The following is a 70,112-nucleotide window of genomic DNA, read 5'->3' as shown; positions in this document are numbered from 1 at the left end:
CCCTTTTTCTCTTTCTTTCTCTCTCAAAAAATAAAATCTATTTCCCATTATGCTGAGGGGGAATGCATGCATTTCGCTGCCCCTTTAGACATTTTGGGTTTAAGCTTATTATAGGTCAATTGTTTTTAAAAAAAGTTAAAGGGGAAAGTATGTATAAGAAAGGGAATATTAAATTTTAAATGTTATTTTGGTAAAGGCATACAAATTAAAGGTTTTTTACCGAATTGCACAATAATCAAAAACACACAAAAATTTTTTTTAAAAAAATTTTTTTGGGGTATAACCAAAGGTAAATAAATGCGTATGCACAGGGGTGCGTGGGGGATAAATGGATGAAAAAAATTTTTTAAAAATTAAAGTACCCACCCCCAAAAAAATTTTGAATCAAATTTCGAAAAAGTCTGGGGGAATAAATGGGGAAATGGTGGGGGGAGGTGGGGGGGGATAAAAAAATTTTAAAAAACCCCAAAAAAAAGTTTTCCCCAAAAAAATTTGGAAAACATTTTTGTACCAATTTCGTAAAAATTGTCCTAAATGCGAAACGCGCGGGGGGTGGGGGTGGGTGGGTTGGGGTTGTAACATTGAAAAAACCCACACCCTTTTCATCTTCCCCCAAAAATTTTGCAAATTTTTTCCCCCTTTAAAAAAAAAATCGGTTCATAAATATCCGTTGGGGTGGGGGGGTCCCGTGGGTTGGGGGGGGGGTCCCCCAAAAAAAAAAACCGGGGTTTTCTCAAAAAAATTTGAAACTTTTTTGGTACAAATTTCTTTTAAAATTGGTCCATATATATATATATACATATATATATACATATATATAAATTTATATAAGTATATGTATATAAGAAGCTCTTTTATCTAATTATATATAGACATATTTCATATTTAATTTTGCAATTATATGTGTATAATTTTTTATATTTCTATATAATTTTATATTGTTATATATAAAAATTGTTTCTAGGAAAAATAAGATATTTTATGGTGACCTTGACTTTGTGACGTAGGGGTCAAATTTAGAGATTATTTCAAGATCAACTTTTATTAAACAAAATTCTCTATTTTTATTAGATATTCTTGTAGCTTATCTCGAGAATTTTCCAAAACACTAATAAAATATTTTTTGATGTACTTATTGAGTTATAAAGGTTTGAAGTGAACAATTCTTTTATAAAATTGACAATATCTTGTAAAACATTCAATTTTCGTTATACATTTATACTTTTTATGCACGGAATAATGAGACCAATCAATAGGTGCAAAGAAAACACAGTTGCAAAAGACGTATGTAATTTTCAAGAAGCAACTGCCCAGCAAACAACATTATAATTGCTATATAACACGTAATTAACGTGCATGTAACATGTAACATACACGTTAGTTGTAATTTCCCACTTATGGATTCTATTATTTATTGTAATTATATCCTAGATAAGATAGTGACTTAGCGAAAGATTATCTTTCGGCACCTACAATATCGATACTATCTGGGATGTAATTACAATATATAAATAACATGTCATATATTACAAATGTTACATCTATGAGTGAGAAATTACCGTATATGTAACATGTAACATGCACGTTATATAGTATTATATACATGTAACATAGCAGTTATATTTTGTGTTTGCTGGGTGCATTTTCTTTACACCAAATTGGTCTCATTATTATGTGCATAAAAATAAAAAGTATGATAACGTAAAACTGAATATTTTACAAAGATATAATTTTATGTCAAACAATTGCTTCGAATCTTTATAATTCAAAAAGTACTTCATGAAAAAATGTTTTATTATAATGCTTTGGAAAGCTGTCGAGATAAACTACAAGAATATCTAATAAAAAATAAAGGATTTTTAAAAATTAAGTTGACTTATAAATGATCTCAAAATTTGACACCTAGGTAAAAGTCAACACCTTTAGTATTTTTTTCATAAGACCACTATTTTCGGAGATAATTGGCCATTGCCAGACTTTTGAATCACCATGTACATATTATATATATGTTTATGCATGGATATATGCATCTATATACATGTATATATATGTATATATTTCTTACATATATAAATGCATGCATAAATGCATACATATATACAAATACATATACACATACATGTATACACATACGTGTATGGTATAAGCATACGTGTATGGTACGTATATTGATATTACCTGTAATCTTCTGTAAATTACAATGTATGCAGTACGCACAATTCGCTTTTCTCCTCTTATCAATAATTGAGAAAATAGCAAATATATTCAAATAACCAGCTGTATATTTTTATATAATATAGCAGAATATTATATAATATACAAAACATTTTTATGCATATATAGAATGAAATGGGCCCCTCCATCGCCCATTCCCGTAAGAACGCAACCATAATATATGTATTTTTTTCGTCTCTCCGATTTTTGCAAATGAGACATTTGTATTAGACACTTTTTTGCAACAATATTTATTAGAATTACACATTTCTAGTATAATGATAAATATTTATTAGTTAGGAAAAGGCGACAGTTTATTTTCTCCTATAATTTTTAAGAAATGTTATCTCATACGTTTAACATCAGCAGAATATGTCTCATTACAAGGATTTTCTCCTAAAGCTATAGTTGTAGCAAATGCGGCAGCAAAGATTCCACAACATATACCATCAGGTTGTGTTTGAACGTTTTCAAATATTATATTATTTTTATTTATTAGTGGATAACGGCGATGAATGTAATTTTTTTCTTTAGTCTTCAATGTTTCGCATGTACAGCCAGATAGACTGTCGTACATTCAAAGCTTGGTGCCGTCAAAAGAAATACATTGCCAGTGATTACTGCAATTTCCTCCAATAATTTGTAAACTTTTGTCGTTACAACTTGCTTCAATTATATGAGGATATAAAATATCTTTTTTTTAATAACTAGAACGCACATGCAAATCGTTCTGGGAGAAGATATTTTAGAAACAACTAACAGACGAATAAATCGTCTCTGATATAAAATATCTTTTTTTAATAACCAGAACGCACGTGCAAATCGTTCTGGGAAAAGATATTTTAGAAGCAACTTTGGCTATCTCGCGCGTTACGTTTGTCCCGCGGGGCGCGATTACTAAGGATGCACGATAAGAGTCAGGAATTAAATAACGTGAGAGGCATTAATTGTAACTAACTGAAAGTATATTTTTCAAGGAACACAGTCTTTTAAAATCGATACATGAATATAAGATCGTTCGGATTTATAATGCGCGACCGTACGCGGCGACTGTCGAGAACGGAATCTCTCGCATGTAAAAAATGTTTTTCCTATCTCTTGCCTCAAAACGCCCTTCGATAGGCTTCGAGAGGATTCGCGAATTTTCTATGTGTTTTACTTGCTTTGTTTCTGTACTACTCGTCTTTCGTCTCGTCTGTTATATTTATTTCTATTTATTTATGTCTCGGTGACCGTATTCGTATACGTGTTTATCGCTCGTTTATTTCAGGGAAGTATGTAACGATGTAATCGCCACACAACTAACAGACGAATAAATCGTCTCAGATATAAAATATTTTTTTTTTAATAACCAGAACGCGCACATGCAAATCGTTCTGAGAGAAGATATTTTAGAAACAATTAGCAGGCAAATATATCGTCTCTGATATAAAATATCTTTTTTTGTTACTACTGCAACTTTATAACTATTATTACTACTATTGTACTATTGTAACTACTATTTTTTTTTAATAACCAGAACGCGCACATGCAAATCGTTCTGAGAGAAGATATTTTAGAAACAATTAGCAGGCAAATATATCGTCTCTGATATAAAATATCTTTTTTTGTTACTACTGCAACTTTATAACTATTATTACTACTATTGTACTATTGTAACTACTATTTATTACTACTATAGTATTTCTATTACTAATAACTATTTAAAATAAGCAAGTAACTGCTTTATTTTTCAGAAATCATTATTTTTCGAAATTATATATATATACAGGGTGTCCCATAATTCGCGAATCACTTTTCATGGGCAGATAGAGCGTGTTAAACTGAATAAAAAAGTCCTGTATCATTTTGCGATATTCGCAATAATTATTGAGTTATTAACTAAAATATCTAAACGAATAAGCGGGTAGAAAGCAGTAGGCCGGACTCGGGGTGCATGTCGGATGACTTAAGTAAGATATTTTTATTATATTTGTCTGGATGTGATGCCTAGAGGCGCAACGTGGAAGACGGTGGAAAGGTGAAAACAGGATTGTTCCAATGTTCGATTAATCATGCAATAATAATAGGTTTATTATATAATATGTAAATTATTAAATATAAATCACAGTTTATCCGCGACGCGTGTATATATATATATAGGCCTTGCTGTATCAGCGTGAACAATTCTGAGTTCCGATATAATTCCAAGTCTCGATCGCTCCAATAATATATTAATACTCGATAATCGCTCAGTATCGCTTGCTATCGGCAACTGCTGAATTTCATGCTCGCCCATGCTTAATCTTTGTTCCCCTTCCCTTCTCCTTAGGGTGAGACACGTTGTGTACGCGTGATAGGACGTCTTGTCCTTTTCGGCGTTGTTTCCTATTTTTCTTACACTTATTTGTTATAAGCCGCTTATTGTGAGTTCTAAAACTAAAAAAAAATAGAATAATTCATAATTTCATAATTTGAATAAACAGAACTTATATATTATAATTAATATGTATTTCTTTAAAAGTACGTTTAATATAAATTTCAAAAATTGTATACAAAATATTTTAATAAATATATAGATACTTTATGCAGAAATAAATAATTTTCTCCTACAAGTTATTTTTAGTGTAATTGCAATATAATTATATACAGGGTTTGTCCGGAAAGTAAATAAATAACAGTTATTAAATATAAAAAAAATAAAGACAGTACGGCACTGTATTAAAGCCATTATTGGCAATGAATATGGGCATAATAAATTAACCATCAATGGCTCAACATTGTTCACCATGTTTGGCCGCGTAATTATCCTTTATTGGACCGAAGTTATCATTCCATAATATTTCCATTGATAGGCCAGTTATGGTTACTATTATCGCGCCAATATAACCTGGTAGCCAATTTTGGGCCAATATTAGGCCAATTGTTAACCAATTAATGAAAGGTGAATACCCAAATAGGATAAAATGTAGATTATTTTATATTTAATTAGAATATTGTATGTTATAATTAACGATAGGTTAACGCCCAAAATTTAGTGATATAAATATATTATATTTTATTTAGGGTAAATTTTATTTACAATTTTGAATTAATATTTCAAAACGATAAGCGAATGTCTAAATATAGATAGTATTATTTGATATAATATATTGTAAAAAGCGGATAAATACGACTTCGACGATTTATATATGTCTAAACATTATTTGTTATAATAAATACATATGAGTAAGTTGGATGAATGAAAAAGAAGTTAAATAAAGTAAAATGAGAACCCCCCCCCCTCCCCAGAAATAGTTACGGCGAAATAAAATAATCTTTGATAGAATGTGCGAGAATAAATAAATCATAATACCAATAAACATAAATATTGGTCAATTAGAAATTTACGTAACAGAAAGTGATTTTTATATAATGCCCATATCAAAAATGTCACATAAAGGAAGGAAAATTTTAAATATACATAACATAAAGTTCGGCGTGTCTAATAATAATTTTTTGACATAGTAATTAATTTTTGATCATTGCTATAATTTAGATTTTATATTTGTATGTTACATTTATGTTGTATGTTGATTTTATATTTGTATGTTACATTTATGTTGTATGTTGATTTTATGTTTTTATGTTACAGACAACGTAAAATTCGAGAGTGCCGTTAAAAGTATCGCGCGTGTTAATCAACGGATCTTAACAACCTGAGAGGACGAGGAGGCCTGAGGAAGGCGTCAGGCATTGGCAGAGCAACTCTAAGGTATATATTTTTATATTGATTTATTGTATTTGTTTATTAAGTATAAATCATATTAATTTCATTTATTAATTGAATAATTTAAACAAGAGAAAAAAACTAAAGATATATAAATTTTTAAGTAATTATATAAATATATAAATTCTATTTAAAGTTTCTGCTTAAAAATTGTTCTTTAATTTATAAAATTATTGTATATTTACATATATTATTGTAGGATTCTAACAGAGGCACTCTTTATGATTTCAATCTGAATGTATTTCGGATCTCATTTACAAAGTTTCGGAGATTACATGCTCGCTCACTCGTCACCTTGTTCGCGGGTCTATACTCTTATTTATTTTCGCTTAGTGCTCGCTCGATCGACAGACTCGTTCGACGTTCGAATAATGACTGCCACGTCCTTCGCATTCGCTGTTATGATCGCGCCTTACATACCTAAATTCACACCCGTAACAAGTGAGGTCCAATACCCGAATTCGCATAGATACAATTGTTTCCTTTTCAAATCCCACACTCGGCCCTCCTGACTAATTATTAGCCCCGAATAATTACTAGTCAATCACATCCTTCTCTTTTAATCCTACACTCGGTCTACCTGACCAATTATTCGCCTCGAATGATTGCTACACACTCGACCAGGGTTTCATGAATTCGGCGCAAGTACTAGTGCAACCCGGACCCTCTCCTGGGTTTACTCGTTTAACATCATATGTATCGTTACATTTTACTTTTGTTACACAATACGGTCCTAAATACTTCGCGCGCAGCTTCCGTCCTGGGCACATTTGAGTGCGTTTAATCGCGACTAATTCTCCGATTTTATATTTCCGTGGCGCCTTTTGGTGTTTATTAAATGTTTTGCAGTTCTTTTGTTGAGTTTTTAATATATGCTCCTTGGCTTTTATTCTAAGAGAAGAACGTTCGTCGTTAAATTGTTCCTGTAAAGCTTGTTCCAGGATTTCCTTTAAGCGTAAATCTTTTTTGCATCGCATTTTTACTCCTGTTAGCAATTCGAACGGACTTGTATTAATGCTCCTTTAATAGGTAGAATTCAAAATATTTTGTAACTGGCGCACATAGCGATACCACTTAGTAGGATCTTCCAATGACAATTTAGTGAGTATCGGAAATATGGTCCGATTAATCCTTTCCACCTGCCCGTTAGCTCTCGGCAGGCCCGTCGTAATCAAGATATGCTTGATTCCTTGGCCGTCACAATAATCTTGGAACTCTTTCGATGAGAAAGCCGTTCCTCTGTCTGAAATGATGCATGCTAGATTGCCAAAAATTTGTTGTTGTAACTCTAATTTCTTGATTGCTTCTTGTGAGGTCGTACTTTTCGTCGGATATAACCAGGTGAATTTGGTGAAGCTGTCGATCACGACTAAAATGTGCTTATATGCTTTACTGGTAGATTCCAAGGGACCCACATGGTCTATGTGATACGTATACAAAGGCACATCGCCTTTAGGTAACGGATGAAGTTGACCTTCTTGTTTGCCTTGTTTTCGATTAGCAAGTATGCAGGGGATGCAGTTTGCTATTAACTTCTCGATTTTCTTCTTTAAATCTGGTATGAAATATTCTTTTCAAACACAACGTCTTCTGTTCTCTTCGCTGATAAGTGGCCCCTGCAATGAACCATTTGTATGACTTCGTTCTGCATACGATCTGGAACCAACAACATATCTCTGCCCTCGACGAATTTATAAAGCACACCTCCCATCAACGTATACTCATTGTTAGGTTTTAACTTTAACGTCTCTATCGTCGTTTTTAATTCCGAATCGTCTGCTTGGGCTGCCTTTACTCTTACTAAGATGCCGTCTTCAATTATCGTCATGATTGCGTTCCTGCTTAAAGCGTCGACATGTCTCATTCTGGTGCCTGATCTGTGTTCCAGCGTGTAGTCAAAATCCTCTAACTTCTCAACCCATCGCCAGATCTTCGAAGAGACTTCCTTTTTCCGCATAGTTTGCGTAAACGCCGCGCAGTCTGTTATTACCTTAAATTTTAATCCCAGTAAATATACGCGAAATTTTTCAAGTGCTTCTATCACAGCTAACACTTCTAATTTGTAGCTTTTATATTTTCTTTCGGCCGGCCGCGACTTACGACTCATATATTGTACCGGATGTAATTTACCGTCTATTCGCGATCGTTGCAATAATATTGCGCCCAATCCATCCTGACTGGCGTCGGTGTGCAGCTCTGTCTCTAGTGTCTGATCGAAAATCCGCAATACTGGCTCATTACTTAACATTTGCTTCAATTTATTAAAAGCTTCTTTTTCTACTTCTCCGAATTGAAACATTTTATCTTTACGCAATAGGTCGCTTAAAGGTTTCGCCGTCATCGAATATCCGCTAATAAATTTGCGAAAATACCCCGTGAGGCCGAGGAAACTTTGTACCTGTTTGATCGTCGTCGGTTCCGGAAATCGCATCACCGCTCTTACTTTTTCCGGGGATGGCGATACCGTTCCGTTCTCTATTATTTGGCCGAGAAATTCGATACGCCTTTTCATAAATTTGTATTTCTTAATATTTAATTCTAATCCATACTGGCTCGCTGTATTTAAGACTATTTCTAATCTGTTTGTCGCTTGCTTAAAGTCAGCTGCCAAAATTATAATATCGTCTAAATATAGCGTCATTATTCCGTCGTTAACCAATGGTCGAAAAATTTGACTAATAAATCTTTAGAATACGGGAAGAGAGTTAGACAAAAGGAGCCCTCAAAAATTGATATTGACCTTCATAATAAATGCAGTGTATTTTCGACTTTCTTCATCAACTTCTACATGCAAAAATCCATTTTCGAGGTCAAGCGCACTAAATAATTGCGCATCCTTCAATTTGTCTATCTGATCATCAATCAATGGCAACGGATACCCATCTCGTTCTATAATTCGATTGAGTGGCCGATAATCGATGCACACCCGTGGAGATCCGTCTTTTTTCTTAACTACAACTACCGGACTAGCATATTCGGAAGAACACGGTTTAATTATACTATCTCGAAGCCATTCTTCTATTTGTTTATCTACTATTTTCTTTTCCGGTGTAGCTAATCTACATGGTCTCTGAAAAATCGGTTTTTCGTCCTTAAGCGTTATTTTAAGTTTAATTCCCGTCGTTTTACATTTTTTAGGCTCATATTCGGTTATTAATTTTTTAATTCTGTCCCTAGTTTCCGCGTCTGGAATGGCTTCAATGTCCGCTTGCGAATCTTCCGGAATGTTAATATGGGCGAGAAAATCGGCTTCTAATTTTTTAAAGACAGTCACGCCGTCTTGATTAAAATTTAAATTAGCTTGTTCTAATATATCCCTACCAATGATTGCTTCTACGTTCATCGTCTCATAAGGCACAACATAAAATGTCAAAGGAAAGTCATTAACGTCTATACACACTACAGTTTGAAAATAGCCCACGGCTTTAGACTCACCGCCTCCAAATCCAGAAAATACGCGCGTCGATTGAGCCAGTTCAAATTTTTTCAGTTTCGCGAACGCATCCTCTCGAATCAAACTAGCAGGGCTTCCCGTATCTATAAGCGCTCTTAAATTTTCGTTACCAATAACAACATGTTTGATTACATTAGCCAAGGCCGCGCTTACCAGATTAACCGCCTGCTCCGCCTTCGAACTAGAACCGCTTACTCTCTTTTCCGTACAATTTCTTGCTTCGTGTCCGAATTTGTTGCAATTAACGCATTTTTTTCCTAGTGCCTTCTTATCACAGTTCCTAGCGTGATGTCCACTTGCGCCACAAATGAAGCAACGCATCGACGCTCCGTCCTCCCGGCTATCAGTTGTCCTCCTTCCGTCCTTGCGCGAGAATTTCCTACCCGCGTTCCTCGTCAATTCGTCTCAAGTCTTTGTGTATTTTGACGCTTTGTCTGGTTGGTTTTTCCTCATTTTTTCATAAATCTCGAGTTTATCCTTGAACCTACGAACGGTTTTTGCTCCATATAAAATCATTTTGTTACTTGCTTCGTCGTTGATGCCGTTAATCACATAGTCAATCAATGCATCCAACTCCACCGCGCCTCTTGAAGCCAGCTCTCTCATCGCTAGAAAATACTCTTGTACAGTCTCTTCCTTTTTCATCCTGCGTTTCTCTAACATTTTGTGTAGCTCGGCGCTGGTAATTTTAGTGGCAAACTCTTCCGTCAATGCATCCTTTAGCTTCTTCCACGTCTTGATAATTCCTTTGCTCTGTATGAATAATTTGGCCACGCCTTTCAGCGATCTTTTTGCAAAGACTACCTTATGTAGATCATCCCAATCGAATATGGCAGCGGCTTCCTCAAAATCGTTAATCCAGCGTTCAACTGGATACGAATCGGTTCCACTAAATGCACGAACCGAATCCTACACATCTCTATAATTTAAGATAAATTAAAATAAAATCTCGACGGCAATCGGAGCCTGTGCGGACGACATGCACAAAATTAATAAATTAAAATGAGATCTCAAATCAAACTCATTTATTAAATTCTAAACGTTTCGACCCACTTCGGGTCTTCTTCAGTAGCTGCAAAATACAAAGAAACAAAAATAAAAGATAATCGGTACAAACAGAAAATTATAAAACTCGTATACATACAATCCGCAAATAAATTAAATATCATTCTCCTCCCTATTCAAACCGTCCGGCCGTCGGAGTGTCTCCCTAACGGTGACCATCGTCAGGAAGGAAGCAGAGCAGTGACTCCCTTACCAACACTAATCAACATAGTATAAATTAAACGTAGAAAAATCCACAAGAATTAAAAATTAAAAACCGGGAAGAACACTCACCCCGACAGTAAAAACAGAGAGAAGACGATGCTACACGTGACACATCACTCTAACGACTGTGCGGTATTCTACCTCGACACAGTCGATACATATATACGCAAAAAACAAATATAAAAATAAAATATGAAAATAAAAATAAAAACAACTAAAACTTATCGGCACTCATGTCAAAGGTCTAATAAAAAAAACCCGGCTATGTATAATCACAAAGCTAGATTTTGGTAAATTTTTCTATTAACAGATCAAAATTCTCGTTTAATTTATCAGTGTCGCTATGTAAATTTAAACTATTCCTCTGACGTTTTATGTGCATCATTTCGGATATCAAACGTTTACCTAAAAAAGGCTCCTCATCTAAGACTTTTACATCCTCCCAATTAAATTCATGGTTCAATAATCTATGTTCCGATATGACTGATAATTGTGACGCGTTTCTTTTTATGTTGTTGCAATGTTCTTTCATCCTAGTTTTCAACAATCTACCCGTCTGCCCTATGTACGACGCATCACAATCCATACAATCAATTTTATAAACTACGTTGTTATGGAGTTCCCTTGGTAACTTATCCTTGTGTACTTTGATGAATTTACGGAGACTGTTAATTGCTGTATAGGATGGAATGACATCCAAATCACGTGTAATGTCCTCAATTCTCTTCGATACATTATTAATATACGGAATATTAAAGTACGAAACTTTTTTCTGCGTAAGGATCTTGTCATTGTATATATTTGCACTATTGTTATGCAACTTATTATTGTAGCGGAAGAACAACTTTTTTAACCGCGCTTGTAATGTTTGAAATATCAAATATACGTACCATTGGATATGGCTATTGATAGTTTAATTAACAGATGGGGGTATATTGAAAAAGAGTGTATTATTCCACGAGATGAATTTTTATTGGCAATTCGTTTTATTATGAATTCGACTTATTTTATGTTTAATAATGTATACCCGGGATAGCCGGGTTTTTTTTATTAGACCTTTGACATGAGTGCCGATAAGTTTTAGTTGTTTTTATTTTTATTTTCATATTTTATTTTTATATTTGTTTTTTGCGTATATATGTATCGACTGTGTCGAGGTAGAATACCGCACAGTCGTTAGAGTGATGTGTCACGTGTAGCATCGTCTTCTCTCTGTTTTTACTGTCGGGGTGAGTGTTCTTCCCGGTTTTTAATTTTTAATTCTTGTGGATTTTTCTACGTTTAATTTATACTATGTTGATTAGTGTTGGTAAGGGAGTCACTGCTCTGCTTCCTTCCTGACGATGGTCACCGTTAGGGAGACACTCCGACGGCCGGACGGTTTGAATAGGGAGGAGAATGATATTTAATTTATTTGCGGATTGTATGTATACGAGTTTTATAATTTTCTGTTTGTACCGATTATCTTTTATTTTTGTTTCTTTATATTTTGCAGCTACTGAAGAAGACCCGAAGTGGGTCGAAACGTTTAGAATTTAATAAATGAGTTTGATTTGAGATCTCATTTTAATTTATTAATTTTGTGCATGTCGTCCGCACAGGCTCCGATTGCCGTCGAGATTTTATTTTTATTGTAACACAATAATTCGAGCCGAGGTTAACAGTTTTTTTTTATATTAAGATAAATTGTTTAGCGTCGCTATTCGCATTTCTTTGCCTCCTACCTCTTTCAGGTCGACGGTTGTTTCCTCTTTTTTCATCGGCATCGGCATTCTCGTCGTTGATCTCGTCGACATCATTCTCGTCGTCATTTCTATCATCCATCTCGTCGTCGTCGTCCTCTCCGTCATCCTCGTCCTCGCTGCGAACTGATCGCAAAGACCCGACGTCCATCAGAGCCCTCACTATCCGCTCTCTCAGCTGCTCGGCATTTCCGGTGTATGCAATGCCAAGAACATTGCAAATTGATATCAAATCTCCTATTGAAAATCTCACAGCATATTGGAGCTTAGCTCTAAATTCGGCTGAGTCGTCGTTGGATTCGAACCCGCGGAATTCTCGCAGTCGCCGTCGATTATTCCTATCTCCATCTTTCTCGAAAATAAATTTATGCATGACCACTATCACCACTCGCGATGCTGCGGCAATTTTTTGTTTAATTGCAGATATTTGCCCTAACTCCTCCATAACTTCGTCTATCAATTTTGCTTTTGCAAACGGCGATTGGAGATTTTGCGTTAAGCTCTGGAATATTCTCGGTCATACATACGTTGTTCGTCTATCTTCGTTCCTCCTTAGGATTCTCGAACGCTCTCGATCCCTGCTTACTCGCTGTCTATCGTCTATCTTCGTTCCTCTTTTGGATTCTCGAGCGCTGTCAATCCTTGTCCTACGTCTTCTTCTCGTCTTCCGCCTCTCGTCCTTTGTCTCTCGTCTTTTCCTCGTTTTTCGTCTTCTTCGTCTTTCGTCTTATCTTCGTTCCTCGTCTTTCCTTCGTCTCTCGTCCTATCCTCGTCTTTCGTCTTTCCTTCGTCCCTCGTCTTCTCCTCGTCTTTCGCCTTTACTTCGTTTCCTATTCTTTGAATTTCCTCATTTCTCGTACTTCATTTCATACAGTCTTTCGGCTTTCCGCTCTTCCTTTCGGGCACTCATTAACACTTTCTCTTCGACTCGTTTTGGCACGGACGAGCCCCCAATAATTTATAGGATTCTAAGAGAGACACTCTTTATGATTTCAATCTGAATGTATTTCGGATCTCATTAACAAAGTTTCGGAGATTACATGCTCGCTCACTCGTCATCTTGTTCACGGGTCTATTCTCTTATTTATTTTTGCTTAGTGTTCGCTCGATCGACAGACTCGTTCGACGTTCGAATAACGACTGCCACGTCCTTCGCATTTGCTGTTTTTAGTTTATTGTTTTTAATCTATGTATTTTTATTTTGTCATCATGTTTGTTAAACTTGTCCAACAGATAAAAATGACATCGCTTAGAAATCTTTTAAAATTATTTTAATTACGGACGTTTATAAGTGTTATAATAGAATTAATTACATTTTACATTTAAACTGTAAGTGATATACTATCGGTAGAGTTAAAAAATTTTAATGTTTCAATTTTAAGAATTTTTTCTTATTTTTCTATAAATTTTGATTTTAATTTATATGTGGTATGACAGTTTAACTCGGAAGTCATTGCATCGGTTGTCTTCAAATGGATAGTCTTTCGCCAACCAACGAGGAATATTGTTTGATGGATTGCCGATTTAATACTTAACAGAACAATAGAATTTCGATATTCATGTAATTTGGAAGGAAATATTTTGGACTTCTAATCGAGTTATTTTTATTTATATATTGTTTCACTTTATTGTATAATTCTTACATTTTATCAGCTGTTTTGATGTAATGCATCATTCGCTCACAAATATCGATTTTTTATTTGTTAACTGAAGAGGACAAAGTATACGAAATGTTTGACATTGCAATTTTATTTTTTTTATTCTATCCTATTTGATTCTATTTTAATTTATTTTATTTTATTTTATTTTATATTATATTATTATATTTAGTTAATTTATTTAGATGACTGTATGATCTTATAATTAAATGAATTAACAATTAAATTATATAGATTTTATGTTTTTATAATTAATGTTCTCGTTTTCTGGCCTTATTATGTGTGTTTCTTTTGAGTTTAAATTAATATATGTTCTTAAAGCAAAAATTATAGTGCTGAATGATTTTATACCAATTATAAGGATACTTTTTTGAAAAATCTATACTACGCAGAGACAGTATTCATTTGATGCATTTTTAATGTTTATACAGAAAGGTTAAATATATATAAAAAGAGAAGATGCTTTACTAAAAGTTTCCTTTACTTATTTATATGACATAAGAATAAAATGTTTATACACATTATTCTTAAGATATTATACCGATTATGGGGCGTTTTTTTTGAAGATGTACAAACAAGGAATGAGATACAATACATCAAGCATGTAATTATCTCTCAATTACACTCTGTATAACTATACATATATAAATTTTCAGAGTAGTCGATGTCGATATGTTGACTAGGAATAATGCGCGTATTATACATCAAACCATCGCTACAATTTGATTTAGTAATCGAAATCATTTATATTTAGAGTTGACAATTTTTTCAAATATTGTTTCGGATAATTTTTTTTGTATACATGCAGTATATATAGCGGATTTTAGCACTTTACTATCTTCAGATAGTAGCTTAAGTTGGATGTCTCCTGCAATACAGAAATGTCGCAACTTGATTTTCGCAGACTTCCTGCCGTATCAAGTCACCTATGTACAACTTGATTTGAAAAAAAGCTCTCTGCAATATTAAAGTCCTAGAGGATGTGTCAAATTTGTGCTTAATAGAAAATCCGCTACTCTTTTATATTAAAAAAAAAAAAACAGAGAAAATTTTTCAATCGATCACATAATCAAATTGTATTACATAGTCTTTTTCATAATGTATAGAGCTAACTATGTCTTAATTTTATAAACTTTGATTACAATCTTCTATATAACATCGGATATGTTTTGAGCAGATAATGCAATTAACAAAGCTGGCGGGATAAAATGGGAGCAAGAGTATTTGTGTGAGAAAAAGTCGAGTTTTCTTCTTTATAGGTATCGTAAAGATCCTGATTCATATATTTAATAGATGATCATTAAGTATCAACGCATTTGTGTTTAAATGTATCATGATGTGTGATCGTAGCAAGAAAGACAACTAACAATGATCCGTAATTGACAACCAACACTTTTTACAAATATTTTATATTTTATAAAAATAAAAGAATACTTGAATTTTTGGATTTACATTTTCGTAGAAAAATTTAATATTAAAAGAAATTACTGTTTCTCTTATTTTATTAATGAATGCGAAATTTGTCTTTTTAAAACAATAAACAAATTAATTTTAATTATATATATATATATATATATATATATATACATATATATTATATGTTCCTTATAATTATATTGAAATCAAATAAACAATTGTGTTTTAACAACAATTCTTTGTATTGCAATCCTTGTAATAGATTCTACTTATGTCTTTATACTTTAGATATAACCCAGCAAACGCCAAGTAACAATTATATAACTGTTAGTTATAATTTTCCACTGAACAATGTAAATGCAATATAACACGTGTGTTATATTGCATTTACATTGTTGAGTGGAAAATTATAACTAACAGTTATATAATAATTACTTGGTGTTTGCTGGGAACATATCAAATATGTTGCGTCAATTATTGTTTATTGTTGCGTTTATTTCTTTACTACAAATCAGGATGTATAATAATGTGGCATTTCTTCCGAAAGTGCATCTAGAAAGTGGATCTAGTGAATTGTAAAAGTAATTATGACGCCTAATGTGCCACATAAATACACGTATTTTATATTTCAATCGTATCAATCAACTATATACACACACGTAGATACGTATAACAGCTCGACAGAATATACTCGTCATGCAATAACCTTCCTGGCAAAAACTTGTCGATCATCAACCATCAAATAGTTTATCAGTCTATATTACGCATTAAAATAAATTAACAATAAAGACAAGAATAAATATACAAGATAAGTATATATGGTGTCCCATTTTCAATAGCCAAATATCTCGAAATAATAACATTTCAAAAAAAAATATATTTTAAACACAAGTTGTAGAGAAGTACATATCCCAGCAAACACCGATATATAATTGTTACATATCTATAATAAAACGGAATATAACAGATAATATAACGTGCACGTTACATGTAACATCCATGTTAGTTGTAATTTCCCACTCATAGATGTAACATTTTATTATAACATATATTACATTGTAGTCATATTGTAATTATATACCAAATAGCACATTGATGTATTGATAAGTCAGTGCTATCTTGGGATATAATGGCAATATAACTACAATGTAATATATGTAATATTAAAAATGTTAAATCTATGAGTGTGGGAAATTACAACTAACATATACGTTACATGTAACATGCTTGAGTATATAACATTTATATACTGTGTTTGCTGGGATAGTATCGTGATCTAGAATTACGCTTGAATAGTGTTTTTCAAGGTCATTTAAAAATTAGTATTTTTTTTTAATAAAACCACCATATTTTTGTATAAATCGATTTCTCGCAATATTTATAAAAGTTATAAGAGTAGGATGGCCAAAAACATGAATAGTTTGAGATATTTTAATTTGATATAATTTTAGATAAACTATAAAATATTTTATAAAATATTCATTCTTTGATAATCTTATTTCAATATTTTGATCTATACAAAAGAATGAGAGCAATCAATTGATGTAATAAAAGTACTATTTATTTAAAAAAATCACAGATTGACCTTTAAATGACCTTGAAAAACGCCAAATGATTTTGTAATGATCAAGGCTAATTCTAGATCACGATATTAAGTCCTATTTACAATGCTACAACTTTTATTGATACATTTTGTTCTAAAACCTCGTCATTTCGAGTTATTGGACTGATCAAAATAAAATGCGGAACTACATGGTGCGTTCACAAAGTTTCAAGACTGATTTTTTCCTGACAATGAGTAGGGGAAGGCGCGCAAACCGGTTCCACCGACAGGATGTAGTAGTTGGGGGTGTCAGCTAACCGACCGTTCAGCGGCAATTGCCTCCGAGATCGCTAGTGGCGTGAGTGCGTGTCAGTGACTCCTGTCGAAAACTCGGAGAGTCGAAAATGCAGCGTCATTTGAAGCAGCGTTATTCGATAAAGTTCTGTGCGAAACTGAATAAAACCGCTACAGAGACTTTTGGTATGATTCAAGAGGCCTATAAAGAAGAAGCCATGTCACGTGCAATGGTTTTCATGTGGCACAAGAGGTTCAAAGATGGCCGCGAGGACGTTGACGACGATGACCGCACTGGAAGACCTTTAACAAGCCGAACTCATAAAAATTTGGTGAAAGTGCGTGAAAGACGACGGTCAGTATTTAAAAGTTCACGCACTTGCACCAAATTTTCATGAGTTCGGCTTGTGGAAGGTCTCCCAGCGCGGTCATCGTCGTCAACGTCCTCGCGGCCATCTTTGAATCTCTTGTGCCACATGAAAACCATTGCACGTGACATGGCTTCTTCTTTATAGGCCTCTTGAATCATACCAAAAGTTTCTGTAGCGGTTTTGTTCAGTTTCGCACAGAACTTTATCGAATAACGCTGCATTTTCGACTCTCCGAGTTTTCGACAGGGGTCACTGACACGCACTCACGCTACTAGCGATCTGCTCACTCCAGCTTCTCGGAGGGAATTGCCGCTGAACAGTCGGTTAGCTGACACCCCCAACTACTTTACCCTGTCGGTAGAACCGGTCTGCGTGCCTTCCCCTACTCAGGAAAAAATCAGTCTTGAAACTTTGTGAACGCACCATGTACTTTGTACATAACATTATTTTCTACAAAAAAAATCAATTTTATTCTTTTTATCGCTTTTAAAAATATATTTGAAACAGTTATTTTTTTGCTGATACGAAATAAAAGGCATGCAATATCCTTCATAACAAAAAAGAAACATTTGAAGTTCAACGTGTATCTCGCGACAATCACTTTTCAGCTTCATACCTCTGTAAACGTAATTTTATACACAATTGTTACAATTTCTTTGTGCGTGTGTTTAATCTGATGTTATTTCGAAAGACAACTTTATCACAGTACATACAAAATAAAGTGCACCATATATATAATGTAGCCTACGCATAAATAAATATTACAAACGCAGTATCCAATATCAACATTTACAATAAAAAAAATTTCAATCTCTTTTAAAATAAAATATAAAATTCAATTTTTAATTGAATCAACGTTTACTATAATATATAATTATATTATGCAATTTACAAAAATAGCAGAATACTCCGAATTTAAATAACATATTTATAACAATTTATAATGCCTGTTCTTATCAACTTGGAACATAAATATAATAATCAATTTTATTTATTTTTTTATTTATTGTTAGATATAAATTAAAATTAAAATATACTTTATTTTGTTCGCGTTATACATATAGAAATTCAGAGTTAAACAGAAAAGTAATTGAGATGATCTACGTCACTCAAACTTTTAAAATATGAAATAAATAGCATTGTTCATACATTTAATGTTATTTAAATTATGTTTCATTTATTCAATTAATAGCATTTTTAATAATACCAAACTTATATACAATGTATATAATTAAGATTTAAATTTAAACTTTTTAAACGAAAGATTAATTTTTTTATAAAAAAAAAACTGATAAAGAAACCTTTATATAAATGTTAAATATTATTTTTATCACCCTTAAAAAAGGTAAATTGAACCAAATTTTATACAAATGTAGGCCATTTTTAAAATAGATAGATTTTTAAAATTATTTATCTATTTTTAAGTAAATATAGATTATAAGAGAAATTATAATTATTTTTTATATGTGTAGAAATAAAAGTATTACTGACAAAATGTAAACGGAAAAATATTTAATATAAAGAGTTCTTCCTTTGAAGCAAAAACAAAGAGGCACTATTTAAGTTATTTAAAACAATCAAATAGACATAAATTATGATATTTTATATATTCAAGCATGTTTGTAAATTCCAAAAGTATTTTAATACTTAATTTAATAATAAAATAATAATAAAATTTTTTATAATTTTTTTAAAATTTTGTTTTTTTATTTTCTCACAACATCGTGTATTAAACTTAAAATTTTCAAAAAATAATAAATTTTTCCTTTTTGTTTTTACTGGTTCATATTTCTCCTATAGTGCATCTAATTCAATTGCATATACATATATTAAGAAAAAAATATTTTTTATTTTTTGATTCTTTTTTCATGCTATTTTCATACATTAATTTTTTCATACATTAATAACAAAATTTATTAATAAATAAAAAATCTATTAGGATGTTTCAAATAGAGAAAAATTGAAAAAGTTTATGATTTTGAAACATACTTTGTTTCTTATTTCTATTATTGTTTTTAAATCCAATCTCGAATTATATTGTGTTATAAATAATGTAAAGAACCTTTAAAAGATTTAAAAGGTTTAACTTTTTGCATTATTTTCTGGCCTTTTATTTCCAAGATTGATATATCTTATCTACACAATTTTTCGAATAACCGGAACATTCAGAAACAATTGCTGAACGTCTCGTGCTTTAATAATATATTACATATTGTTTGAATTGTATTATATTTTATTTTTATCACTTGCAATAAAATTAGGTATACTATTTTTTTTTTATTTTTCTAATCTTTTTAAAAACAATCTTTACATAAAATAATCAAGCAAAAAGTAAATTCAGAAATGATACATAATATGGACACAAACAAAATATAAGCTTCATATCTTATAGTTAGCAACATAACAAAAAAATTAAACACTTGTCAACAATTATTACAATAACTTACAAATTTCATCAATTTAAACACTTTAGCTTTATAGCGACTTCTTCAACTCGTATATAATTTTTTTGCGTACACACGCACACATACACCCATAATTTTTCTTTCTTTCTCCTCTCCCTCTCCCCCCTCTCTCTTTCTCTCTCATATATGTGAAAGCACCAGATTTAACACAGCGCACAAACATATGCGTCCTAATGTTGCAAAATCACGTTACTTGCCGAAGTGGTAACATTAGCTAAGAACTTCGGTAAAACCGTCGTGGACGCATTCAGCGCCCCTTCGTCACTTAGTAGGCTTACGGTGCTATTCGACAATAACGTGGACATCAGAATCGTAGTTAGCACATTGGCAGTGGTCTTCGCCTTCGGCATCGCCGTCATTCTTTCAACGACGGGCAAAGTGGAAGATATCCCGTTTATCAGAATGCTCGCCGTCACGTTGCTGAGCGGGGTCGTCAAAATTTGACTATTCGCCAACTGCGCGCACACGTCCTTAACTTGCACAGACGGGCCGAGACAGGCATCCATCATATACGCCAATAAAGATCCGATGGTCAATCCAGTAGTATACGATAACGTCATAATGTTACCTAATAAAATATGATATTGTATATTATATTAACTTTTAAGTTTAACGGATTAATAAAAATCTTCCTAACAGCACAACATATCCGAAAAACGTTCAGAGGATATCCAGAGGACATTCGAATATCCTCTACATGTCTAAACGTCTTTCGAATGTGTGCTGTTAGAGCTGTAATAGATTAATTTTGAATATTATTTTAAATAAGAAAAAAATTTATATATAGGTGTCTCATTTTAATTGTCTACTTGGAATTGTTCGAAAAAAATGTTATATATGGTCTAAAAAAAAAAAAATAATGGCAAAATTAATTTTGGGAAAAACAACTCCTTCTAAAAAACCTTTTTTCCTCGGAAGCAAATTTCAAGCACTCAAAAATTTATAAGAAACATGTCTATTTTAAAATACCTTGTCTGATTTAAAATAATGAAATAAGTATTTTTTTGTAAACTAGTGTAATCTTTAAATAAGTGGCATACAAAATGTTTAATATTAAATGCTGGAGTACACTAGTTTTTTGAAATGTAGGAAGTAGACGAATTGAAAATGAAAAAAATTTTTTAATTACCGCGTTTCAATAATTTACATTCTGTTTCCTTCCTTCTTTTTTCCCTTTTATCACTATTATATTTTAACGAAAATAGTGTGAACAAGTGCCTATAGACCTGTTGTTCAAACTTTTCTCGATTCATTTTTGGCTGAAAATAAAGTTTACGACACGTAGATTGCGAATATGCATAAGTTTCAAAATGGACCGAGTTACTATTTTCAGAGAATAACTCATTCTAATTCCAATATGACAGATGATCCTAATGGTTTTAATCCCGTTTTTGCTATATCTGATTGACCTGATTGACTGACACTTGCAGTTAATCGTAACACTCAATAAAATGGCTTTTGGCATTAGTTTTCTTGTTTGCTTTATTGTCAAAATAAATCTTGTTGAAAAAAAAAAGAAATAAACATGGGGTGTAAATTATTGAAATTGAGCTGATTAAAAGAAATCTTTTCATTTGACGTGGCATCATATTTGTTAATCAGAATTTTAAATGAGCTATTTTCTCTTAAATAATTTGGTCCACTTAAAAACTCGCGTATTCGTAATCGCATTATAAATTTTATTTTAAGTCAAAAAATAAAATCCAATCTCGAGTTAGGAAAATTTTGAGCAACAAATAGCAAACTGACGTCATTTTGACATCCAATGACGTTATTCGACGTCAAAATGACGTATATGCTTGTCACTTGGGAACTGTCCGTACTCTTTGTATTTATTATATAGACCTGCAAGTTCTCGATGTTCTTCTGGTACTTTGCTTGGCGCCTGAATCATTGGTATGGAACCGATTACACCATTTGTAAAGCCAAGGAGCCAGGAGAGCACAAGCGGAAATCCCTCGCCGGAGAGAATAGGAGCACCACGTGGAATTGCGCAAAGTAGAAATAGGGGAATAAGTATGATTCGCGCACTAGAGAAATAGAGTAACTGAGTGCGCTTCCATTCGTAAGGTATTAAACCGAATGCCTATAAAAAATCCAGATAATCTGTATTATAATTCTATATAAAAAAACATAAATGCTTTAATACTTTTTAATTTTATAGTTTTTATCACTTTTATATATTTTCCATTTTTGCATTAATATGTTATATTTATATTCAAGCAACATCTATTACATTGTTCAACAAAAAAACACCGGCACAAAACTATAGTCGTTTCTTATAGTTTTTTGGATGCTGAACACAAATCTGTCTTCAAAATTGCTCTATCACATCACTGAAAAATCCTATTCAGGGTTAAAATCCTAACAATATATTTTATTTTGATAGCAAGAAAACTTTTTTAGCATGTCGCATATTGTAGCTATAATATGACAAAGTTCATGAAAATAGACTTTTTTGCAACTTTAATTGCATGTCTCTTAAAATTGTGACGTTATTGAGCAATTTTGAAGATATTATTCATATTCAGCATCCAAAAAACTATAAGAAACGACTAGTCTCGTTTCAATGTTAAAAAAAATCATTTTTTGTTGCACAGTGTTATATCTTCTAATTAGATTTTCTAGAGATATTAAAAATTAAATAACATGATAATATAATAGCAATATTAATCAAAAGGAAAGTATTTTAAGAATAAGTATAAATAAATAAAGTATTAAAAAAGTGTTAAAATATTCGTCCATTTGAATGCAAAGAAAACAAAATATTAAAAAAAGAACAAAGGATTAATGTCATATACAATTTAAATAATCGACAACCTTGCCGAATAAATCAGCGGAGTTGAAGACGGTCATCAGAATAACTGGCATCCACGATTCAAATTTGCAGGATATTATTTCCGATACGATTCCTGGGTACAAGCAGAGGGTTACGAAGTAAGCAACTCCAATACTGGCCATGTACGGAAAGATCAATTTGGCGACTTCGAGTCTAGCGAGCAAACCTCCTAAAAAATTATTTTAAATTTTCCCTATGAATATTAATCGATCTTGTTGAAACATTGTTGTTTCACAACAATGATTCAATAATCACAATCATGTAAAATTTGTAAAAAATAATATCAAATACACTTACTCCAAAAAAAAAACAGTACACTTAAAATTTGGAAAAAATTTACCAAATTTCAAATGACGATTTATTATTTTTAATGTATCGAAAGCCATGCGTTATAAAATTATTACAAAATAATTATTAAATGAGTTTTTCTGTACCATAATTATTAAAAATCGTTTGCAATGAGACAAAGTATATAGTAATCGTCAAAAATATAGTCGATAGTTTATGGTCTTTTGTACAACATTAAAAATACATTCATAATTTTTAATTTGTTACTAATTTATTTATTTTTTACTAAAGAAAAATTACGAAATATCTTCATTAAAACATCAAAGAAATTTATTCTTATTGAATTATAAAATAAAAACTAATTTGCCCGATTAACTTTGAAAATAATAAAGATAAAAAGGTTTCTAAAAAATGAATATAAAGCTCTCTATTTGAAGAAAGGTTTCTAAAAAATGAATATAAAGCTCTCTATTTGAAGAATCTATTTATTTCAATGTTGCGAGATAAATTTATTAAAAATAGCGAATGACAAAACGACACATGCAAAATTGAAAAATAATAGTTCGAGTTTGCCAATGCACATGGCGTGAGTCAAATGTCATAACTCAATGGGATAAAAAGCATATGATAGTATAGAATCTTCTCTTTAAAATGCTTTTTTATTCATCTCGATACGGTGATTTTTCACAAAATTATTCACATTTAAAATAAAAAAAAGCGTTTTCTCCAAATGCGAATATCTCGGCGAAAAATCATCATATCGAGATAAATAGAAAAGCATTTTAAAGGAGAAACTCTGTACCATCATATGCTTTTAATTCCATTGCGTTACTATATTTGACTCACGCTATGTGCATTGGCAAACTCGAACCATTATTTTTCAATTTTGCATGCTCTTGTTTTGTTATTCACCATTTTTAATAAATTTATCTCGCAACATTGAAATGAATAGATTTTTCAAGTAGAGATTCCAAGCTTTATATTCATTTTTAGAAACCTTTCTATCTTTATTATTTTCGAAGTTATCGTCATTTAAAATTAAGTAATTTTTTTCCAAATTTTAAGTGTAACCCTTTTTTGGAGTGAGTGTATTATAAGTTTGTGTGTAAATATGTAAAAAATAAATTATTTTTTTGGATGAAATAGGAAAACTGTATTCTCTTACTTTTTATGCCGGACCATAGTGTACTTGTGCTTTGTGTGCTTGTGTAAGCGCCTCCCATAACCACGACGTCTTCGACCTTATAAGTCGGTCCAGCACTACCAGGCGGATTCCCCGAAGGAGCGCTAGGTTCGTAAACTGGATTGCTGAACGAAAATGCAGAATACTGTCGAGACGCTAAAACAGTCCAATTATATTAATCGTAATCTCGAAAGAGTGGTACTTTTTCAAGAACGCAATTCGAATATTCTTTTATAAATAAACCTAGTATATTATTCTCTCTACTTAAATCGGTGACATGTGACCTCATCTAAAAATTGCGGACTGATAGGCAAAAAGTTCCAGATTCGAACCCGGTTCGATCCTAAAAAGCCCATACGCCTCTTAAAGGATGCTGACTAGGTGTTTTATCGACGAATATTATTTTTATTTAACTCTAACTTAATTATTTAACTTTTTTGGCTTCTTTTTATATACACATATAATAGCCCAGATTTCTTATTATGAATTACTTTAATTCTAGTAAAGGATTTTTCACTCCTTATAGCTAATAAAGAGTTAAATGAAAATAATATTTGTCAATAAAACAGACCTAACCATCCCCTTAAGAGGTTTTTGGAAAAAAATTGTAGAAGGAGAAGACAGTTATAGAGAGAGAAAAAAGGATGAAAAAAAAGAAGGAAAACAAGAATTATTGATATGAGGATCGCCTTATGGCCACGTTAGAAGAAATTAAATTGTAAAAGGTTCGGGTACACTCTTTACAAAAACAACGCCTTGTAACTCCAAGAGGATCAAAATAAACATTCTATACTTAAACATATAAAATTAATATCTTCCTTACCATCAGTGCCACTGGCAGAATCTGTCCCCAATGGACTCGTTTGGATCTTTAACACTCCGTATTGACCTTTCGAGGGATCGCCAACTTGATCCAACGGATCCATCTGAACACAGTAATGTACATTAATCACATATGCATGATTAAGTTGTTGCACAAAAATATGTTAGATAAGTTTGATAACTAAATAACTTGATTTGGCAATCATTTAATTCAGTTACAGTTTCTCTTTTCTTAAAATGTATATGCACTTCCCAAGTACAGAAGATCAAAATAATATCATTTTGACGTCATACTGATCAATTTTGGAGTTCAAATTTGGTCAATATGACGTCAAATTGACATTATTTTGACTTTTCTGTTCTACTTGGGTTGTATATCATAAGTTTCCTTAAAAGTATTTGTTTTCCCACATCTTCCATTGAAAGTTTTATATAAATGAAAAATACAATGTGTACAAGAATACTATGTTACACATACCAAACCGACATCTTCCGTTGGTTCTAAAGTGATTCGATTTCTTTCCTGGCACAATGTTATGTAAAATTGCACAAATTCGGTCTTTCGTATAATTTTATGTAAAACAAAACACAACATAATCGTCATATTCGACATAAGAAAGAATGCAGACGTATTACCGCGTTCATCATTGATTAACAATTTTGTTAATATTCGATTAACCGATACCCAAAAGCCAGCAACACCTGAAAGAGTACAATAAAAAATTTTTTATATATATTACATGATTCAAAGTTGCTGGAAATAGATACAGAGCATAGTATTCGCAATATTATTTTTGTAATATAATAAATTGCACAAAAATACATATGTTAGATAAGTTTGAAATAAATAATTCATAATATAATAAATAAATTTCTTCTTAATAAAATTGAGAGAAATTATTTTCGATTTCTGAAATTTGGACATTTTATACATTTTAGTGACTAAACCATAAATTAAAATTTCAGTTAAAGTAAGTTTTTGCTAAAATTTATAAAAGTCCACTATGTTTTAAATTCCTTATGTCATAAAATTATTAATATTCTCAATCTTTATTAATAATAATAATGAATAAGAATGAGAATACTTATTAAGTCAGCTCTTTTAATTTTAAAACCACAATTTCCACTTGATTCCTCTCGACCAATAGAGCCAAACGCGATGTTATTGCGACAATTATGAAAGAAAGAAAATTTGGAAAACTAAGGAATTTGAATCCTATGGTTGGGATCTCAAAAATTCCCCTTGTTCCTTCTCTTAACATCCCCTGTAAAGAAATAGGCGAGAAAAATATTGGTCCGAAAGTCGGCTGAATCGGAAATTTCGGACCAATATTTTTCTCGCCTATTTCTTTACAGGGGATGTTAAGAGAAGGAACAAGAGGAATTTTTGAGATCCCAACCATAGGATTCAAATTCCTTAGTTTTCCAAATTTTCTTTCTTTCATAATTGTCGCAATAACATCGCGTTTGGCTCTATTGGTCGAGAGGAATCAAGTGGAGATTGTGGTTTTAATAATAAATAAGCTTTAATTACTCATAGAATTTACTCAAATACTTACTTTCTCCAGCCATCACAGCTTGCGTATATCGACTGGGAAGCATTGATGTGTATCCATAAAAACTCGACTGCTGAACTGTAACATTATAAACAGTAAGAATTAATAAGATCAAATTTTTGTAGTATAATAACAATTAAAGAAATTTGCTTAGAAAATGTTGCAAATTTCAAATTAATCAGATCTAATGTACAACGTAACTGGAAGATTAAGGCAGAGAACTTAACAAATTATCAATACGTAAATTATACGAGGTGAGTAAATTGCTATCTAAGATACCCAGCAAACACAGTATATAAATGTTATATACTTAAGCATGTTACATGTAACGTATATGTTAGTTGTAATTTCCCACTCATAGATGTAACATTTTTAATATTACATATATTACATTGTAGTTATATTGTCATTATATCCCAAGATAGCACTGACTTATCAATACATCAATGTGCTATTTGGTATATAATTACAATATAACTACAATGTAATATATGTTATATTAAAATGTTACATCTATGAGTGGGAAATTACAATTAACATGGATGTTACATGTAACATACACGTTATATTACCTGTTATATTCCGTTTTATTATAGCAATGTAACAATTATATATTGGTGTTTGCTGGGTACCTTTATAAATATTGATTTTAAACAAAAAAGTTTAAGACAAAAGTTAAATTATTTTGAAAGGGCTATATTTTTACAGTTTTAATTTGTTTTTTATGTGAAGGTGCCAAAAAGTTTTGAATGAGATCATCTTAAGTTTTTTAAACAAAAAGTTAAAAAAGTTTATTTAGTAATAGTTAATAACTTTTTAATAAACAATGTGAGATTAAAATCTTTTAAAAGTTATTCAAGGCCATGATCTTAACTATATGTCAAGGTTATATATACACATATATATATATATATATATATATATATATATCAAGCTTAAATGAAATTATATATATATATATATATATATATATATATATGTATATATATAATTTAATACACATTTATAATGTAAAATATGACAAATATAACAAATATGTCGAGACCTCATTTTGAATAAGGTCTCGACATATTTGTCATATTTTACATTATAAATCGTGTATTAACCCATACAGCACCGATAGATTGCAAAAATATTACAACAATCTTTCACTGCAATATTGCAATATTGCAAATTCACTGCAAAATGTTGCTACATCATTGCTGTTGAATTGCAGCAATGTTAAAATGTCCGCTTTTTGGAAGATTGCAACAAAATATTACAAGAATATTGCAATATGTTATGAGTTTGCAATAATGCATTGTTATTGCAACCATAAACTAATGTTGCATATACAGATATATAAATGTAAATAAATCATTAATGAAAATACGTTGTAGTTAATTTATATATATTACAATATATAAATTATAGAATTTGGATTACATGCAATATTTCCGAAATATTAATGTCATGTTGCTACAAGTGTGCTGGAATTTTGTGCACTTATATCTCTGCAATGTCTTTATAATGTTGCATTGCAACTTGCAACATTGCAACGTTGCTGCAATATAATTGCAATAATCTGTGCTGTATGGGAAATTATATTTATCACATAAATTAATAGTTTATTAATTAATGACAAAATAATCATTTTCCTTCAGTTGTCTGTGATACTATCAATAAATTATTAATAATTTCTTTAATTTTGTACCTGTACAACCAAGCGATACTATCGCAACGGCAACTAAATTAATAGTATAGGAAGTTGCAACACCGAAAAATTCCCACCAAATCTCACAGATCACCACGAAGTTCAGAGTAACAAAAGATACCAGATATCCTAAAAAATAAAAATTAGATTATGTATACTCTCGTTATATATATATTTTTCTATATAAATAAATAAATTGTTATCGCGACGATAATTGTAGTTTGATACATTCATTTTTATTTAAAAATATAAAAATTGAAGTTATATAATATTTATAATGTTAATTTACTAAAAGATATATATATGAAAATAACTAATTACTCATTAATTTTTAAATATTAACAAATCATCATGAATAAATGTACTCGTATAAAACTAAAAACATACAAAAAACCCATACATATACATAAGTATGTGTAAAATTTAAATTCATAAAACACACATACATAAAATTTTACAAACACACATAAATAATATTATTTAAAAGTCCAAAACTCATTTAAATGACAATTTAAAATTATATTATTAAAAATATTGCAATGTCACCATGTTTATCCTAGTATCGATTAACTTTATACACTCTTACTTAGCGCATCTTACCAAACGTAATTCGTGTATTCAATGATAAGGTTTCGACTAGTATATTATTTGCAAAGACTGCGAAGAAAGCCATAATAATGTAAACGACAGACATGTCGAATATTACGGTAGTTCCTGGATATTTCGTTTGAAAATAATCCACCGCTATAATGAAACTGTAAAGAATAATTATAACAATTGTCAGTGTAAATTGCAGATTTTGTAATAAAAATTTAATGTGCGTTTTAAAATATTTTTAATGTATCGAAAGCCATGCGTTATAAAATTATTACAAAATAATTATTAAATGAGTTTTTCTGTACCATAATTATTAAAAATCGTTTGCAATGAGACAAAGTATATAGTAATCGTCAAAAATATAGTCGATAGTTTATGGTCTTTTGTACAACATTAAAAATACATTCATAATTTTTAATTTGTTACTAATTTATTTATTTTTTACTAAAGAAAAATTACGAAATATCTTCATTAAAACATCAAAGAAATTTATTCTTATTGAATTATAAAATAAAAACTAATTTGCCCGATTAATTTCATCTACTTCTTCAAACAATGAAAAAATTTTATATTATAATTTTTATAATTTTATTTTTTAAATAAAATTTTTATATTCTTTTAAAATTTATTTAAAATTAACTAAAAAATATATTCAAGATTATATATATTGTTTAACTTTAGACCTAAAAAACTTAATGATTAGAAGTGCTTTATTTTCAATTTTCAAAAACTATGGGTGTTTTATTTTTATCGAGAAAGCAAAAAAATTTATAATAAAAAGAATTTTTCTTGAACTAGTAAACAAAAGGTTATATTAATGTTTGCAAGCCAATTCACTTAACACACACATACACACACGAATGTATTGATCAATAAAATTATCATCAGTCAAATTATTTGTAAACAATCCAGTTTACTGTTAGAAAATAAAAAATTTTCGATCAAGTCAACGCGCACAATTTATGCATATATATCTATAAAGCGTAATAATAAAATATACATAAGGGTTGCAAAGGACCTGTTGTAAGGCAGAAGAAATCCCATGCCGCCGATGATCAGAGACGAGTAAATAAAGTTGTTCTTATCGACGGGCGGCGAAAGATGCTTTAATCCATTCGAAAATTTGAACTCATTCATGCGCCTGGCCTTGCCCAGCTGGACATATCCCCGGCTCAGGTTCTCGTCCATGTTGCCGAAAGATGAGAGAAGCGAAAAATCGACAGGAGGGTGAGAATTCTCGAAGTGATCGACGACGACTCAGCGACTCTCTTAATCGGGTTTTTCTCTTTCCTTACGAGTGCGTGATTTATTCGCGTTCGGTACTCGCTTCCTCTACCTCTGCGGAATATTGTTTTAATCGCGCACCTGCTGATCGCGGTCGGCTGTGTTATTTATTCCCTCGTACTGCGTACGCCGGGTCTTCTCGTTCTCCCCTTTAGCGCATGCTTTGGCAATATATTATGGGCATTGATTTCTGCGCGCGCCGCGAATTTCCATTTTCCTCTGACCGAGATTCCCGGGTATTCCAACGTCTTCTCTTCATCAATGAGAGGAGGTGATAAAACGCGCGAAAATACGAATTCGTGACACGTTCATCGTAAAATTAAGATATCTAACAAAATAAGAAAATATATTATACACTAGTTTCCTTAATACAGCATACCATATCCGAAAGATATTCTGAGGATATCCAGAGGATATCCAAGACATTCAAACATCCTCAGGATGTTCTCTGAACATCTTCGGGGGTTAGGGGTGCTGTTAGGGTTACAGCCAAAAATTATTTTAAACCAGACAAAAGTGGTTCTTTGATCCTAGCCCCTACAACACGAAATATTACTAAAATATTGCATAAATATTTCAATATTGCGTCATATTACAAATATTGCAGCAATATTGTGCAAATATAATAAGTTATTATTTTATTGGAAACATTGCAAAATATTACTGCTATATTATAATGCAATCACATAGTTTTTTCATTTACCACTATGCGCCGCAAGCTGAACTATCTAACTCGCATTAAGTTTTAGTGCCGAGAATTATATAAAGAGCATGCAAAAAGTAGCAATTACAATCAACACTTTTTATCAATTTAATTTTTTCTGATACGATCCTAATACAGGGAACTCAAATATTAAATTAATTGCTCAGAAATTAGACAAATAAATGTCTGAATAAATGAAGACAATAAAAAAATAAATATTCTGCAATATTTTATAAATATTATATTCACTTTTGTAGAAATAAATTAGAATTATTGCAGAAATGTTGCACAATATAGTTTGAGGGCGGACATATATTGGCAAGCTTTCAGGAATATTGCATGCAATATTTCAATCTTGCAAAACAATATTTTTGCAATATTCCGTCAATATTTCGTGCTGTAGGGGAGACAGCACAAAATATTTATAAAATATTTACAAAATATTTATAATAATTATTTTAATATTTTATAATTATTTAAAAAGAAAATACAAATTCGTGGCGCGTTCGTAAAAATTAAGATATCTGACAAAATAAAAAATATATTGTATGCTAGTTTACAACCAAAAATTATTTTGAACCAGACAAAGTGGTTCTTTCATCCTAGACAGCACAAAATATTTATAATTATTTTATAAATATTTATCATAAATATTTTATAAATTTTTTTAGAATCTTAGATTCAAGAGATCATATAAATATTTGACATAAATATCAGAAAAATATTTATCATAAATATTATAAATATATTTAATAAATCTCAAAATATTTAATAAACCTTAAAATGAATTATGATACAGAAATTTTTTTTAAATATTCATATTTTCTTTAATAAATATCCAATGAGAAATCATTAATTAAAAAGACATAATCAATGAATTTTCAATTAAAGACATCGCTTGATATTGTTAAGTATGTTATCTAACAAGAATGATTCTTTATAATAAGGAAAGGCTTTGAGCGCATAAAAGCAGACACAGTATTTACACAAGAAATATTCAGGATACGTTAGAATCAACTCACTAAAGTAACTTTAGATCTGCTAGCAATATTTATTCACTGTGGAAATAAATCTAAGTACAAACTATGAAATTCAAAGAGACTCTCGTGTTACACGTTAACTCGTGGAAACACGTTAACTTCTTGAAAGAGAGTGCCGGCTCTCGCGCTGAGCCTTTTGGAGCACGCTCTCTCGCATCGGTTTGCTGCGCGCGCATCTCTATTTTCTCGGCCGCCCGGTTAGTACGGTGGCAGCATCGCACAGTGCGTTGAACGTCATCCATACAGCACACAAAGTTTGCAGCAATATTGCAACATTACAATATTGTACATTGCATAGCATTATCGGAGAAATTATATATAGGCATGAATTTGCAATATAGTTTAAACAACGTTGCAGCAACATTTCAGAAATATTATGAAAATAAAATTCATGCAAAAAATATTAGGTACAGACCATTCAGTCTGATCATGTATTTGGCACATTTCTAATAATCCAATAGTAACCCAGCAAACACAGTATATAAATGTTATATACTTAAGCATGTTACATGTAACGTATATGTTAGTTGTAATTTCTCACTCATAGATGTAGCATTTTTAATATTACATATATTACATTGTAGTTATATTGTCATTATATCCCAAGATAGCACTGACTTATCAATACATCAATGTGCTATTTGGTATATAATTACAATGTAATATATGTTATATTAAAATGTTACATCTATGAGTCGGAAATTACAACTAACATGAATGTTACATGTAACGTACACGTTATATTACCTGTTATATTCCATTTTATTATAGCAATGTAACAATTATATATCGGTGTTTGCTGGGAATATTATATATATTTTTTCTTGCATTATTGCTGCAATGTTATAGAACAATGTTTCTGAAAGCGGACATTTTACCATTGCTGCAACCTTGCAGCAAGATTGCTGCAACATTTTACAATGTTTATGCAATGTTGTAATATTGCAATGAAATGTTGCCACAATGCTGCTGCAATCTTGTTGTGCTGTATGGGAGGCGGAATATTTGAGTAAAACTCTGTATTTAATTTCTTTCTAACATATAAAAAAGTAAAGATCAATAATCATTTATATAAAATTATTTAGATAATAAACAAATATAACGTCATTAGTAAACCTTTCATAATTTACATTTATCATAAACGAGTTTATTCCCATACAGCACCGATAGATTGCAAAAACATCCCAGCAAACACAAAATATAAATGTTATATAACTCAGGAGTAACATATAATATAACAGATGTAATATAATGAGAATATAAATAGTCCCATACAGCACCGATAGATTGCAAAAACATTACAACAATCTTTCACCGCAATATTGCAATATTGCAAATTCACTGCAAAATGTTGCTACATCATTGCTGTTGAATTGCAGCAATGTTAAAATGTCCGCTTTTTGGAAGATTGCAACAAAATATTACAACAATATTGCAATATGTTATGAGTTTGCAATAATGCATTGTTATTGCAACCATAAACTAATGTTGCATATACAGGTATATAAATGTAAATAAATCATTAATGAAAATACGTTGTAGTTAATTTATATATATTACAATATATAAATTATAGAATTTGGATTACATTTCCGAAATATTAAAGTCATGTTGCTACAAGTGTGCTGGAATTTTGTGCACTTATATCTCTGCAATGTCTTTATAATGTTGCATTGCAACTTGCAACATTGCAACGTTGCTGCAATATAATTGCAATAATCTGTGCTGTATGGGAATTAACATATTACGGCCTTCAACGGCTGTGATTGTAAAACAACCTAAAACTTTATAGGCAGAATATTAAATAATGATAAATTATTTATAAATATATTTATACATATTTTAAAAAATATATATATGTTTAAATAATTTATCATATTCTGCCTATAAAGTTCTAGGTTATGTTACAATTATACAATAAATATAATTATATTATTAACATATACCTTGAACATAAAACAGTAGTTATACATAATATATTGTTGTAGGAAGTTATAATTATAAGATCGCTATATATTGCACAATGCTACAGACAACAAATAATATAAGAGCAGAATTAAATAACGTAGGAAAGAAAGAGAGAAGAGATATTTCTTGTAAAGAGATTGAGAAGAGATATTTCTTTTAAAAAAACATTTTACAATTGTTTATTATTAATATGTGTTGATAATAAGTTGATTTATTATTCTTCTTTTATATAGATGAGATTGTACAGAAAGAAATCTATTTACTTAAATATAATAAATGAAGATTTATATAAATTCAGAATTCTTATTAATTTTATATTTATAATGGATTTAAAGTTTATTATATTTTATCTTTATTTTATTTATCTAATTATATATAGAATTTATTACATCATATAAAATTAACAAAAAATAGATTTTTGTAAATTTGTTTCTTTTTATAATTTATTAAAACTGTTATTTAACTGAAAATTAAAATCTAACTTTTCTTTTTTATCTTCAATTTTTGAGGGTTGGTTTCTTTCTACAGATTCTTATCTATATATTACTACTTTTACCTAATAAAGTTTTTTGATACTGAGAATAACGAATAATGAGGTTCGGGAGATAATCGTGGAAAGATTATATGTATAATAGATATGTGCATTCAAATATTTTATATATATGTATAAATGTGTGTGTGTATGTATATGTATGTATATACATATAAATATATATATATACATATATATATATTCTTTCAGCATTTATATAAGAAAAACTTGTTCATCATGCCTAAAGAATTACGATATTTATCTAAAAGAAGATATAATCAATTGATTAATAATGAATTAAATACTGCTTGTACCGATTTTTTCTCAACTCCTCTTCAAACGCAAGAAAACTTTAATATACAAGGTACGTTATTTTTCAAAACAATTTTAATTTAATTTCATAATATCTTTGTCTTATATATACGTACAATATTATCTATAACATTACAGAAAGCTTAAAAAAGATAGAACGTTTGATGGCAACAAGCAATGTAACGTTAAGAGATAACACTGAACGATTGAAAAAAATGGAAGATGTAATGAGGCGGGGCTATCCAATACAACAATCTATGGAAAGCAATAATTATATTGTGGAGTTTTTTCCTCTCAACCAAATTGAAGATATAAGAAATATAGAAGATATATTGAAAACAAATAAAGAAGCAGAAACGCTACTCGTAAGTTTTTATATTTTTTTGCAATGTGTGTTTTTATTATCGTTAATACCCATACAGCACAGATTATTGCAATTATATTGCAGCAACGTTGCAATGTTGCAAGTTGCAATGCAACATTATAAAGACATTGCAGAAATATAGGTGCAAAAAATTCCAGCACACTTGTAGCAACATGACATTAATATTTCGGAAATATTGCATGTAATCCAAATTCTATAATTTATATATTGTAATATATATAAATTAACTATAACGTATTTTCATTAATGATTTATTTACATGTATATACCTGTATATGCAACATTAGATTATGGTTGCAATAACAATGCATTATTGCAAATTCATAACATTGCAATATTGTTGTAATATTTTGTTGCAATCTTCCAAAAAGCGGACATTTTAACATTGCTGCAATTCAACAGCAATGATGTAGCAACATTTTGCAGTGAATTTGCAATATTGCAATATTGCGGTGAAAGATTGTTGTAATGTTTTTGCAATCTATCGGTGCTGTATGGGTATTATTATATAATTCGGCAACACCTGTGATTTTGGTAAAGGTAAAGATGAGCGGTCCTTCTCACTGATTTTTTTGAAACTTTTTTACAAGTAGATTTTGATGCGTAGAAAAACTTTTTAGAAATTTTTTTAACTTTTTATGAGATGTAAAATAATCGTGAATGTTTCCAAACTTTCGAACAGTCATATATAAATATATATTGATTTTTTTAATATAAAAACTTTATGATAAGCAAAAATATTAACAAACAAAAAATATTATTTTGCAGAAAAGATTTTTATTGAAAATTGGTGGGAATAATCCTAAAGACAATATTCATCGGATTTTAAAGAATATTTTCACAAATAAATGTGCCATAGATTGTTCTTGGAAAGGGAAAAAAGATAATTTTAAAATTTGTAATTTGCAGTTAATGAAAACAATAATAAGTAAGTTTCAAAATATAAACTATTAAAAAAAATTTTTATTTTTAAATATAAATTTTAAATAGATATTACAAAATATTTATCAAAATTGTTTTATTATTTTTCTTTAAGGAGAAGTTGTTTCACGCTACCCAACATTCACGGAAACAGAAACAGAAAATATTGTGGCGGAATGGCTTCGTTTAACAACGATATCACAGAGAAAAAAAAAAAGGAAAACGTACCTGATGAGATAGGAGATGTTTAAACTGATAAATAATAAAAAATAATGTTAATTATTACTTTGAGATCTGAGCAGTTACTATTATTTAGTTACAAAACTTATATTTACAAGAGTTTATGATAATATATTATCATCGATCAATTATAGCATTGTCACTTTGTGTACTTCCTACGACATATAAAGATTTATTTTTTTTCATAATTATAGTTTATGTGTATTTTAAAAAGTTTATATGTGTAATTCGTTTATAGGTATATATATATATATATATAGGCTTCCGGTTCCGGTGAGAGTGTGAGTGACAGGTGTGTGAAAGCGTGGCAGGTATTTGTGAGGAAAGAGTGAGAAAAGGGGTGAGGAGAATAGGAGATAGGAGGTGAGAGGGCGTAGGAAAAAGAGGAGGATAGATTGAAAGGATAGGAGAAGGAAAAGGGGTAAGGAGTTAGGAAATAGAAAGCAGGAAAAGGGGAGACACGTGGACACGTAGACACGTGGAAGAAAGAGAGTAGGTGTAGAGAGCAGGTGCAGATAGAAAGATAGGGAATTCAATAGGGAATTCACTAGGGAATTCACTAGCGAGTTGGAGCGAATTAGAACATAGAGTAAGTGAATCAAAGAAAGAAAGCGATAAGAGAAAAATGAATAAGGAGGAAAAGAATGTTAGTGAAGAGAATAGTAGAGATAGGAGGATAGAGACTACTAGAGATAGGATGGTTGTGGAAAAGGGAAAGAGGGGAGATGAGGAGGAAGTAAAGAAGAAGGCAGGGAGACCGAGAAGAGTAGATGAGTTAGCGAAAGAGAGGAGGAGCAGTATGGGATGTATAGATGATTTCTTGAAAAGGAAAAGGGAAGAAGGGGGAGAGGAGGATAAGGATGAAGAGGAAAGAAGTCTGAGAAGGAGCAAAAAAACAGAAAGGCTGAACAGAGAAGTAGGGGGGATAGAAAAGGAGGAGTTAAAGAGGATGATGGAGGAGATAGGAGAGAAGATTACAGAGAAGTTGGGTGAGGAAATAAGAAAATTGAAGATTGAAATATGGAAAAAGGAGGGGGAATGGAGAGAAGAAAGAAAAGAAATGGGAAAAAAGATAGAAAGTCTGGAGGAAAGGGTGATAGAGTTGGAGGCAAGAATAGAGAAGAGAAGTAAAAAGGAAGAAAGAGAAAGAGAGGGGGCAGAAGAAGGGAGTAAAGGGTTAGGTGAGTCAATAATGGGGAAAATGAGAGACATAGGAAAGAAGTTAGAGTGGAAAGAGAGAGAAGAAAGAAGGAATAACATCGTGATAAGAAGAATAGAAGAAGGGAAGGAAGATGTAAAAGAAAGAGTGGAGAAAATAATGAAAGAAATAGGAGCGAAAACGGAAATAGAATGGATAAGAAGGTTGAAAGGAAAGGAGGGAAAGGAAGGAGAAATGGTGGTTGTAAGACTAGGCAGCAGAGAACAGAAGAGACAGGTAATGCAAAAAAAGAGTCTGTTAAGAGGAAAGAGGGTGAGGATAGAGGACGACCTAACATGGGAGGAAAGAAAGATGAAATGGAGAATAATGGAAATTGCGGAGGAAGAAAAGAGGAAAGGGAACAAGGTGTGGACAAACTACGGTAGGATAAAAATCAATGATGTTTGGTGGAAATGGGAAGAGGAAGAAAGAGTGCTCAAGAACTGGAAAGGAGAAATTAGAGAAGGAATGGAGAAAATGGAGGTGGAAGAGGGGGGCATGAAGACAAGAATGGAGGAAAAAAAGGGATAGAAGAGGGGAGAAGAGAAGAAGGAAGGAAAGGAGAAGGGAAGAAGAGTAGTAAGAAGAGAAAGGAGGAGGGAGAAAGGGAGACGGAGATAGAAAGAAGAAAGGAGCAAGAGAGAAAGGAAAAAGGAGAAGTAAGAGAGGAATGGAAGATAGGTTTTTGGAATGTGGCAGGGTTGAAAAACAAGGAAGAAAAATTCTGGAAGGAAATAGAGGATTGGGAGGTAGTGGTGATGATGGAAACATGGATAGAGGAAAAGGGGTGGGAGGCGATTAAAAAGAGGTTACCGAAAGGATATAGATGGGAGAAGCAAGCAGCAAAAAAGAGAAAGAAGAAAGGAAGACCGATGGGGGGAATGATCATGGGGGTAAAGGAGGAGAGGGGAAGGATAAAAGTATCGGGAATGGGAGAAAAGGCGGAGGGAATAATGATGGCGGATTTAGAGGTAGGAAGAGAGAAGTGGAGGGTAATAGGTATATACATTAACGGGGACATGGAAAGGAAAATGGAGGAAATGAAGGAATGGATGGAAGAGAAAGAAGAAGACAAATGGACGATTTTAGGAGATTTCAACGCAAGGACAGGTAGAAGGGGGGGAGTGATAGGAGGAGAGGAGGAAGAGGAAAGAAGATCGAAGGACAAGAAGGTAAATGAGGATGGGAGAAAGTTGATAAAAGAGCTAGAAGAAGTGGGATGGGGAATTTTTAACGGAGGGATTAGAGGGGATAGGGAGGGGGAGTACACATATACAGGAGGAAGAGGGGAATCGGTGATAGACTATGTGGTGGGAGAGGATAGAGTAAAGGAAAAGATAAAGAGAATGGAGGTGGGAGATAACATAGAGTCGGACCATCACCCTTTGATTGTAACGTTAGAAAGAAGAGGAGGTGCTGAAAAGGGGAAAAGGAAGGAAGGAAAAGGAATAAGAAAAAAGGGGAGATGGACGAAGAGGGGAGGAGAAAGAATAAGAGAGGAAATAGAATGGGGAGAGGGGTGGAAAGAGGGAATGGAAGAGGAGCTAGAGGAAAAAATAGGAAGGATAGAAGAGGAATTGAGAGACGGAGAAAAAGAGAGTGGAGAAGGAAAAAAGAAAGGGTGGTGGGATGAGGAATGTGAGGAGAAGAGGAAAGAAGTGAGGAGAAAGCTAAGGGAATGGAGGAAGAAAGGAGGAGGAGGAGAAGGATACAGAAAAGAAAGGGCAGAATATAGGCTAATGTGTAAAGGAAAAAAGGAGGAGGAGAGGATAAGATGGTACAAGGAAGCGATAGAGGCAAGAACGGAAGGAGAGGTATGGAAAATTATAAACAGGGAAAGGAAGAAGAGAGAAGGAGTGAATGAGGAGATAAAAGCGGAAGAGTGGAAGGAATATTTCATGGACTTATTGGGAGGGGTAGAGGTTAAAGTTGTAAGAGGAGGAAAAGAGAAAAGGGAGAGGGATGAGGAGCAGGAGATAAGCAGGGGGGAAGTAAAGAGGATATTGGGAAAATTGAAGAAAGGAAAAGCAGCGGGGGAGGATGGGATACCGAGTGAGGTATGGAAATATGGAGGAGAGAGGGTAGAAGAGTGGGTATGGGAAATGTGCAACAGAGTCTGGAGAGGGGAAGGATGGCCGGAGAGGTGGAAAGAGGGGATAATAGTACCACTGTTAAAAAAGGGAACGGGGAATAGGGTGGAAAACTACAGAGGGGTGACTTTGATGCCAACGTTATATAAGGTGTATGTGGGGATTCTAACAGAAAGGATTAAAGGAGGAAATAGAGAGGGGGAATATGTTGCCGGAGAGTCAAACAGGCTTTAGGAAGGGAATGGGGGTGATTGACAGTATATATGTGCTAAACTACCTGATCAATAAAAAAGTGAAGAAGAAGGGAGGTAAGGTAGTAGCGGCCTTCATAGATCTGAAGGCGGCGTTTGACTCAGTGGATAGGGAGGTGTTAATGGAGGCGATAAGGAAGAGGGGGGTAAGAGAAGGGTTAAGTAGTAGGATAGAAGAGGTATACAAGGAAACGAGGAGTAAAGTAAGAGCGGGGAAGGAGGAAGGAGAAAACTTCTGGACGGCAAGGGGTGTGAGGCAAGGTTGTCCAATGAGCCCACACTTGTTCAATTTGTTGATAGCGGATATAGAGGAAGTGCTGAAAAAAGGAGGCTGGGGAGGAGTAAAGTTGGGAGGGGAAAAAGTGCACTGCTTGGCATATGCTGATGACATGGTGTTGTTGGCGGAGGAGGAGGAGGGGATGATACATATGTTGGGGAAAATGGAAAATTACATGGATAAAAAAAGGCTAGAGGTAAATGTGGATAAGACAAAAATAATGAGGTTTAGAAAGGGGGGAGGAAGAATGAGGAAAATGGAGTGGAGATGGAAAGGGAAAAAATTAGAGGAAGTGAAAGAGTTCAAGTATCTAGGATATAAGTTACAAAGGAATGGAGGACAGGAGGCGCAGGTGAGGGACAGAGTGAGGAAAGCAGGAGCGGTGATGAGACAAGTATGGGGTATGGGAAAGAGAAGATTTGCAGGAGACTAGATGAAAAGAGTATGGTTAATGGAAAGGTTGGTGGGAACGGTGATGGAGTATGGGGCGGAGATATGGGGGTGGAAGGAGAGGAGAGAAGTAGAGGCAATGCAGGAAAGATGGATTAGGTGGACGCTAGGAGTAGATTGGTGTACGCCGGGGTATATGGTAAGAGAAGAGATAGGAAAGGATAAATTCAGGATAAGAGCAGGAAGAAGAGCGATAGGGTATGAGAAAAAATTAGAGGAAGGAATGGGAGGAAGTTTAGCGAGGAAATGCTATGAGGAGATGAAGGAGAGGGTAAAGGAAGGAAAAGAGAAAACGGTGTGGGAGGAAGGAGAGGGCAAAATTTTTTGAAGGAAGGGGGATAGAAGAGAGGGAGATGGAGGAAAAAAGAGAAAGGGGGGAGGAAGTATATGAGGGATGGGAGCAGAAGGACAGAGAAAGGCAAAAGGAGGAAAGATGGGAGAAGATAAGAGAGTCGAGATACAATAGATGGTATGGAGAATGGAAGGAGGAGGGGTTACCGGAATACTTGAGAAAGGGATGGGGGGAAAGCAGATGGAGAAGGATAGTGAGGTATAGAATGAACAATGAAATGAGGGGGGCGAGATACTGGGAAGAGGAGGGGAAAAGAAGATGCAGACTATGTGGGATGGAAGACGAAACTTGGGAACATGTAATAGGAGAATGTGGGGGAGAGGGGAATAAGGGAAACTGGTGGGAAAAAATGAGGGAAATACTGCAAGAAGGAGGAGAGGGAGAAGGATGGATGAGGGAATTAGAGAAAAAGAGGATGGAGGGGAGGGTGGAAGGGGAAGAGGAGGAAGGAGGTATGAGGGGAATGTGTGAAAGTATGAATGAGGTGTTGGGGAATGAATGGGGAACTGGAAGCCGAGGCGAAGCGAGAAATAGGTTAGGGACAGCTCTTTCTCTCTCTTAATTAGTAAATAGGTAGATTAAGTTAGAGATAAGATAATTGTAAGATAGATGTAAGAGTAGAATGTAAGAGTAGTCTATAAGTTAAGATTGTAAGAAATTTGTAAGGTTTGGGTACGCTCCTCAAAAGCGCCTTTAATCCCTGAGGGGGCAAATAAAGTATTGAATTGAATATATATATATATATATATATATACGTATTATTTTAATTTTATAAAAATATATTAAAAACGGTATATATTATATTTATTGTTATCTTTATTTCCTTTTTTATCAATTTTTATATCACTTTAATGTAATTATAATATATTTATTTATAAAATATTTTATAATTTTCAGGAATATTTTGAATTTTGGAATTGATTTTAAATAAAACAAAACAAAATTGTAATAAAAAAACATTTTGTTTAGTTTGATTTAAAATCAATTCAAGAACTTATATATATAATACTTATAATATTATAAGTTCTTGAATTGATTTTAAATCAAACTAAATAAAATGTTTTTTCATTGCAATTTTATTTTGTTTTATTTAAAATTAATTTTAGGATTCAAAATATTCCTGAAAATTATAAATATGTGCTAAAATATATAAATATATATAATTGTTATATAACTGTGCTGTAATTACTTTAATAACAGTTTTATAACAATAAAATAATTTATATTACTATTATGTAACATTTCATCAATTTATATAATTGTTATATAATATTAAAGTTACAATGTTACAGTTATATTACATTTTAATTATGTGTTATGGTTTGGTTATATAACTGCAATATCCTATGAGTGGGAAATAATAACTAACGTGAATGTTACATGTAACATTCACGTTATATTACTTGTTACATTCCGTTTTATTACGGCAATGTAACAATTACATATCTGTGTTTGCTGGGATTACAACAATCTTTCACTGCAATATTGCAATATTGCAAATTCACTGCAAAATGTTGCTACATCATTGCTGTTGAATTGCAGCAATGTTAAAATGTCCGCTTTTTGGAAGATAATAAAATTATTGATTATCGTTAACATCTTTTATTGTACAATATTGCAAAAAATTATTTTATTACAGTATTATACCCAGCAAATACCAAGTTACAGTTATATAATTGTTCCCAGCAAACACAGTATATAAATGTTATATACTTAAGCATGTTACATGTAACGTATATGTTAGTTGTAATTTCCCACTCATAGGTGTAACATTTTTAATATTACATATATTACATTGTAGTTATATTGCCATTATATCCCAAGATAGCACTGACTTATCAATACATCAATGTGCTATTTGGTATATAATTACAATATAACTACAATGTAATATCCCATACAGCACCGATAGATTGCAAAAACATTACAACAATCTTTCACCGCAATATTGCAATATTGCAAATTCACTGCAAAATGTTGCTACATCATTGCTGTTGAATTGCAGCAATGTTAAAATGTCCGCTTTTTGGAAGATTGCAACAAAATATTACAACAATATTGCAATGTTATGAGTTTGCAATAATGCATTGTTATTGCAACCATAAACTAATGTTGCATATACAGGTATATAAATGTAAATAAATCATTAATGAAAATACGTTGTAGTTAAATGTTATCTATATTTTTGTTTATTGCAATGTAATCACAAATAAATATAATCACAGTCGATTATATATAATCACAAATAAATATTAATCACAGTTGATTATATAATCATAAATATAATCACAATCGATTAATCGAAACTTAAAGATAATTTTAAATTTGGCGTATGGGCTAGCATTAATTGCCCACTAGCTATAAAGAAACTTAAAGATAGTAACGACGTAGAGTTTGAACCATAAACTATATAATTCCAAACATAACATTTGAGCCTTAAAACATAGTTTGTTTTCAGTTAAGAGAACTTAAAAATAAAGATAAGGAATTATGTTAAAACAGATAAAGTAAATCATTGAACATAAAAAAAACTTAGAAAGAGCATTATAAATATTATAAACTTAACGAGGCTGATTTTCCTTTCCTGTTAAGGATCTGTAAAAATAAAATAATATTAAAATTCATATACTTACATAAAACCTCACCTACATAAAAATATACATACTGCATACAAGTATTTATAAAATTATATAAAATATAAACGCCTTAAGTACATACTTTGCTCTCTCAATTCGAACAGCAGCTTGGGCTAGCCACTTGGCAATAGTTGCGCCAATTTCGGTGTCACTTATATGTTTATGTGTTGTACGAATAGCTTCTATAACACAAAAAGTTATTATAAACATTACAATATAGTGTGTGCTTTTCACAAATGTTTAATTTGATACTAGTGGGGAACGTAAAATTATATAAAAAATTTAACTTACGTATAATTATTCTTGCAAGTCCTAAATCTTGAAAGCTTTTTTTAGCTTTTTTTCCAGCCCAGCTAAAATGCTGTGCCAAATTATTTGTCACAGCTTTTTTTAAAATGTTACGTATCATTATGTGTGCTGTACTTCCACCCACAAGTTGAAACGTATTAATCTGAAAAATATACATGATTATTAATAATATTAAAAAATATTGTTTTATACTCTCGTATTGATTGCGCTCTCTTTCTCCCCCTTTTCCTTTTTTTCTAAATTATTAATTAATTATTAGATTAATTAAACTATGTATAAAGCATAGGCTTTCTAAATGTCAAATTCAAATATAAACAAAGACTTATAGATTATTAGATTAATTACATTATTAATTATTAGATAAATATTAAATGTATTATATTATTATTTACATTTGGAATTTTAGCAGTATGCGATAAAAATAAAGAATATATTTTTAAAATATTCACCGCTTTATCTTTGAAATTAACATCTTTTAATTCTTCTTCAAAAGTTGTTAATTCTTCAAATGTTGTTATAGGCAGTTGTATAACAATCTCTTCTTGGCTGGAATAATTAGAACGTTGCATTTTCTCATCTAGCATGTCGATTTTATTTTCAATACTATTAAGTTTATATAAAACTTTATTTAGTTTTACAAAAACTAGTTTTTTGCATTCTGAAAAAATATATTTATTAAATTATTAAGTATTGCAGTTAACAATATTTATTATTAATAATTGTGTGAAAATATATCTGTGTACATGTATTTATATATATTGTTTTGATATAAAACATTTAAATCTTATAGATATTACATTTATATAAATATAATATATATATATAGAAACATACCACCAAAATTTTCTATATCGCTATCAATAGATTTTTCTGTAAAATCTTTTGTGTTCTTTGAAATATTTTCAATGTTAACAGTTTTATCTAAAAAGCAAAAATATTATTATACACACAAAAAATTATTTTTAATATAATATTTATAACAAATTATTACTGCTTAACACTTTTACTTACTGTAAGAATTTTGATATAAAACATTTGTAGGATTGTTTTCTGTGAATGTCTGCATATGCTTTTTTTGAGGTACAAAATTTCGAATTTCTGGACATGCAGGTAGGAGGTTACTACAACTTTGTCTTGCATAATTGTTTTCATTTAAATTATCTCCATTAAAACATAGATCTTCGTCTGAAGAAGATGACATAATTTTCTTGGCTTTCTCACGTCTTCTTTTTTTCTTTTGTATGTTTAATTCATCAGATGATGCCTCTATATTAGATGTGTCTTCAGCTATGATTAATTTTTCCATACCTTCTTCATAATTATCTGTAAAATTTAAAACAATAATATGTTATATAATAAATTTTAATTTACTAATAATAACTTGTAAAATGTACTATAAATAGGAAAAAGTGTTCAAAACTTTTTTTACTATATAAGTTCTTAATATAACAATTATAAATATAATAATTAACTTTTACCTGCTCTGCCAAAAATCCTTTTCACTGGTAATACTTCCCATTCAACATTTTGTGGCATTTCTCTTGTTATTATTGCTTTATTTATTCTAAATTTACTTTTAAAATGAGTAGGCCAAATACTTGAACGTTTATCTGCATTGTACCACAATGCAGGTATTAGCTGAAGTCCATCGTTAAATTCCGCAATGACATAATCGGTATTCATTTTTCTTTACAATGCAAAATATGTATATGTACTGAAGCATATAAAACATAAATGTATGTTCATATGTATACAACAAAATATATGTAATATATATATATATATATATATATATATAAAGAGAGAGAGAGAGAGAGAGAGAGATTGATACAAAAATAATCGCATTTTTATTATGTGTGATTTAAAATCATTTTACATCGTATGGTTTAAGGGAAATACTGCGAATGTATTAGGTTTATTTGCAAGAGGAATTTTCTATACTTTACAGAGCACATCTGTAATTGGATAAGAGAATATTTCATCGCTATTGAGCATCATCACTTTTATACCAAGCTCACTTGATTCACAAGGTATTTTATATACATTATTTACATATGTGAGTTTTTTAGCAATTACAAAAATATTTTCATTTTGTTTCACTATATTTAAAATAATAATATAACACCCGTTTACTAAGAGACAACAATTATTACCGTTATTATTTTTACAATGTATATGAAATTTTGTAGTGGATAACTGTAAATATTGTGATTGAGACTGAATATAATCAAGAATTGGTCCATCATTATGTGAATATTTTAATGAACATAAGTCTTTTTTAAAGTCTTTTTTTTGTAACAAAAAATCAATATTTTCTTTTTCTTTGTATCTTTTTACCAATTGTTGCAGTGGTTTTTCGTTCTTTCTTAATAATTTTTTAATAGACATCATATAGTTTTCAAAGCGAAATGCACTGAACTTATCTAACGGACCATATATTTTTACATCCGAGCATAAATGTAATAAGTTGTGGACATTATGTGACACAAATTTTTTCCCATACAATATTTCAAATGATAAAACGAAATTTTTAAGTAAAGCCTCTGCATAATCTATAAATTTTGTTTTACATAAATCCGGACGAACAAGAATTGTAATTGCTACGTGAAGCATAAGAAAGTGATTATACAAATTTTCTGTCAATGAATATCTTAAAACAATAGGTCCGGTATATAAAAGAAAATTTCTGAATTCTACAGCTTTCCATTGTTTTACATCTTGTATACATCTTGGCTTTCTAACAAAATCATTGGGTGTACTATTTCTAAGTAGGATTAATAAATATGATATTCTTTTAATTGATCTTGGTCTTAACCGTACAGAAAGCGGTCCTTTTATCCATAAAAGTATTAATTTTTTAACAACGCCCAATAATACAAGATGCATATAGTCTAAAGGTGTGTTCGTTATAGGTAAAAAATTCGGAATATTATTTACAATAGAGTAACCTATCTGAAAATTCTTATAACCATTAATGGCAAAGAGGTCATCAGTTCTTAAAAAATATGGTGCATTTGGAAAGCATACTCGACCGTTCAAATATTTTCCTTTTATTGTACATTTTGTACAACTGTAGAATCCAGTGTGACCCTTTGTATGTAAAATGAAGGATTTTGCTGGTGCATCGCATATCAAACCAAATAATTTAATTTTGATCACGTGTTTATCATAAATGTAACCATTGTTAAAGGAAATTAAATCATTAACCAATGGTTCAAGAAAAGTATTACAATCTTGCGGCTTTTTTTCTCCAAAATATGCACCAACAAAATATACATCTTCATTTACTGTATTTGAAAGTAAAATAGGCCACAATGAAGCCTGTGATGACTTTGATAGAGGAAGACCATCTATATTTACAAGTAAATCTATATATTTTTCGTTCGATTTTAGAAACATTTTCTTAATCACATTATCCAAACCCGCATAAAAATATTGTCCACCGCATGCATTTATTACATCAACTTGTGGAGTTTTCAGTAACGTCCGTATATCTTTTGAAAAGTTATATGATGTATATTGCTGCAAAAGTTTTATCAATGCATTACATGCATTGTGATTAATATTGTACGATAAAGCCCATGTAATTAAATCATTTTTAAATTTATTATTACCATTATCATCATCATTGTAATTTCTGCTTTTATTTTCTGTGATGACATTTTCACTATCATTATCATGATTACAATCTATTTCCATGCTAGGATTATCATTTTGACATGGTAGATAATAATTTTCATTGTTACAGATTTCAATTTCAGAATTAAGTGTTTCATTAGTGTCTTTATTAAACGCATAAATATTTATATCAGTATTTTTATTTAATCTAGTCAAACAATTATCTTTAAAAGATCTATTGGTACTGCATGATTGTTTAATGATTTGTGTAGATAATCCTGCTAGATCAATATTAGTTTGATCTTCAATAATTCTCCTAATATGACGTTTTGAAACAGATATTTTACCTTTTAATATATTAGACATATTATACATTTAAGTTTAAGCTTGTCAGTACAAATACAAATTTTTTAAAATAAATTACATATTTTTTAGTTATATCTGTAAATGTAATATATAATTCAAATAATTCAATAATTATTAATTAAAGATGAGAGGAAATAAATCCTACATACATAAGAATGCTTACCTATTAATGAAATGCTAATATATACATATATCAAAAGTATGTACGTATTACTCAAGATATTATACGTAGAATCCTCCTTGCCAAAATGTTTAGTAATATTCTCTGAAACAATATAGTAAAAATATTTTAATATAAAAACAGATTAATTTGCCTATATTTATTTGTATATAATGTGTTGTTTATACTATTACACATAATACAAAAACATATGCTTATTCTAGAGACAAAATCACATATATCCTCTCAAAATTTCAACTTGATTAGAACAGTAATAATTATATTTATCTATTATGTGCCTTTATATATTTTCTTATTTCAATATTTCTTGCTTTCTTTCTGGTTTTCTATTTCACAATATACAAATACATATTATCTGCAATGCGACAAATGTATATGCACAGTGCGAACTGTATAAATAGTTGAAACACTCATCACAAGTAAGAAATGATAATATAAAATATACACACATAAAGCACTAGCTACAGATTTATATATATTATATTACTTTTTATGTATTATAATTATTTATTTTAACTGCTGCCTATATTTACCTCTAAAGTATCTATAGTTTCATATTACTGTATCATAGAGATATGTACATATATCCCATAGCAAAATAGAAAATTAAATAAAGCAAAAATATTCACTTAAAAAATATACGAAGATATATCATAAATAAATATATAGTTTTTACTTTCCCAATCAGTCTCAGTCTCCTTGAGGTTATAGAGGTTATAGGTTCTTATTAACTTTGGGACAAGTAATTCTCTTTTATAATTACGAAATATAGATTTTTAACTTTATAGTATATCGTTATAATTAAACATAGTATTATCAAAAAAATGCTTACCTTTTCCTTTACACAGCAAAACAAGTCAATGCGAGTTACTGTACACGTGATAACCACGAGTTGCAACGGTCTACGTCTACTACGTAGCGAAGCCGGCGCCTACTATACACGCACACATGTATTGCGCAGAGCGTTCGGCGCAGAAATTTAAGCCAATGATTTAATAAAATTATTGATTATCGTTAACATCTTTTATTGTACAATATTGCAAAAAATTATTTTATTACAGTATTATACCCAGCAAATACCAAGTTACAGTTATATAATTTTGTAATTTTCCACTCAACAATATAATTGTTATAATTAATACACGTATTATATTTTTGAGTGGGAAATTACAACTAACAATTATATAGCTGTAATTTGGTGTTTGCTGGGTACATGTATATATATTACAATATATAAATTATAGAATTTGGATTACATGCAATATTTCCGAAATATTAATGTCATGTTGCTACAAGTGTGCTGGAATTTTGTGCACCTATATCTCTGCAATGTCTTTATAATGTTGCATTGCAACTTGCAACATTGCAACGTTGCTGCAATATAATTGCAATAATCTGTGCTGTATGGGATATGTTATAATAAAAAGGTTACATCTATGAGTAGGAAATTACAACTAACATGGATGTTACATGTAACGTACACGTTATATTACCTGTTATATTCCGTTTTATTATAGCAATGTAACAATTATATATCGGTGTTTGCTGGGTTAGTTGTAATTTTCCACTCAACAATATAATTGTTATAATACACGTATTATATTTTTGAGTGGAAAATTACAACTAACAATTATATAGCTGTAACTTGGTGTTTGCTGGGTATATGTATATATATTACAATATATAAATTATAGAATTTGGATTACATGCAATATTTCCGAAATATTAATGTCATGTTGCTACAAGTGTGCTGGAATTTTGTGCACCTATATCTCTGCAATGTCTTTATAACTTGCATTGCAACTTGCAACATTGCAACGTTGCTGCAATATAATTGCAATAATCTGTGCTGCATGGGTTATAGTTGCACCGAGATTTCGTCGGTGATTGGACAGCGAACAGCGATTGGTTGTCGAATAGAGGAAGTTCTAGAGTCTCTATTGAGATTCTAGAAATTTCTTTATCTGACAGCCAATCGATGCGCACGACAAACATTTTGTCGCATGTATGTAATATTGCCTGAAGTAACGTCAGTGCTGAGTCAATCCGAATATTGTCGTTTCTTCTTTCTCTCTCTCTCTCTCTCTCCTTCTCCCTCTCTCTCTCTCTCTCCCCCTCTCTCTCTCTCTCTCTCTCTCTGACTGTTCTTAACAGTTCCTAAGAAAAGAACTGACGACATACTCATTGAAGAGTTTATTATTCGTTGAACATTTGACGTAAAGAAACTATGTCGTTAAACACGGCACATACTAACGGCGGAGTTCTTCTCCATGCTGGCGAAGGGTGAGCAGCATTTTACAAATTATTAGAATTATTACAAAATTATTTGCCTCGGAAAATCTCTGGATGTAATGTTTTTTTGCAATACGCAATACCGCCATATAGCCTTCAGTAGCAATTATTGCATTATTACCAACGTCCTTGTCAATTTTAGCGGCGTATCAATCTTATAATATTAAAACTATCATATAATTCAGATTATTTAACCTTTAAGCGATATATATATATACATATAATTCTTATATTATATTTTTATATTTGTATTTTTTATATTTCTAATTTATATTTTATGTTTATACAGGATGTCCCGCAACATATGATATCCATACTGAAAATGCGTATTCTTGGTGTCATTCTAAATCACAAAGTTAATACACATGCCCTAAAGTCGAGTGTCGATTTTAAAGTTATATAGCGAAAAAATGCAAAAGTAATTATTTATTTAAGAGAAATAATTACGACCAATACTGGCTATTTAGATTTATTAAATCAATTTTACAAACACCATATTTTGACCATAATGTTGGTTCTCTTCAGGTGTATAGTTAAATATTAAACAAGAGAAGAACACTGTTGTGTCAATGACTCTCAGTTTAACACAAACAAGTGATGAAGTGTCATTGACACACCAATGTTCTTCCCTTTTCTCTCTGTTTTAATATTTAATTGAACACTTAAAGAGGACCAAAGTTATGGTTGAAACATATGGTGTTTGTAAGATTGATTTAATAAATCTAAATAGCCAGCATTGGTCGTAATTATTCATTCTCTTAATATTTGGACTGGATTAAAGAATCTAATTATTAATTATTTACTTATTTATTATTTATTTTTTTATTATGACAATGCAAGCAATTGTTTTTTGTAAAGCCAATCATGAGAGTTTGATTTTTAATTGCTGTTTAGCATGTGGAAAGTGGTTTATTTCTCAACGATTTAATGTATGTCTTACTTTATTGCACTAGTGTGAGAAAAGCACCTTTATGACTTACTTTATTGCACAATTTACAAAGAAGTTAATTATTATTTGATATTATTGTTCAATAAATAATATTATCTTTAATAAATAAAACTATTCTTATTTTAGGCAATTTTTTTCTGTAACTTTAAAACAATTGACTTAAAGGCATATATGTGAATTAAAACATTTTGACTTAAAATGATGCCAAGAATACGCAGTTTCAGTATGGACATTACATTGCAGGACACCCTGTATATTATGATATATATCTTATATTTATATTTTATAATTATATTTATATTTTATACATATATATATATATATATATTTACTTTATGCTTTATAAATTATACTTATGTTAATCTAATCTTAATCTTAGTAGTACAAAATTACAGTTCAAAAATCTTTATTGTCGATTTTTTGATATATATAATTGCTTTCAGCATCATACTCTTCTGTGACAATGTTACTATGGAGTTTCATGGACAAGAGCAGGCCGAATTTATTGGAAAGAAACAAGGCAGATTATACTTGACGACACACAGGATGATTTTCAACTCTAAGGATCAAAAAGATAAGATGCAGTCATTCAGTTTCCCATTTGTCACATTGAGCGAAGTTGGACTGGAGCAACCGGTCTTTGGCGCAAATTACATAGGAGGCAAGTGCCGTGCCCAGCCAAATGGTAACTGGATCGGAGAATGCAAATTTAAGTTAAGATTTAAGAGTGGAGGAGCGGTGGAATTTGCTCAAGCTTTGCTGAGAGCCGCGTCAATGGGTAAGTTGAAAAAGAATTGCAAAATATACTATCTACAAACTAATAATATGTAATGAAATTAAGCTTTATATTTCTAATTTTATACTATATATATATCTTATATATATATATATGTATATATAAGACATATATATATATATATATATATATATATATATATATAAAAGACATGCGTATGTATTCTTCATATGTATTCTTCGCATATCAGAGAACAATAGAGTTATCAGAGAAACAATAGCATTATCAGTTGTACTAATAAGAAAAATTTATCAATTTAACTCTTGTAAAAAATATTGTTTTATATGTGACTTTTAGCTCAACGTAATAATCCTGCTAATGATGCACCACCACCATATACACCTCCATTATCCGATTGGTATCCAGCGCAGCCTTCAGCTTATCAACCACCACCAACTGGATATTATGGATGGATGCCTCCGACCAACGTATTTCCTGATGTTCCACCAGGTCTAATAGCGAGAAGCGTTCAGTTTCCAATATTTATTCGCATTTAAAATGAGAGAAATTTTTTACATTATCTTAAATGTACCTTACAGTAGCTCTAGTACTATTTTTAGTGATCAAATTTTACTTGATATTTCAAAATAGTTGAGTAACTTTTCACACACTCAAATTACACAGATTAACACACTCTGATTTTTAAGGCTCTTGGATCGGCCAGGTTGGATGATGACGTCAGAAGCGAGAAAGCACACGCTGAAAATTCTTAGATGCCTTTTTTAAATGAAAAGATATTTCGATGAAACACTACTTCAGATGACTTTACCACCTTGTAAAATACCTCAAAAATTATTATTTTTTCTTGATAATCAACAACTGTAAAATGATAGTGATAACAAACTTTATCAATCGGAAAACGCAAACTAGACGAACTGGGCCCAATATTACAGCTATTGATTTATAAAGGAAAAAGAATAATTTTCGTATTTTAAAAATATGCTAAAGCCGTCTGAAGTGCTGTTTTACTTCTTAAAAGAAATATATTTTTATTCCGAAATGAAATCTAAGAATTTTCAGTGTTTTCTCGTCTCTGACGTCACAATTCCAATATGATCGGTGAGGAGCCAGAAATCCTAAAATTTGCATATTATAAAAAATATAGACAATAATAGATCTTTATATTATAATATATAACGAAGTCAATTGAATAACTAATATTTAAAAAAATAAATCAATAAGTCTTATTTTATGAAGCATTTTAATTTTTTCCTGACAAATTTTGTTTTTACACTTGCAAACATAAAAGATATTTAAGTATTTACATTCACATACAAAATGCACTCGGTGTGAAAAAATAAAAGCTCGTTCTTGATGGCAATTCTTATTTCTTATATATTGTTTAAGTGCTGTTAAAAGTAAAAATCTTAAAAACGTTGCATTATTAATGAATCTTACACAATGACTTTTGTTTGAAACATCATTTATGTGAATATATATTTCTTCTGATTATTTCAAAATGATACTTGCATTAAGTATTTGTTGAACTGTTTATTTCTTCTAGGCAATACGGTCTTTACGACGGACAGTCCGCCACCGTATCCCGGTATACAGTCGGGATATGGATATGCGAGCGGGCCGCCGCATCAAGGGATGGCTGGTGGCGCAGTAGCGGGACAGCCAGGAGTTCCCGGATGGGCTAATCCGAATTACAACGGCCAGCCGATGTCTCAAGCAGGTGCGTACCCTGGTGGTTACGGGCAACCGCCTTATAGCGGCTATTCACCTAACCCACCACCGTACTCGGCGTATCCGCAAAGCAGCTATGCACAACCTGGAGCTTATCAACAGCCGGGACCCTATCCATACCCACCTCAGTACTAACGAATTGTAACAAAGTGTATATCTGTAAATTATGCGCTTTTCGTTGAAATTTATGAGAGTTATGAAGAAATATTGATATATATATATATATATATATATATATATATATATATATATATATATATATATATATAGGAGTTTATATATATATAAGAGTGTGATTTAGTTTTAGAAAAGACGTTAATGTCATTTTTCCGAAGACAGGGTGTATACTCCCGGGAAAAACCTGGAATTCTCAGGAAATTTTTTCTATCTTGAAAAATCCTGGAATACTCATGGAATTTATTTTAAACTCAGAGAATTTAAAAAAAAATGCTCCTTTGATTTTATTTTCAAATTAGCTTTAAAGAATATAAAATTATTAGGTTTATATAAAGTATATGTTAAAATATATTTTATTATAAAATATAATATTATTATATTAAAAAAATATTTTGTTAAAAAATTTTGTCTAACAAAAATGAACTTAATTTAAAATTGTATTAAAAATTTTTTTAAATACTTTAATTTTACTTGGAATTTTGAACAAAAGTACACCTGAAAAATCATAGAATTTTTTAAGATTTGAGTATACACACTCTAGAAGAAATTCAATTATAGCTATTGTTTCCGAAAACTAATTCATGATATTTAGTCGTTTATTAACAGTAGACGTAATAAAAATCGTGTTTATACGTAAAAATGGAGCTTCCTTTTTGACTTGTTGCTTTTGTTTTTTTAAGAAGAAAACGGCGGCTGAAAGTCATTAAGAATTCTAACACAATCTACTTCTTGAAGAACTTATCAGAGTATTAAATGTACTACAGTTATACCAAACATTTACGTTAAATAATTAGATTTGTGAGGAAAAAAAACCTTTAAAACTAAATCACATTCTTAATATTATAAACGTTTCTATCTCGGAGATTCTAGAAACATTCTAATGCTGAATCTAAACAACGAGTTATTTACCTCCGAATATTATTTGTGTATGAATGCGCAATAACATTCGGAAGAAAGGATATATTAAATATTCTTCGAGAACAATATATTTATGTTTGCAAAGATTTACAGATTTTTGAAAAATATGTTAACTTGTATATTTCTTGCAATTCCATTGAATATAATAAGCAATTATATTTGTATATTTTAATTTCGCGCGATTATAGTTATATTAGACGTATTATTAACACACACACACACACACACACACACACACACACACACACATATATATATATAACATAGGTTATATATATTTATCATAATTATATATATATATATATATATATATATATATATATATATATATATATGTGTGTATGTGTGTATATGTATAATTACATATAAAATTTTATAAATATAAAATTATATAGTTATATATATATATATATATATATATATATATATATATATATATATATATATAATATTGAATGTGATAAATTGATTAAAGATAATTTGCTGTTTTTATTCAAACCTATCAATGAAAAACTTCTCTTTATTTCAAAATAATAATACGAAAAAAAAGAATATATATAAAAGACAGCTAAAACAAATTAATTAATAATCTCGTAAACTTAAAAGTTTTGAATATTAAGCAACGCGATTGCAAAATTTGTCCTTGCTTGATCTGAAATAGGATTGGCTTTCACTTTGCTCAGTTATTATCTCATAGTTGTGAGTTGATAGATATGAAACGACTTGGACAGATAGATATAGTAGAGTTTGTGTGTTTCAAGAAGTTACTTCTTACTATGATATATTGTGAACTGTCCATACATTTTTTATACACAAATTGGTGCATAGACAAAGGTTTTTTTGTTAAATTGATAAAGTAAACAATTTAAATCTAATCTGGTAAATGTATTAAACAAAAAATAGTGATTAACGAAAATTTAAAAGTTCTTTAGTCAGAATTTGTCATAAAAATTATATTATTATATGATACATTGTTATGCTTTTTAATAATTGAACATACTTTCATATATTAGTTATATTAATTTTTGATAATCAACCGTAGGAAAAACAGCAGCTAAAACTTCTAACAAAATTTAAAATCATGCCAGAAAAAAGTAAATTCAGTGCATCAAATAGAAATAATGTTTGTATGTATTTTATTAATATTTTTTAATATATTAATAATAATGCAAAAATTATATGGATTATACGAAATAACTTATCGCCATTGCACCAAATTTTAATGACAGATTTGATTTTCATGACATCGATGTTCAATTTATTAATTTTTTATGAGAATTATTAAATAATAATTACTCGTTGCAATTTTTGTATTAAAAATGTTATACAATTTATAAAATCGTTAAAATTTATATAAATATACTTATTATTATGTATTTATACCTAATTTAATATTTATACCTAATAAAGTTATTCACATTTTTCTTATAGTCTGATATTAATACGAGCATTTTTGTTAAGGAAAAAAATCCATTCTAATTCCACAAAAAACTATCATTAAAATTTAATGCGACAAGAACATGTAACATATATTATTACTTTGTATTCAAGTTCATTGTTCGACATTACCTTTTTTTTTATTTATCAGATGCGAAGGCCGCTGAAGCTGCACAAAGCGCATATTACGATCCTAATAGACCTCAATGCGCTTACGTTCCACCACCAGAATATTATGTAAGCATTATATTATTTTAGATACACATGAGATATATTAGTAAAATTCAAAAAATTATAAATTTTTTAATTTATTACTTTTTATAATTAGGTAGCAAGAGCATACGTCATTTTGACATAAATTTACTATTTTGCTCTGCTTCTGTAATATATAAAGAACATTTCTCATCTACTAAAAGTTTTAGGATTGTCTCTCGATTTATATAATAATTATATCTACATTTATATACAATGTCATAAAATACATATAATATAAAAAATATTTTTATTTATAGATTAGACAGATTTTACATATACATACTTGTTACAAAAAAATATACTTGATATCATTCAATTTCGACGTATGTAATAAATTATTTCGTTATTTCAGGAGAGTCCACCGGCTTATGCTAAGAAGTATCAGTGAATATATTATATATAATATATACGTTGCTTAAGTGAATTATATAGTATAATCTCGATATGCATTCCACCTTAGGCGAAATTATTGCAAAATTGTACGCCGCGCATTTAGTATAACAAACATTGCGTTCGTTTTATACAACATTCTGGAATCGAAATGCCTAGATTCAAGGCTAAAGATGCTATCGTTTGAGCGCCATGCAATGTTTTAAAGCACAGATTAAAACATAAGTGTTGCTGTAAAATACTTTGTAATAATACCAGCATGTATTAACGCGAGTATTTACAATAATTTCTTATGTACATAATATGTTATTCTTTGAAAACACGATTGTATTGTTTTATGTTTCACGCGGATCTATATAATTGCAGAATAAATGTTTACACGCATGTAAATATGTAAACTATTTGTATAATTGTGAATTTGCTATGTAGAACACATGTATATCTCTTTTTCAAACCTTTATTAAAAATGACAAAATTGCATAATATTGTTAACATGCCATTGCAATGTAATCGAATATAAAAACAAAAATCGATTTCGAGCTTCGAAATATATATTTTCACAAAATTTTAGTTTTATAATTAAAGACAAAAAGGAGAACTAAAATTATATTATTATTTTTGGATTTTTCTGGATAGCTAATCATTTAAAATGCGTTCAAATGTATCTTTCTCTTTAACAATATTATTTTATTTCTTCAAATGACAGAGAAAAATGACAATAATTACAGCATTAAATGAAATGCTAAAAAAATTTGATATTTATAATATATCATTCAATCTCAAAAACATTTACGAAATAATAAAAAAATAACTGCTTAGAGTCCTGTCTAAGCAATTTGTATGTTACATATAAATATAGGTATAATCTGAGAGAAATAGGTGTATAAAATTGCTTCCTCCAAGTCTATCCATACTCGGAAGTAATTGTCAGACTAAGATTTCCATTTTCAACGCGAGTACTGTGATACCAAATCCTCGTATCCAACAATACAATGTCCGCCGCGTCGACGGTAAATTTAAAAGATGCGCATTCGTTGTCACATTCCGGTGTCGGAGCTACACTCCATGTTTTACTACCTATTATCTGAGCTTGCCACATAAGTCTTGATATATAATCCAGCTAAAAAAAATTAAAAATATTTGTAAGTAACATAACAGGATCAAGTACGTATCTTATAAGTAAGTTTGAATTTATTTGCATGATTTCTATATGATTATTTTTCGAAAATAAATTACTTTCAAGTAGACTTGAATCTGGACAAGAATTAAATTATATAATTAAAATTAATTTTAAATTAATTAATTTTTAATAAAATTTTAATATTATATTCTTAAAGACATGCCGATTTTTACAATGATTATATATCTGACAGATCTTATTATATCGTTGGAAAAAATGTGTAACTTTGTAGGAGTAATATATATATATATATAGAAAATACATAAACCGGATAAGTCAATTAAAGTGTGTTACAGATTTATATATTGGAAACGAAAAATTTTAGAGAAAAATGTTTCAGACAAAAAGTTATATGGTTTCAAGGGGGACATGAAATGGTGTCATTGATTTGACCTTAACCTAAGTGTCATTTTTGGAAGTTACATAAAACTTTAAACGCGTTTTTCTCGAAATCACTTTTTTCAAACTGGGCGACCTCATAACTCCCACAAATCTTGACCGATTTACTTCAAATTTAAACTGTAGCTTCTAAGATACATTTGTCAGCGAACTACGTACGGATTTTACGTTCCGTTGTAAACTTTTTTTTTACAAACAATTTTGTGCAAAATTTTTCGTCAAAAAATGAAACTTTTTCTTCAAACTTGTGTCATTTTTACAAAAACAATTATTTTTTAATTTCCGTACGTAGTTCGCTAGCTAATGATATAAAGAATTAAAAAAAATTTGGTTTTTTGTTCTACAGCAAAAATTGGAGCAGCTAGTAGGTCGCCCGTAAGGCACTGTCCGAAACGAGTGGTCATCGTTGCAGAGCTCTGTCACCGCCATTTTGTAAAAAAAAAAATGCAAAAAAATTTTTTTTATATATTTCGAAGTATGTAAGATTAAGTACTTAAAAAGGATTTAGCCATTTGAATGTTACGTGAAGGTCACCTTTAATTTCTTAAATGAAACCTATTTTTTATTGCATATTCTTATAGCTTATCTCGAGTGCTTTCCAAAACGCTATAATAAAATATTAATTTTCTCTCAAAGTACTTTTTGAGTTATAAGGTTGAAAGTTATAGTACCGCCAGCATTAGCATTACCCAAGATGTACCACGCGGAGATTGCCCAGTCGGACATCTCATGTCCCTCTTGAAACCATACAACTTTTGTTTGAAACATTTTTCTCTAAAATTCTTCGTTTCTAAGATATAAGTCTGTAACACTTTAATTGACTCACCCGATATATAAAAAAATATATATAGCTGCTAGTTGCAAATTACATTTTCTTATAAACAACTGTTTTCTTTACATGTATACTAATTGATTTCTCTCATTATTTTGTGCGTAAAAATATTGAGGTAAGGTCATTGAAAAATGAACATTTTATGAGATTTTCAGTTTATGTAAAATTATATCAAATTAAAATACGAAGTATCTCGTAAACGATTCACTTTTTATAGCCATCCTGCTCTTGTAACTTATACCTATTTTTATGTCGATTGTGAAGAATCAATTTATATATAAAAAAAATTTCAAATAATCTTGAAAAATATATTCTTTAAAAAAAAGTCAATAGCGCTATATCTTCTGTCCCCCTGTATAAAAGAACAATTTTTATTTAAAACATTTTGTTATACAATAAATAATAAAAAATGTTTAGGAGTGATCGATTAAAATGGGACATCTTATTGTATACAATTGAGTAATGTGCGTCACTTATTTTAATCAAAATAATTTTTATTTTTGCTTGAAACCAGGTTTTTTTATATTTATTGCTTTATTCATTATTTTTAATAAAACTGTAATAAATAAAAAACATCACATATTATAATTTTTAAAAAATGCAATAATATTGCATACGACCTTTAATGATAGCGATATAAAAGGTGTTCGTACCCTGTACCCACCCAAGTAGAACAGGATAAAAGTCAAAATAATGGCAATTTGATCAAATTTGATCAATATGACGTCAAAATGATATCATTTTGATTTTCTGTTCTACTTGGGTACTACCAGGATTCATTTTATTTATATAACGTCAAAATGACGTTATTTTGACGTTTAATGACGTCAGTCTACTACCTGGATTCATTTTATATTTATTTATGTTATAAGAAGAGTAATACGTGACGCATTTTCAATTTTTATGTTTATTTATTATGTCATCAATTGTAATGACCAAAAAATATGTCATTAAACCTCAAAATAACGTTATTTTGATGTCGAATGACGTTATTTTGACGTTTAATGACGTCAGAGTCTGCTACCCGCATTCCTCTCTTTTTTCCGGATAAGAAAAAACTTACGTGCATTACGGCACCGTCCTCGTAGCCTACGAAGATATAGTTGCTATTTGGCATTTCCGCGTCGTCCGGCAAGAAATACGGCGCGCTGTAAAACCGCTTCATGGCATCCAAAATACGCGGATGACAGTTCTTCCAGCCGATGTACCAGGGCCGCTCGCCCTCTCCGTACACGTATCGCGCCTCGCTCATCGCGAACACCTCGCGCAGATTCGCGAAATCGCTCTTCAAGCGCAAGAATTGACATTCCTCTTCCAGGGACTCGTACGCGCCCTCGGTGTCCTCGTACAAATTTCGAAAAAATTCCAGGTTGTACTTGTCACGCGCCGGCCAATCGCGGGCCGCGTTCTTCACTATCATAGGCCGGGACGAGTAGGAATAAGAGCGCAGAAATTCCTCCTTAGTCAAGTTCGGCAAGATCAACGGCGCTTCGACGTCGCGGCAGTAATCGCAATCCGATACCGATCTCGTGAATTCCCACACGAGATAATTATTCGGCAATAAGCATCGGGTCTCGCGAAAATTCTTCATTATATTCGCGTTAAGGTGCCCGTTGAATATACCGTACAAAAGGAGCGCGAATAACATCATCGATATTCTCTTCGAGTACACAAAGAAATTACGATTCTTATTCATACTTTTCGCATCGATTGTTGTCAACGTGATAGATTTCAAATCGTTCAGCATGGCCCCGTGTTGGATATAATTTTCGGTTAATTTGAAAAACGTTTTTCGTATAAATTCCACGTTATTCTCGGTCGCCGCCATTTTAGATGATAGTTTAAATATAATTATTTTAATACTTTTGTGAGTCAGCTAATTTGCCTTTCATTTGCAAGAAGCTATTCGTTTTCTACTTGTATAGTATTGGCTCCTTATTAATAAGTAGGTACAAGCTGAATTTATTTCTCATTTTGACGTTATACTGTGAAATAAATCAAATTTTCAATATATTCCATTCTATTTACAGATATATGCATTATTTGAAATAGATGCATTTAAAATGGAAATACACAAAATACATTCATAAATATGTATTTATGTAATTTAATTTTTTGATAATCAAATTTATATTAAAAGGATTTAAAGTATAAGAAATAACAGAAATTAAATAATAAAAAATATAAATATATAATAAAGAATATAAAATAATAAATAATAAGAGTTTAAATTTAAAAATGTAAATAGTAAAAAATTCTTTCTATTTAAAAAAACCATTTTAAAAATGCCTATTTTCCATTTTCTATTTTAAATGGATATTTTAAAAAACATTTTACAATTTACATTTTCAAATAGAATATTAAAGTTTCAATTTTTGCATTTTAATTTCTATTTCAAGTGGATTTGAATTTACTCATTTTGCATATCTTTAGATATTGTTATATAATTTCGATTGGTTTCAGCAATATTAACGTAATAATATTACAATAATAAGAACCGTTCTTCACTGTTTAACGTGTGTATCTGTACTTACGCTTATCATTTCTCCTTTGACAAATATATATATGTTTGTATTGTACATGAATCATTGCCTTATTTTAGAACTTGATATAAACTGAGTATTTACACATTTTGTATCAAAAGATTGTAGAACCAATATCTAAATTAATAAATTCGAAAATTGCGAACAATGTTTTACCGCGTTTTATTTATCACGACAGTCCGATACAGCGATTCTTATTCGCAGAGACAGATCATGCGTGATTCATAAAAGCACTATTAAATAATAATTATGTATATAATTATATAAAATATATAATTATGAATACAACAGATATCAATAAGAGTTATAAAACACTAGCAAATAATACATAAGATATAAAATACAGCTTATATAGTACGCGCAACATTCTGCTCGACCTTGAGCTACATACACACGCGACTGCGAGAACTGCAAAACTGCTATTGATTATACAGCAGAAACTTTCATCTCCCCTTGGTCTTGGTGGGGATTCTCCTCCCAGCGGCATTCACAGCTGCCTTACGAATGGAAGCTGCAGCTAAGTACTTTAACAAGACGTTTCCTGCGTAGCGTGTTCAACAGATGTGTGTTCTTCCGTTTCTAGTAGAAAAATATAGCTCGCACGTGGCGTGTGCGTGCGCGCGACACGTTTAGGAATGTGTTTTTCACGTAGTATCAACAAGATTATATACATATATGCGGTTTTAAAGTTTTGTTCTATTATTTAATGTAATGCCTTTAATTTACACTTATGACAAATATACACCCAACTTTGATAATTAACACTCGAGTTAAGGGTCGACAGGCGACATGGTGGAGACGCCTATCGGCCGGCCGGGAATTACGGATTCTTATTTTCCAGATATTAGCGAAAATATTGAATGAATCTTATTAAATTTAGAATATTCTTAATCAGTAAGCTCATTTGTAGTCCTCTAAAGAGCTATTTTATGAAAAAAAGATAAAAATAAAAATTTTTAATAAACTTGGGGGAATGCACAGCTAGGAACGGGTAAGGTTGGGTTAGCCGCGAGTCCGTATTTTATTTATTATAAATTTTTAAGAGCGAAAATGTAAAATCCGGCCTTTTAGAGGACTGCTTTATTATATAAAGAATATATTAAAAAAAAATTCACGAAGTTATGTCACTTATTTTATGAAATATCTGGACGATAAGATTCTCACTAGATTCATAAGGAGCAGGGGAAATTTCTGTGGTAACATGCTGACTGCTTGACAAGGAGAGAGCATCATTCCATCTTTGTCTCTCTTACATCGCATATGTAGTAGCGTCCATGTAGGTACAAAAACTAATACGTGAGCACACGGATGCAAATATTGAGAGATAATGTCAGCAAAAAGGCTATCATATTATTTTTATTTTTTTGTATATGTATGCATATGTAAATAAAGAACAAAAATAAAAACTATTTTAAATAATAAGAATCTATTTGTGTGTGTGTGTGTGTAATTAAAAATTAATAAAAAAATTAAAAAATCAATTTATATACCATATATTTTTTTTATATCATATAAAAAAATCTTAGAAATGTACTTAAATTTTTCGTAGATCCTCGATTTTTTTCATTGCTTCTAAACATTCAGCTAAAAGAGCAGTTGAGACTATTCGAATAAAAAATATTTCATCTTATTTTTTGCAAATAATATAATATATTTTTTATTTAGGAGTCCAAAAATATATGTTACGCATAAGTTATTTATAATTTTCGTTCAAATTAAGAGAATATTGTATTGAATATATTGTAATGCATATACACATTAATTTTCGTTAATTTACTTGTTTAACAAAAACATGGTTTTTTGATAATAATTTAAAATTATTTCTGCTCAATGATTTTTAAATAGCCGCAGTATATTGACGGTGCAAAGGTAGCATAATCAATTGTTTTTTAAATGAAAACTGGAATGAAGGAATTGATTAAAGCTGTTTTAATTTGTAGATTTAAAATTTAAATTTTAAGTTAAAATTCTTAAAAGAAATTATGGGACGAGAAGACCCTATTAAATTTAATATAATTTTTTTATTTAAGGAAATAAATTTTATTTTAATGATTATATTTTATTGGGAGGATAATTAAATAAAATGAACTTTAATTTAAAGATAATTTTAACATTAATTAATGAAATTTTTATAAAGGATTGATTATTAAATTAAGAAAAATTTTTTTTTTTTATAATAATTATAAAAATTAATTACCTTAGGGATAACAGCGTAATATTTTTAGAAAGATCATATTAATAAAAATGATTGCGACCTCGATGTTGAATTAAAATAAAAATTAAATAAAGAAGTTTAATATTTTAGTCTGTTCGACTAATAAAATTTTACATGATTTGAGTTCAGATCGGTGTAAGCCAGATCGGTTTCTATCTATAATAAAATTAAGAAAATTTTGTACAAAAGGACTTTTTTTAAATTATATTTTTTTTAATGAATAAATTTAATTGATCAAATATATGTAAATAAATAAAATTACTTTGGCAAAATTTAAGTGTATTAAATTTAGAATTTTAATGATGTATAATAGAAAAAAGTTATACAAGTAATAATTTGTCAAAATTTAAGATTATATTTTTATAGTGCGTTAAATATATTAAGATTGTTAATTTTGTTATTAATTATATTAGTTGGGGTAGCTTTTTTAACTTTATTGGAACGAAAAATTTTAAGATATGTACAAATTCGTAAAGAACCTAATAAGGTGGGATTTATAGGATTATTTCAACCTTTAAGTGATGCTATTAAATTACTTAATAAAGAATTATTTTATGTATATAAATCTAATTATAATTTTTTTTATTTATGTCCTATAATTAGATTTGTTTTAATAATAATATGATTGGTATTTCCTTACATTACTAATATTTATTTTTTAAATTATTCTATTTTATTAATAATTGTTTTTATAACTAATAGAGGGTATGTTATAATTTTTATGGGATGATCAGCTAATTCGATTTATTCAATAATAGGGGCAATACGATCAGTTTCACAAATATTATCATATGAAGTAAGATTTATTTTAATTATTTTAGTAATATGTTATATTATTTTAGTAATATAAATTATGTTATTATATTAGTAAGAGAGAGATATTCTTTTTTTGATTTTATTAATTATCAATTTTATTTATGATATATAGTAGTTTTATATCCTTTGTTTATTATAGTTTTTATTAGGATTTTAGCTGAATTAAATCGAAGTCCTATAGATTTTATCGAAAGTGAGTCAGATGATTTAATATTGAATATTTTAGAGGTGGGTTTACATTAATTTTTTTATCTGAATATGGAATAATTATTTTTTTTAGATTAATTAGAATTTATATATTTAGGAATTTATTAAAATATTCAATAATTTTAACTTTTATTTTAATTAATATTTTATGTAGAATAGTAATTTTTATACATGGAATACTTCCTCGAATACGATATGATAAATTAATATATTTATGTTGGAAAATTATTTTACCAATAATTTTGGTTTATATTTTATTAATTTTTGGATTTAAATTTATATTATTAATAATAATTTAGTAAAAAAAATTAAATGTTTAAAAGTTAATAGAAAATTAAAATTTCTTTAATATGTTTTCAAAACATAAACTTAAATTCAAGATTATTAACTTAATTTAATAGTAATTTATAAAAAATTTAAATATTAAATATAATTATTTTTAATATTTTAAATTTATTTATAATAATAAATTTTAAAATATTTATTTAAAAATAATTAAATCTCAAATTTTTATTAGGAAAGGTAATAAGATAAAATAAAGAAAGTAACATAATGATAAAATTTGTCTAATAATGATAAAAGGTTGAGCTCCTGCTCATGTTAATAGAATAAAAATATTAATGAAAATTCAAAATAAATATTGATTTAAAGGATAAAATGATAATGAATTAAATTTTATAGAAATTAGAGGTAAAAAATATAAGATAATAATTGATGATAATAATGCAATTACACCTCCTAATTTGTTAGGGATAGATCGGAGGATAGCATAAACATATAGAAAATATCATTCAGGTTGAATATGAATTAAAAATGTATTTTATAAATAAATGAAATATTATATATATATATACAGATATGAAAGAACTTACGAGTAACGTATGATGGCTCAATGCAAGAATATTTAATCACGTAAAAAACTTGAGTTCAAATATATCAATATCAATTTTTTTATAATATATTAGAATATAGAAAATCATAGAAATATATTTTTTATATAGGCGATAAACTTAAAAATTTGATATTGAAAATATTTTAATCATTTTACAACTACACACACTATAAATATATAAATGCAAAATACTTCCGTAAATAAATTTCAATAAATCAATTGCACACATGCACACAGCTGGTATGTAGATTTTTATTAAATTTATTTTCTGAATTATTTTACACTTATATATATGTAGTAAAAATATTTTTTATTGATATATTTGAACTCTAATTTACTGGATGATATACTGAACATCCTTGCATTGATTATATATTACTCAACGGTACGTTCTTTCACGTTATAAGTTATTGGAGCAAATTATACAATAGCATCAATAATCAAAAAGAAATCAAGAATAATCAACATATCCCTTATATAATATATATATATATATATATATATATATATATATACGCACATATGTGCATAAGGATATATAAAATTTATAAAAAGTAGGTACTTATTAGCCTTGCTACGCTACTGCCTTCTGCTACGGAAGGCCAGAAAGCATTTTCAGGCGGCATCTCGCGTATACCGGCACGGTAGAGGAACAAGGAGAACACGTGATTATCGGTCCTTGTCTCTCTACGGTGCGTCCGCGTGAGCAATGCAATGGTGTATGTACGTGTACAGACATGCACCACTACATAAAACCCGAGAATTGGTTTCTCGGCGTTGGCAACACTGAAATCGGAGTTTCGCGTTGTCACCGCGCGAGGTCTCCAACATCAATTCGGAGTTTGGCCGACCGACCTGTCGACCCTTAAGTAACACTTTCTAACGTTTAAATTTATACATACTACATACATTGATCATTAAAGTTTGAGGCAAGTTGTAGGTTTAACCATCAATGATAAATGTAGGTTGGAAATTAATTTAAAAATGTACTCAATTTTGATGATTAACATTCAAATTTGAGTATTAACACTCATAGAACGAGTGTTAACACTTACAATTTCAATGATAAGTGTAGGTTGGAAATTAATTTAAAAATATATACTCAATTTTGATGATTAACATTCTAATTTGAGTATTAACTTTGATAAAATTAACGTACAAATTTGAGTATTAACACTCATAGAACGAGTGTTAATACTTATAATAACTTTAATAATTATTAAAGTAATTATAATTAAGTGTAAATAGGTTGGAAATTAAGTCTTATATGAGTAAATTGGAGATTGACAGCATGTTTAGATATTAGTTTGATGTTAATTTTCAATGTTTAATATCGATTTAATCGCGATGATCTCGTCATCATTGAGATGTTAATGTGTTAATCTTCATTAAGTATCGATTGCCGATCCTGCCATTAATTGAATATCAATTAGAAAATGCATGCACTATATAATTGAAGCATAATTGACTGCTAAAATAAAATTGTAATAATAGTAAAATAAAAACAAAATAAAAGGATAACAACTAATTACTTTCAATTCGTCTCTCTAATAATTTTTTAATAAATATTAATAAATATTATATTAATGTTTAACATACCTGTAATTAAAATTGAGAAACATTTTATTTAATTCTCTAATTCTCTTATTTTTAATTAGATCTTAAATTGTCTTAAATTGTTATTAAAAGGATAAAAAAAAGCATTGAAAAAACAGTTTCAGAAGTATTTCTATTTTATCAAATCACACATAACGTATAATGTACAAGTCCCATTCAAACCGACTTCCAAAGCAGATCTTTCTTAAAAATTAGATAGATTTTATTAATTGCACACAAATTACCACAAATTTTTATTTTTATCTTATTCGCGATTATTCTCTTACACAATATAACAGTATAAAACTTACAGCAGTTACAATATTAAAGAGCATATATACGTTTTTTCATATAGTTTTCACAGATCATGGGATAGTAATAAATTGATTCGGTCTGAGCTTTTCTGGACACTTGATATTTTTTGCTTACAGATTCAATAAAAAAAATGAATTTTTTAATATTATTATAAACGTGAAATATTCGTTGTTTCTCTGTATTGTCAAGTTAATACGATAAACGACAATCTTGTTAATTCATTTTCTTTTTATTCACAAGTACTGCTTTGATTGATGACAAAATAAAATGTTGTAATGTATAATAAACTTGTATTATTAAAAAAAAAGAAGTATACAGAGTGTGTCTTAAATTTGCACTATCTAATGGCAGAGTTGAGAAGTCACATATTTGAAGATGAAAATCTCAATATCAAATATATATATGTATTTATTAAAATCTTGTAAACGAGTAAAATTATTTCATCATTTCATATAGAAAAAAAGCTGTGTATAAATTCGGATTATGTTGTATTAATCATATTTACTAAATAAAATGAAGAATAGAATAGCTTACATCCTCAGCAAAAATTCACTAAATTTTTACATGGGATTATCTGCGACAACCAATTTTCAATAGTTGCACATCTCTAATTTTCGTTACATGCGATAATCCATCCATAGAACTTTTCAATTACATCTTGTACATTGTATACAGGAATCAAATCGTGGTACGAACGAAATGGAAATAATTCATGTAAATGCAAGTCGAAAATATAGAATACAATTTTTTCATATAAATTTTTTTATATCATGGGTTTTTGAAAAAATCTGTTTTCCATTTTGAAAAAATCCACCTCGAATAACATACAATTTACAATGACAGTCGGCTTATCGAATTTTGCTCTATTATATAATTATTTCTATTTTATATATGTAGATTGAATATATATCATGATTTTTTATACACTCTATATATAAAATCTTTAAAATTTAGTAAAGAGTATGCGAGTAATTTGTTGCAGAAACAAAAAAAATATAAAATTAAAGAATCGAAATATCTTTTCATTTAAAAATGGTATCTATAAGAATTCTCATGTTTGTTTTTTCGCTTCTATTGTCACAAAATTCAACATATTAAATGACATACACACAAACTGAGCAAGTCATAAAATGAATAATGAGTGACTTATAGGTTGCATAAATAATGATTACTTCAAAAGTTTGCTTGTAGATGTAGTATTAAAATTTTGTCTTTTGCTGCAACATCTTCATAACAGAAAATACTGTATATTTCTAATGAGTCGCATTTCTATGCAACTTTTCAGCATAAAAATGGCAGAAAAATATTTTTTGTTATACTTACTACATATATTCTGCAGAGAACATATGTTCTTCATGAAAATAATGGTGCACTTATTGAAGGTACATACTCACACATACAAAGCATTCATATGCATACATACACATTCATGCACAGGCATATCTAATAAAATTAAAATTAATTGATCAATAAAATAGAAATTTATGAAAATCCCTTATTAAATAAATAATACATTAGTTGTAATTAATAGTTTCCTCTTCAATTAATATTTTATCCCAATTATTTAACTTTTGTATATCATAATATCCAGATCAACTTACAACTTTTATTTCAAAGAGATTTTATCAATTAATGGAATCATATACACACACACACACCCACACACACGCGCGCAAATAAACGCATATAAATGATTTTTACAAATTTTAAATAAAATTTGCAGATTTTTAAAAATGTATAAATACATTTTGATCAAATAAAAACAAAGAATTTAATTATATATTCAAAGACGCATATAATATTATCACAACACATTAATTATGGAAGTTCCACTAATCACAGTTCTCGTATAAAAGACTGTCTAACTTACATTCAGCTGTGTAGAAAATTCAGATTACACTTAAATCTTGACTATGAAAATATAAAACATTGGCATATATAGTGTGTTT

The 70,112-nt window shown here is 30.0% G+C and overlaps 6 protein-coding genes and 1 pseudogene across 11 annotated transcripts in view; 2 read left to right on the top strand and 5 right to left on the bottom strand.

Moving 5' to 3' along the window:
• Window positions 1–12,361: 12,361 nt before the first annotated feature.
• LOC146724856 (uncharacterized) lies at window positions 12,362–12,872 on the bottom strand (annotated as a pseudogene).
• A 6,918-nt stretch (window positions 12,873–19,790) lies between these two features.
• Ent3 (equilibrative nucleoside transporter 3) lies at window positions 19,791–30,605 on the bottom strand. Its single transcript, XM_029299175.2, has 10 exons — window positions 30,171–30,605; window positions 29,156–29,310; window positions 28,556–28,684; window positions 26,866–26,940; window positions 25,785–26,008; window positions 25,308–25,410; window positions 24,467–24,640; window positions 22,995–23,182; window positions 22,020–22,260; window positions 19,791–20,742 (listed from the first exon to the last, which is right to left on the bottom strand). Exons 1-10 carry the CDS (start codon window positions 30,338–30,340, stop codon window positions 20,345–20,347), a joined length of 1,857 nt encoding a protein of 618 aa, XP_029155008.1. The 5' UTR covers window positions 30,341–30,605; the 3' UTR covers window positions 19,791–20,344.
• Window positions 30,606–32,905: 2,300 nt separating this feature from the next.
• LOC114928087 (uncharacterized) lies at window positions 32,906–36,665 on the top strand. 2 transcript variants are annotated; one of them, XM_085488759.1, is made up of 5 exons: window positions 32,906–33,228; window positions 34,890–35,043; window positions 35,130–35,356; window positions 36,145–36,304; window positions 36,413–36,665. In XM_085488759.1, exons 2-5 carry the CDS (start codon window positions 34,917–34,919, stop codon window positions 36,535–36,537), a joined length of 639 nt encoding a protein of 212 aa, XP_085344885.1. In that variant the 5' UTR covers window positions 32,906–33,228; window positions 34,890–34,916; the 3' UTR covers window positions 36,538–36,665. The 2 variants fall into 2 exon arrangements, with proteins under 2 accessions (XP_085344885.1, XP_085344879.1); XM_085488753.1 differs by lacking the exon at window positions 32,906–33,228 and adding an exon at window positions 33,350–33,422.
• Window positions 36,666–43,663: 6,998 nt separating this feature from the next.
• LOC114929503 (uncharacterized) lies at window positions 43,664–49,311 on the bottom strand. 2 transcript variants are annotated; one of them, XM_085488888.1, is made up of 9 exons: window positions 49,098–49,311; window positions 48,248–48,349; window positions 45,579–48,159; window positions 45,112–45,423; window positions 44,935–45,021; window positions 44,550–44,758; window positions 44,083–44,242; window positions 43,874–43,973; window positions 43,664–43,750 (listed from the first exon to the last, which is right to left on the bottom strand). In XM_085488888.1, exons 3-9 carry the CDS (start codon window positions 45,781–45,783, stop codon window positions 43,717–43,719), a joined length of 1,107 nt encoding a protein of 368 aa, XP_085345014.1. In that variant the 5' UTR covers window positions 45,784–48,159; window positions 48,248–48,349; window positions 49,098–49,311; the 3' UTR covers window positions 43,664–43,716. The 2 variants fall into 2 exon arrangements, with proteins under 2 accessions (XP_085345014.1, XP_029156905.2); XM_029301072.2 differs by having other exon boundaries at window positions 45,579–45,814.
• A 1,062-nt stretch (window positions 49,312–50,373) lies between these two features.
• On the top strand, window positions 50,374–57,651 carry Wbp2 (WW domain binding protein 2). Of its 2 annotated transcripts, XM_029301068.2 has the most exons (6): window positions 50,374–50,548; window positions 51,950–52,284; window positions 52,600–52,752; window positions 53,807–53,980; window positions 56,675–56,760; window positions 57,131–57,651. In XM_029301068.2, the coding sequence occupies exons 1-6, from the start codon at window positions 50,493–50,495 to the stop codon at window positions 57,164–57,166; spliced, it is 840 nt and encodes a 279-aa protein (XP_029156901.1). In that variant the 5' UTR covers window positions 50,374–50,492; the 3' UTR covers window positions 57,167–57,651. The 2 variants fall into 2 exon arrangements, with proteins under 2 accessions (XP_029156901.1, XP_029156900.1); XM_029301067.2 differs by lacking the exons at window positions 56,675–56,760; window positions 57,131–57,651 and having other exon boundaries at window positions 53,807–54,222.
• Window positions 57,009–62,957, bottom strand: LOC114929499 (uncharacterized). 2 transcript variants are annotated; one of them, XM_029301065.2, is made up of 3 exons: window positions 62,114–62,957; window positions 60,643–61,564; window positions 57,009–58,288 (listed from the first exon to the last, which is right to left on the bottom strand). In XM_029301065.2, exons 2-3 carry the CDS (start codon window positions 61,405–61,407, stop codon window positions 58,073–58,075), a joined length of 981 nt encoding a protein of 326 aa, XP_029156898.1. In that variant the 5' UTR covers window positions 61,408–61,564; window positions 62,114–62,957; the 3' UTR covers window positions 57,009–58,072. The 2 variants fall into 2 exon arrangements, with proteins under 2 accessions (XP_029156898.1, XP_029156899.1); XM_029301066.2 differs by having other exon boundaries at window positions 62,514–62,957.
• A 5,005-nt stretch (window positions 62,958–67,962) lies between these two features.
• The window catches only part of LOC114929501 (ubiquitin domain-containing protein UBFD1), a 4,782-nt gene continuing 2,632 nt past the window's right edge, over window positions 67,963–70,112 (bottom strand). For both annotated transcript variants that reach the window (XM_029301069.2, XM_029301070.2), the window contains exon 5: window positions 67,963–70,112. This exon is cut by the window's right edge and continues 373 nt beyond it. The gene's annotated coding sequence lies outside the window, so the exon portion shown is untranslated.

Source organism: Nylanderia fulva, unplaced genomic scaffold, assembly GCF_048542155.1.
Source record: "Nylanderia fulva isolate GAGA-0341 unplaced genomic scaffold, ASM4854215v1 Scaffold113, whole genome shotgun sequence".
Taxonomy (NCBI): domain Eukaryota; kingdom Metazoa; phylum Arthropoda; class Insecta; order Hymenoptera; family Formicidae; genus Nylanderia; species Nylanderia fulva.
Note: the sequence above shows the minus strand (reverse complement) of the source record. Positions and strands in the feature narration are given on the sequence as shown.

Excerpts from the sequence above, each read along its gene's own strand:
- Ent3 (XM_029299175.2), bottom strand. The coding sequence starts at position 30,340 with ATGGACGAGAACCTGAGCCGGGGATATGTCCAGCTGGGCAAGGCCAGG. Across the intron at positions 29,311-30,170 it reads TTTCTTCTGCCTTACAACAG|TTTCATTATAGCGGTGGATT; the intron begins GTCCTTTGCAAC and ends TATTCTTTACAG. Across the intron at positions 23,183-24,466 it reads ACTATGGTCCGGCATAAAAA|GAGGTTTGCTCGCTAGACTC; the intron begins GTAAGAGAATAC and ends ATAATTTTTTAG.
- LOC114928087 (XM_085488753.1), top strand. The coding sequence starts at position 33,384 with ATGTTATATAACTCAGGAGTAACATATAATATAACAGAT. Across the intron at positions 35,044-35,129 it reads AGAAAACTTTAATATACAAG|AAAGCTTAAAAAAGATAGAA; the intron begins GTACGTTATTTT and ends ATAACATTACAG. Across the intron at positions 36,305-36,412 it reads GTTAATGAAAACAATAATAA|GAGAAGTTGTTTCACGCTAC; the intron begins GTAAGTTTCAAA and ends TTTTTCTTTAAG.
- LOC114929503 (XM_085488888.1), bottom strand. The coding sequence starts at position 45,783 with ATGAATACCGATTATGTCATTGCGGAATTTAACGATGGACTTCAGCTA. Across the intron at positions 45,424-45,578 it reads AAGGATTTTTGGCAGAGCAG|ATAATTATGAAGAAGGTATG; the intron begins GTAAAAGTTAAT and ends TAAATTTTACAG. Across the intron at positions 44,759-44,934 it reads CGATATAGAAAATTTTGGTG|AATGCAAAAAACTAGTTTTT; the intron begins GTATGTTTCTAT and ends ATATTTTTTCAG.
- Wbp2 (XM_029301067.2), top strand. The coding sequence starts at position 50,493 with ATGTCGTTAAACACGGCACATACTAACGGCGGAGTTCTTCTCCATGCT. Across the intron at positions 50,549-51,949 it reads CTTCTCCATGCTGGCGAAGG|CATCATACTCTTCTGTGACA; the intron begins GTGAGCAGCATT and ends AATTGCTTTCAG. Across the intron at positions 52,285-52,599 it reads GCTGAGAGCCGCGTCAATGG|CTCAACGTAATAATCCTGCT; the intron begins GTAAGTTGAAAA and ends TGTGACTTTTAG.
- LOC114929499 (XM_029301065.2), bottom strand. The coding sequence starts at position 61,407 with ATGGCGGCGACCGAGAATAACGTGGAATTTATACGAAAAACGTTTTTC. Across the intron at positions 58,289-60,642 it reads AGGACGGTGCCGTAATGCAC|CTGGATTATATATCAAGACT; the intron begins GTAAGTTTTTTC and ends AATTTTTTTTAG.